This window comes from Anguilla rostrata, chromosome 6 (genome assembly GCF_018555375.3).
Source record: "Anguilla rostrata isolate EN2019 chromosome 6, ASM1855537v3, whole genome shotgun sequence".
NCBI classification, from domain to species: domain Eukaryota; kingdom Metazoa; phylum Chordata; class Actinopteri; order Anguilliformes; family Anguillidae; genus Anguilla; species Anguilla rostrata.
This window is the reverse complement of record NC_057938.1, coordinates 14338019-14410107: the sequence shown is the minus strand read 5'-3', so window position 1 is coordinate 14410107 and position 72089 is coordinate 14338019. Positions and strand designations below refer to the sequence as shown.

Below are 72089 nucleotides of genomic sequence, written 5' to 3'. Positions count from 1 at the left end.
GCTGTGTTCTATATATCTTTTTTAAGTCAGGGCACCATTTTGTGGTTAAGTCACAATGGGTGATGTGGGATTGCTTGTTCCCAATTTAATACTTTCCCTTTTTACAATGAAAATTTAGCATTACAGAATTCAAGTCAGGCCGCACAGGACATTGAAATGGAGCAGACTGCAATTTAGTTTTTCTTTGTTTTTGCATTTTAATTTTATGCACTACAAATGCACAATGTACTGCACATGAGAATACAGCTGTGATAGTTTTTTTTTTGATATATGATTAATTGTAGTCTGCCAACAATTCTCACGTTCGTGTATTTTTCTGTAGAAAAACACACACTCACTCAGCAAGCTTTTGCAAATAATACCAAATGTACCATATTCCATGAAAATGCATTATTTTGTTCATAACGTGTCTGAAAGTAACATTTATAAAGAAGAATCTCTTAATGTCAGGTCCTTTGGTGACTTACAATAGGAGCTTCTGTAGGGGTATTAATATAGACTGGTAAAAATAAATAAACAAAATATAAATAGAAATAAATAGAAATTTCAATAGCATTTCCATGTTTCACATGTAGACTAATAAAACATTTTCACAGCCTCTGAATAGGTGTCGTCAGTACACCAGACAAACAATTCCTCTAAAATAATAAAAAGGACTAACCCTTTGAGTTTGATTCCTAATGGATGTATAAAATTTGTTTCCCATCCTGACTTGTGACTTCCTTTCTTTGTCAGAATTTGAACAGATGTTCCCCTGAGCGGACAGTAATCAGAAGGTCAGTAAGTCCAAATAAAGTTGGGTCTCTCAATGCCCATCAATGATTACATGCATAGAAAACTTTGAATTGAATTTAGTTTCCCTTTGTCCATGGGTGTCTTTGAGCTGTGCTAGGGATTACTGTGGTGAAAATACTGCATCACTTCTATACATTAACATTTAGCGGCAAGGTAAATTATTTTCCAAAGGTAACCTGTAGTAGCAATATAAATATCATATTCTACAGTATAATTTATTATGCACAGTATTGGTTCTTTAAATTGCACTTATTTTTTCAGAAAAAAAAGTCCACACAAAAAGCGGTCAATATGTACAGTGAAGTGTAGGGAAACTGTTTTGCACATTAATGATTAAATAAATTAATAGCTCTTATAAAAACAAATTTATTAACAAAATGTACTTCTACATTTCGCTATGAAGCCATTAAGAGGGGAAAATATAAAACAACGTGCAGTTTAAACACTTATAAACATATGAACACTTCTTTTTACAGTCAAAACTATAACATTGCGATTGTTTCCACAAATCACAAATTATAAACCACAGGCAGGGTTCTTTTAGTATAAAGGTCTTGCATTTATTTTTTATAGATAATGTGTAAATGAAATTTTAGGTTACCTGAGGATTTAAATGCACATTAATATGGACTGAGAAGCAATGTGGAATTCTGTATTGAATATCTAGCACAATACAAATGACAAAGAATGCATCACAAAGCAGAACAAATTCAGAGCTTGTTTTTTTCCTTTACATTTATTGGTTTAAAGCAAAGTTCGGATTGTTCATGTGTACATTAATTTTTTCTCCACCTTGACAAATAACTGTGCTAGACCTTTGGAGTGGTGTAAAATTGTAGTTCATGCTGCCAATGTTTAGCAAACCAGTGGTCCCAAATCAGGGTTTTATTGTGTGGCAATCCGCGTGGACTGTAGCCTCTAGCGAGATTACATCCAATAAACAGCGAATAAACTTGTTATTGGTTTGAATGGTGTTTACATTCCTGCCACTCAAACTGGCTCTTTGGTTATTTATATTTTGCTGAACGGCATGCATCTCCTGGCCAGAACATGTATAGAAAAATGCAAATAATTTGGAGAAAATAAAACTCTCTCTCAAAGTTTTATATTGTCAATCAAAATGTTTGAACTTCGCAGCTGTTGGAGCTAATCTAACTTGGATATTCAGTTTACGCCTCAATGGCGCTGTCAAAACGAATTTTTCTAAAGACTTTCTAAACACTTTTTAAGATTTTCTAAAAACTTGTAATTTATGTGATTAAGGGAATCTGGCCCGAAAGATATTTGTTAGTTTACAATTTATTATACGTGTGTGTGCTGTCCTATTTTTTGGAAGAAAAAAATTCCCCACAGATAAATGCGTAGCTGGATAAAATGAATACACGATGTCCTCACAAGACAGATGTAAAAAAAAAAAAAAACCTTTGTATGTCCAGCCAAATACATTAGCCTAGGTTTCAGTGCATTGTAGAGTTGCCTCCCCCATTTTTTAAACACCTTTCATGTACCTTTTGGACAGGATTCATGAACACTTAATATGGGCATTACTCTCTTTAATCAATTGTTATCGACTTATTAATCATAGCCAAGCCACTGCACGAGTTCCAGAATGGTGTATTTAAAATCTATTCAGAATTCAAAAGAAGTGTGCATGTGGGAATGTCAGCGGTAACAAATTGAGGCAAAAGCAGGGAATTTGTATCTGGCTTAGGAGGCTGAATTATACAGATCAGTCTGTGTTTCTCGTAATGGAGTACATGATGGATTACCACCCCGCATTGTCACCCATTATTCTTTTCTATTTATTTATTTATTTAGTCATATGGCCAAGTGGTGCCACCGGCCTACACTGGTAACAAAAGACTACCGTGCTCCGTTTGTATAATATGAAATGTATTCCTTGTGGTATACTTCTAATTAGAGGAGAAATGAATCCTTTAAACACCTCCCTGTGTAATTATTTGTTTGATTTGATAGACGTGTGAAGTTGTTTTAGTGAAGTGAAGCAGAGTTGTACATATTGCACATGAGGAACACAGCTTTGTGAGAGAGGGCAGAACCCGGTTATACCCTTCCACACCATCTGGATGGCTCTCTCTCTCTCTCCGCCGTTTCACTAATTGCTGACAGACATCGGGTAAACAGGCGGATGCCACGTGGGTTTCTCTGTACATAGCGCAGAGCATGCTGATTTTGGGTGCGTTTCAACAGGCTGCCTCACAGCGTTACCCTCACACAGCTACAGCTTGTGGACCCGCCTTTCCCTTGGAGTTCACTGTTACTGTTCCTCTTCAGTTAATATGTCGTGAGATTTTCTGAATGTCTTAATTTATGTATATAAAGGTTAAAAGGGAAGTCTACCATAAGATTAACTTTTACTTGTAGCAGGTTAGCAGTCCTCCTAATTTAAACCAGCTCTCAGCCTGTTCTCTGGCTGTAGTGAGTGGAGGGATTTTGCCCTAAAATACTGTGCATGCTCCAGGTACCTGCTTTACTGCAGACTACAATAGTGGAATTCCCCTTTATGGAGCTCACTGTCATGTATTTGAGGCAGACACTATATCAGAAAATTAATAATGTATCAGGTTTCATTTTGTGTTTTCAAAAACCAACATATAAGCTGAACTTATATCTTCAATGCAGTCAGTAAGGGCTGAAATTCCTGCATGGATTACCCAATGTGGATGTAAGTACCCTCAAATACCAAATAACCTCATATTCATTGTTTTATTTCAAATATAATGTATAGGAGTAGAGAACTAAAACAACAAAAATCACTGTCCCAATATCAGGTGTAAGTCTATATTTCCTGTTTGGCACCTCAAAATATATATACTTATGTATTTTAAAAATAAGCACACATATAGGCTCATGAGCTCAGGGGAATACTGGGAGCTCTGTCATCCTATGGGGCTCTAAACCAGTGGCACATCAGAGCCTCCAGTGCAGAGCACTGGGCAATAGATCAGGGGCAGTGGAGCCTGGGGGGCCAGCTGTGGGTGAGGTGGGGGGGTAACTTCCCCCTTCTCCACAGTGGACAGGGGCAATAACTCCTGCCTCTACAGGGACCATTGAGGAGAGCCAATGGCCAGAGACTGAATCTCAGACAGGCTTCAGAGAACTTACAGAAGTTAAAAAAGCAGCAACAGATGGTATTTTTTATCAGAATTTTTGAATACCCTGATAAATCCGCCAACAGTACTTCTCAGCAAACTCATATTTGAAGCTAATAAAAAAGACCCCCCAAATTTTACACTCTAGTACCCACTGAGTTACAGTAGATTGCCTTGGTGACTGTGCTGGTAATCTTGTTTAAATGGGGGATAGGCTTCTTGAGGATTGAGCACATCTCGGTATTCATGCAGAAGAGATGTAGACACCAAACAGTTGATGAGCAGTACAGTGAAGATGGGGCACAAGGACGTCACAGTGACAGGACGCGGTATTGGCTGAGGGAACACGGAGATGACCTCGCAGCGTCAGGGCTCCATTCTGTTTTAATGGGCATAAGGCCAGCACCACCGCCTCCCTGGGGAGTCGCGTTTATCGTTTAATCAATTCCAGAGTGGCTTATTGAACGTCTCCTTCAGTAGCTTGTTCACTTACTCTGCACTGTTTCTGCTACAAACATTCATGATATGTGTTTGGCTATTTCTGCCTCCTCAGATTAACAGTGAAGAATTGCTGACACCAAGTCACAATTTCAGGTATCAAGTCTTTGAGTGGCATTACATTGGTATTGTTTATACAAATTGCACAGCTGTTGTTAAGTTCAAGCTATATTTTCTTTGTTCCCTATGACAGAAAATGAATAATTGTCCACGGATCATGTTATAAATAATATTTTGTTTCTGTTAAAAAAGCTGGGGAAAAATGTTGGGGAAAGATCATGGCCACATTCAAGCATGAGCAAAAATACACTAAAATGTTACCAAATACCTTTTAAACCAATGTACTGCATCTATAAACCTCAATTAAAATGGTGGGATAATATGCTTCTTGCAGGTGGCAGGGAGGTATAACCCTACAAAATAAACAATCCATATTACATATTACACACTCACACACACACACACACACACACACACACACACCTGCAAATATACAGTGCAGTGCGTAAATGTTGTTTTAGCTCTGTCCTCATATTATGAAACAATATAAGGTCAAAGTGCAGACTGTCAGCTTTCATTGTGGGTATTCAGATCCATATCAAGAGATCTGTGTAGGAATTATTGCCCTTTTATGCAGACAGTAGTTGCATTAACAGAGTTAGTCTTTTATCAAGGGGAATGGCTAATATATTAAATCCATTTGACTCCTAAAATTTTTAATATGTTTGACTTTTTCGACAGGCAGTGGTTCTGCTATATAAACCACCCAATGAAAGCAATCTTGCATTTGTTGGCTATCCGGTCAGTTTGCCTGCTAAACTTCTAGTCCAGTTTTTGATCTTATTTATGTAGCCTAACTTGCCAGGCAGATCACCACTTTCAGATTGCCTCAATAGCTCCCAAAATAATGACAAATTTATAAAACATTTACTGACATTATTTTTGAAGTTGTCTTTGACTTGTTGCTCCAACATGAAAGCAATATGCAGAATTTTTTTTCTGAACTCTTCAAACCAACCCAGTACTCATTTTAGAGATGATACCATAACCCTCTACAGCATGGATAAAACTCTGACAAAAGGAGGAGGAGCTGACGAAAAGTAGGACAATGCTCTTTAAATCAGTAATAGCCTGTGGCTGTGGAAATGTCTAAAACAAGTCTGAAGTTCTGCACTTTGCTAATATTCATTCGTTCATTTTGTTGAATATTATTTTATTTATATTTACTAGATGGTATGATTTGTGCACTGTAGCCAAGTAAGCCAAAGTTTTCATTGGTAGTCCAGGGTAGAGTAGATGGCTTGCATACAAACTGCACACAAAAACAATCAAAAAAAAAAAAATCTAAAATATATAGCTACACATTTCAATTTGTACCTCTGAATGTGAAATTCCTCCTTGACTATGTCACGCAGCATTCAGTCCTTGTGGTCACCACGCAGAGGGCAGGAAGGTTATGCATTAATGCGCATGGAGATTTATTTGCCGGTAAAAGCAGGATTATTAAATTCAAATCAGCACAAGCGCAGATAAGGTCTGCGGAGTTCACGAAAAAAAGGCCCCGTGAGATAAACAGGCCCATAATACGAGGACTGATTTGTGATTGGAGCGGAGGTTATCCCGTCGACCCCGCGTCCCATGTACAGCGCTGTACACCCTCTTTGTGCTGCCCCCCCCCGGCCCAGCCCTCAGCTGGCCCCTCGCTCAGCTGAAGGTGAAAGAAGTGCTCACTGGAGTTCATTCCAAAGTAGATGTGACAGTAAATTTCTCCGCCCTGAGATGGGAGATCTTGTTATAGCAGTCAGGATGGGGGTCAGGGCAGCGCCTGTTGATGATTGAGGGAAAAGAGAAGTGGATTCATTCTGCTCCAGGCACTTTGTCAAGTGCCAGTGGCTTACCGCTGAGAGCCAGTCACCCATCACCGCCGTTATGGCCTCAGGGGTCATCCTCCCCCCCATTAATCAGACCCCCCCCCACCTTACAGCGCTGAAAAACCTATTGCTCGCTTCCACAAAAATGAAAAAGACTACAGAAATACATGCGCTCCTGTGCGGGGGGGACTGGAAACAACGCCGGGTTCGGATATTGATCCTAGGGGGCCAGGTTGTTAAACATGTTATTTTTGTTTTTCAGGATGAGGCAGTTAAACTTACCAGAACCAGGTCACACCATTTTTCCAATGAAAAATATCTTTTTATCTATTTATTTATTTATTTAAAAAGTGGTTTCGATTACCCCTGATGTAAATTAAAAGCAGTGGCGGATGCACAGGCTTTAGAGCATTACTCATAACCCAAACGTTATGATGCCCTGAAATGGGGGGTCTATGTTGAAAAAAAGCAGTGCTTTAATTTCTAAATGGTGAAACCAAACTGTATAAATATACAGTTAAACAACAGCTGAGAATGTGCACTTTAACCACATGTGAATTGATTAATTAGAAATCTAAAATTGTGGGCCACAGAGCCAAAACAAGAAAAAATATGTCTAGAATACGTTATAGAACGTTATAGAACTCACTGTATAGGTCATAATGCTATTTATGATATATATGTGTAATATCGCTTTACAATATTCAAAAGATTATTTATAAGCATGTTCAAGTATTGCTACATATTTCTCAGTTTGAATGATAATCTGTAAGTGTAAAGAACATTTTTAAAAGTCATTCCTCATGGGTTTACATTCTCTTCATAAACATAACCCGATAGAGAGACTTGCAGGCTGCATTGACAGTATATATTTATATTACTTCACTCTTGGGCCTGCTACAGAGCACTGCTGTCATATCACTGAGGGAATACCACTGAGGCCTGCGTTTGGGTCATACCTGCACATGTTTCAAAGAGGCTCCAAATTCAACACATGAAGGGGATCTGTTTTTCCCCATTGCCTGCTAATTGATATATTGTGAAATTATTGATACGCAGCCATATGCAAACATTTTTCTGGGCCGTATAAGTACAGGAAGTGGGCTTCGGTCCCGCTGCCAGCACTGTCTCCTATTAAGGCTATGATTATTCTGGCGAGTCTGGTTTTAGTCAGAGAGACTGAGAGCTAGAGCCCTAAACGATGCTGCGGGGGGAAAAAACCTACCCGCCATTTTCCTCTCTTGAGTTATCTACTGTGAATAATGTATCCACGTGCTCATCAGCATCTTGTGTAAGAAAATCTGCTTACATAGAATTAAAATGAAGAACTTTTATTTGCAGAGGCAATGCTTTGATCTTATTTCTGCCCTACCTTTCATGCTACAGAGGTACCTATGATGTCTCACTGTGTCCTCTTCAAAATCAGCATTCAGAGACAAATTGTTTTGTGAAAATATAAGATGTTGCATTTCAATATCACATTTAGCATATTTTATTTAGTTCAGTTACTTCAATCAACTATCCTTTAAAAGCTTACAATCAGGGAAAGTGACGTGCACTGCCTCCATGCAAAGATTCAGAGCGGTGTTGATGATGGGGCTGTGTCGCTGAGTATAAGGGTGATAAACAGAGAGCCAAAGGAACATTCTACAGAACAATAAAAGGAGGGAAAAGTCTAAATAATGGAATAATGATGACCCCTGAGTGGGCCTGTGGGCTTTGACTGTGCTAAACATATATTTGCTGCCACCCATGGGCACTCAGAGTTATACTAAACACAATGGGGACTTTGGGTAATCCAAACAAAAGGCGCCACAGGTTTTGATGCTATTAAGAGCTGTTTCCATTGACTTCCCCTGCTTCATCCAATGCACTTTGTTTTAAATCCCAGAATATTCTACTGGCTAATTATGGAAACATTGCATTTATAAACAGAGTTTGAAAATTTCATGTAATATTTTTGACATTATAATTGTACTAAACTCTAATATCAACATTAAACAAATATTAATAATATGTACATGCCTACATAAGCATTTTAATGTGTCTTACTGTAAAAAATTTACGTTTATAATCAGCTTGAACATTATTTTTTTTTGTCTAGTATTTTTCTACATAAATTGATGTCCAAGAAAACATTTTTTGGCTTGTATACTTTATTTCAAAACACTGATAGTTGCATAATGTCATTACCACACGTGGTCAAGAAGATAACTGTTTCAAATACATGTTTACAGACAATGGCTCAGAGAAACAACAACAGAACAAAGGTCACAGATAAAAGTTTTAGGAGCACTAAACTTTAAATACAATGTTTCCATAATTTGTGCCAGTAGTGTACCTCTGAAGTAGCCTTTGTGTTCATGGAAGGTGTTATGATTACAGGCTGTTGTAGAAAAAAATAAGGCAAATACAATCTTCTTTTCATAATTAAATTGGTAGACTATTATGAATATATGAATATAATGAATATATGATTTTATATGAATATAAAATCCAGGGTACACACAGACACATATGCATGCACGCACACACGCACACAAGCATGCGTATTTTATTAATGTAAAGAATTCATTTAAAGCACACGTGCCTGTTTGTGTGCATACACATGTGTTTGCATGCATGTGTATATGTGTTCTTGTTTGTTTGCGCATATGTTGTGGATGCGACTGTGTGCGTGTTTGTGTGTGTGTGTGCGTGTGTGTATGTGTATGCTTTTTTGTGTATATTTCTGTCACTTGACCCTTTAGTGTATTATCACTGATTCTTAGCATGAGGCACAGGTCCCAGTGAACTGGTCCCAGACCAGAAACAGAAAGTCAGATTTTTCTAGCAAACACCTTGGTCTGACAATAACTTATGCTAGCACTGATATTGAATAAAACACATTTCAAGTATAATACAGCTTAAGCTATGAACTCACAAATTTCAGCTCAGAAGTTTGACAATGAGCCCACTCACACAGGCCATAGTATTTGAAATGAGCAGAGGTTTAATGCAATTATGGGAGTCCAGTCAGTCACTGACTTGGCTCAAAACTAACCACCAGGTCTGCTCAATAAAACTCATGTTTTTCCTAACTGGAGAACTTGTTCCTGTCTCCACGGATATAATACACAAGGGCTGGTCTGTTTTCCTCAGTTTTTCAGCATGCTGGCTGTAGACATTGTGTGAATGCGAGTGATTTTCCATCTTTTAATTTCAGTCTTAATTTCCTTTGCAATAGTACCTGATGGCTGAATTTAAATCTGCTCTCAGTGTTTCACCACCAGATGGCCGTGCATGAAGAAGCCATATAGCACTGTCAGCATGATGCTCCATCCCTGCCACCTTGCGTTCATGTGTGTGTGTGTGTGAGCGTGTGCGTGCGTGCATGCATTTGTGCGTGTATGTGTGTGTGCATGCGTGCATGCATGAGTGTGTTTGTGTATACCGTGAAAAGCAAAAGTATTTTGGCTCTGTAAGTCAGCATATTGAATTTGAAATAAATCATTGAATATGGGGTTATGGTGCAGACTGTCAGCTTTAATTTGAAGGTATATACATCCATATTGGGTGATCTGCGAAGGAATGTTCCCCCATTCACAGGAGCACAAGTACTTGTACAAGTGCCTGTTTTCCTGTTTCTTGGCCAGCTGTATATCTTTGCATCATTATTTCATGCATAAGAAAGCTAACAAAAAAGTTGATTCTAGGTGTGGAATTTGTATTTGAAGTCTGTTGCTGTTGTCTCTCAACATGAGGACTAAGTGAGTGTCAATGCCTGTAAAGTAGGCCCTCATGATGCTTAAAAATCTGAATAAATCCATCAGAGAGATGTACAGTATGACACTATTATTAACCTAGTTTCTGTTATAGTACTAAAGTATTAATATGACGACTTTTTCAGATTATGTTAATTTGCCCAATTATTTTGCTCCACTAAATGGGGGCCAATCTATAAAAAAGACTGTAATTCTCACATAGATAACCCAATATGGATGTAAAGATTACAGCTGTCAATTTGCATATTCATGTTCTAATTCTCTTATTCATTGTTTTATTTTAAATCCAATGTGCTGGAGTACAGTATTTAGGGACTACACTGTACATACAGTGCCCTCCAAAAAAAAAAAAACAGCACTACAGTAGAATGAAATTTGTTGTTTTTGCTATATACTTAAGACATTTGAATTTGAGATTAAAATACAAATATACATAAGATTTTATTTCAGATTGTTTTTACATGCACATAGATGTTTTACCATTTTATAGAAACAGCTGGTTATGTATGGAGTTTTCCCATTTACAATCTGGGGCCATCATTTCCATCATTTCCTTGCACACTGCCATTCCCTCCACCCCCATATCATCCCTTTATTTCATCAAAGCTAAATAGCTTGCACTTCAGGTGCTAATGAAAAAGACTGTAGGAGAGGAATTCAGCCGAAAGAGATCAGCATTGTCAGTTGAACCAAGCTCTGACCTTAGGTTAATGGTTCCTAAGTGGCAAATTATCGTGCCCCTCTAAGAAAATTCCTCCTCTTTTGTATACTTTAAGCACAGAATGATAACATAATGATGATTTGAGGAAAGAATTGTCCATACAGATATTAATTTAACTTCAAGGTGGCATGATAAGGAATAACTAATGCAGTATTTTACTGTGCAGATCTTCCCAAGCCCTCAAGGAAATGAACAAAAACTATAGAGTGAGCTCAGCTCTGCTTTATTTTCCATCCTCAACAAAATGGCCATTGTTCTTCAGACACAATTCTTATTGAATGGGATTTTAATTTGCCAACAAGCCAGGCTGTGAATGTGCCATCACCAGGGCTGCCATCCTCAGCAGACACCAGGCCAATGTCATATCCTGTGGAAAACTAACCGCTCACCAGAGTAGGAAGAGCAATTGTTTTACCCCCACGTGTGAATGCTGCTTCTCTGAACCATATTCAGGGGTTCTAATAATGAAAGTGTTTGATATGACCCAGGGATTTGTAACCAGGAATAAGTCATTGTCCAGGTCAAAAAGAGGAGGCCCCTGTAGGATATGATTTCATGTGAACAAAAATGACCAGGTCATGTAACATTTTTAAATTTCCTGTTGTTTTCTAGTTGGGGGTGGATGTGGGTATCATCCTATGCACTTCCCCCTCCCTCCACAGGAAATGAAAATGTTGCCAATTCACTGTAGTGAAAGAGAATCAGAACTGATTGAAAATAATAATGCAGGCCTAAATAAAACAATTTTCCAAAAGTGGTTAAACGTGGAGCGATATCCTTTGCCAAAATGTAACTTTAGTTTTGCAAACTACCCAATGGACATAGCTATACATATCTGTGTTGCAAAAAAAGGTGGATTTGTACAATCACAGGCATTTTAAACAGTATGTTCTAGGCCAGTGCTTGTCAGTTATGTGTATTTTTGACAGCTATATGTGGTCAATTGTCCCAGTTGTGGAAAAAATATAATCACAGCAGGATAAAGTGTTTAACTATAAACCAATTAGGCTATTTATTGGGAAGATAATATTGTTTGGCAATATTTATTTTATTTTATCCAGGCTCCAGTACTGAAAAAATGCAGGCCGCATATCACCCTCAATGTTCCCCTTGCAATGCAACTCTGTTAGTGCAGGTTGGGGGCATGGGTTTTTCCTCTAGCCAGTGTCCCATTAGAATAGCCATGTCCTTATGAGACCACCCTTCATATAAGTAGCATGCAATACTTCTATTATATGCAACAAATACCATTCCAAAAACCAGTGACATTTTAGTACAGAATATGAAAATTACAGAGAATACAGAGCGTTTTCACCCAGGGTCCAATATAAATGTTGTGATTTCCATTATGTTTAGGACAAAGACATATTTTTCTTTGGTTTGGGTCTGTACTCCACAATTTTTAATTAGAAATCAGACAATCCACATGCGGTTATATTGCACATTCTCAGTTTTTATTTAAGGGTATTTAAGGATATAAACTTTGGTTTCACAATGTAGAAATTACACCACTTTTTATACGTTGCCTCCATATCTAAGAGGACCATAATGTTTGAAACATACTAATGGCATGTAAATGAAAGTTGTCATGTTCAGTATTTTGTCACATGTCCATTACATGCAATGACAGCTTGAAGTCTGTGACCTATACACATCACCAGGCACTGAGTATCTTCTGCTTGTTTCAGCAGCACGTTTTCTCTAACTAGTGGTTTACTTCTTGCAGTGTAGCCACTGTAGTCCTGTATGTGAAGTCTTCAGCAGACAGTAATCACTGACACATCCACACCTGTCTCCTGTTTCTGATCTGTCAGACATGTGTGTGGTTTTTTCTTCATTACGGTGTTCACAATGGAATTCTTCAGTCATCTATTGTAGAGGTTTTCCTTGGCCTACCAGGCCCATTGCAATTACTGAACTCACCAGTGCTCTCATTCTTCTTAATGATGTTCCAAACAATTGATTTTGGCAAGCCTAAGATTTGGCCAATGTTTGGTTGTTTTTTCTTTTTTATTTCTCAGCCTCATAATGACTTATTTGACTTTCATTGGCACAACTCTGGTCCTCTTGTTGATAAACGCCACAACAGACTGCAAAGGCAATCAAAAGACAAAAATTAAGCAAGCAATTGAAGGAAGCAATTGAACACACCTGGTTAATACACCCATGAAGCCATTTGTCCCAATGGTGAATTTGTTTACATGGTGAAACCAAAATGTATTAAACTACCCTTTAATAATAGTTGGGAATGGGAACTTTAATCACATGTGAATTGTTTGATTACAAATCTGTGTAGTACAGAGCGAAATCAAGACAAAATATGTCTTTGTCCCAACATTATGGAGCACTTTACTTCATTAGAGGCAAGTAGAATTTGAACACCACTGCAGATCCCTGAGAATGAATGAAAAATGTTGCTAATCAAAATATAACATGATTTTAATGGTGTCTAAAGAGCTACAGTATTTTCAGTTATTTGAGTGTGAGGTCATTTCTTCATCATTGTTTAAAATAAGTTTTGTGGCTACATTGCATATTTAGGGATATAAAAATGGTTGATTTCTTCTGTAGTGGTGAATAAGTTAAGCAATACGAGCAATATTTTTGTAAATGAACACACTCTCATGCAATAAATTTGATGCTGTAGTTCTTCTGTATTCTAACATTAAATAGTATTATGTGTGCAATCAAAGCAGGGTTTTATTAAGAAAATGATTTCACCCCAATGAAGAAAAACTCCCTTTTCCTCATTTCTTAATACATTATCCCCAAAACAGTAGTAAAAAATGACTTCCTTCCTATGAGCATCTTCCTGTTTACATCTGAATGCGGGGTCAGAAATCAAGATAACGCAAGTTGTTTTCACAGCAGCATCTGTTCTACGACATTAATCACAGCGCTACAACACCTCAATAAAGCTGCTAAAATATATCTGTCTATTATTTTTGGTGAAATGCACAATGGGCCCTCTATTTCTGTGCAGTGTTTATGCTGACCTAAAGATACGTATACCCTTCTTTGAAGGACTATAAACCTGAAGTCCTGAAATATTGCCAAAGCAAGGTAAAGCATACCATTGACCAGCCATTATCAAAAGCTGAACCATTAGATTTGAGCTCAATTTTGTATTTTCCAGCTTTCAAATTCCAGTACATTGATCCCCTAAAATGACTATGTAATGGATGGTGTCTGATTTTATTTTGATGGCCTAAACCATGAAATTTCTATGCTTTTCACATGAACTATCAGCAACTCCCAGTGCACCATTTACCACCAAAAGCAGTGGTTTCTGCACTTGGGTCTCCGTTTTCACCTGCTGCTCTTTAAGGTCAGTGGCTGCTTGACAGCCTGTATTTCCAGGTGACAAGAAGCAGCTCCCTGTGACCTAATACAGATTAACGACTATCCTGAGTCAATTCCCCATCCCGTTTTATCGCACCATGCCTGCCTGTGCCTCCATCCTGCCTCATGCATGTCACACGTGCGCTGTAACTAAAATACAATGTCATTCTATAGTTGCCCTAAAACAAACATTTTCCATAAGCATGATTGTCAAATAATTTTTATTGGTTAAGCCTGATAATTAAGGGTCTTACACAGCATAGGTTATAATAATAATAATAATAATAATAATAATAATAATAATAATAATAAGAAGAAGAAGAATCATCATCATCACCATCAATTCTCATTCATCATCACCATCAATACTCATATGGTCATATGGCCCCAATTTTCATATCCTTTCATATTGTTTAGGCTTTTTTGTAGTTTACGGCTCTTCGCAGTTTTCAACAAACTTTTCCCATCAGTTATCTCTAAACCAAAGGTAATTCATTCCTTTATTTTTCCTCAATTGGGCTGCATATGTTATACTCAAAACTTTGAACAGGAGGCTACAATATTCCTTTATTACTTTTATGTTTGCCAAAGGACCCGTGTTCATCATTTTTCGCATCTCAAGGACAGATTTAATGTACAGAAGCTGTTAACTCCTCTCAGATAATCTATTTGTGTCCCAAACCCTCTGAACAGAGGGAAGCTCCTTTTCAAAGGACATGGACAAACAACGAGATTCTTTTCAGACTGAGTTTGAGCATTTTGAACTGGATGACTTGTCTCCATCGATTCTGTGCCCCTCTCCAAATGGATTTCTGAAGTGCCCATTGGACGGGGGTTTTCAATCGGAAACAACCTTGAATCTCTCAATGAACCGTCTTTGTGATTTAAGTGCTGGCATAGCATAGAAAGCCTGAATGTGCACTCCTTTTTTTTGCTCAAATTGAAAATCTGTTTCTAAAGCTTTCATTTGTCCTATCAATTAAGGGAATGTTGAGAGAGCAGTCCATGTTTTTAAAAGTTTTAATGACAAGAATAGGGGAAGAGGAGCATGTTAAACGCTTTAAGGCTTTCATGCTGTTGTTCCCAATGTATAATGCACACATTTTCATAGAAAATACTTCGTCCTTCAGTTCACAGCTGAATTAAAACCATATCAAGGTATTTTAGGCTTTGTATAATAAAAGAAAGGTGAATCAAAATAAAATTTCCTCCATTTAATTAAACGGCGAATGCCGTTGAACACTGAGCAATCTCCCCTAGTGGTTTCTTTTGAAAGAGCTTTGTACTTCAACTGGCAACTTTTCGCCACATTACTCACGCCCCAATAGCCGCTTGATTCTATGTTGCTCAGTTGTATGGTCAGTCAAGGGGGAACTGTCATTGTCCTCTTCTTACATTTAGAAGATATTGGTGCCCAGAAGTGTCCTCTTGTCAACCCAATAACATATTGGCCAAATAATACATACAGAGCAAGTACTCACATACTTTGATTCTTAATTAATTTTACTCTTGTCACCATTATAGTCCAATTTAGAATGATCAGGGAAATGGTCATTATATATGGTTACAAAATCCTTTGTCAGTTTGAGAGGGTGCATGCTTGTGTGCACACATGTATTGGATGTAGATCATCGTACATATAGTGATGGCTCCACACTGCAGAAGGCACAGTAAGATCTTTGCTTCAGGATGTGCAGAAGCGATATAATCTCTCCATCTCATAGTTTGTATTAGATAAACATCTTACTTTAAGGTCAGCTTAATTTTGGTGTCATTGCAGTGCATGGCTTTGTTTTCTTTATAGAAATTGTTTTGCTGGATGTTCGGAGTCTGATGGCTCCTTGCGTTGGTTCTCATCTATTTTTCTTGAGGTTAACTCTCTTTGCGATGAAACTTTTGCTTACCTTGACAACCATGCTAACCTTTGTTTTCAAGCTGGAAACATCCCATTCCACCCTGAATACAAAATAAAGCGAACGTCACCAGTTGGACCAACATGCGACCAAAACATGGTAAATACATTTTCATCAATAACAGGGTGCATGCATTCAAAACATTGTATTCAAATACCGTTTTGTAAGTATTCAATGCATTTATTCTCCCGCAAGAGTAAAAACAACAGACAGCACACTGTCTGGGCCATCTGGAAACATACAGTAAAACTGACATATATAAAAAATAAAATAAATAAAAAACATCCAGAAAGTGTGATATATACCTTTTAGCCCACTGGCAGGATGAGGCTAAGTATGTAAAACCAAACTCATACCCATCTCATCCCGGTGCCACAGCAGAAAGCAAGTCATGGTCAGCTATAATACAGATGCTAGTAAATAACAATATCTTTTGCATTCATACATACTCTTAACCAATTGGAATAGACTGTGTTTAAATATGAAATAGTACTACCAGAATTTTGCCCGAATAAAATATTTTCTGTGTATTTAAGAGCAAAACCATTTAAAGATGCCCCTTGAGACAAAACATGTTTTCCTCTCAACGAAGAAGAAATTGTCTGCAAAATAGGCACTTTTTGTGGTGATTCTAAGAATGCTAGATGGTGTGTCATTGTAACCAGAAGGGAAGAATTTACCCCTTTCATTTGTGCTACCACCCGAGAGAGCAGGGGAAGGAACTAGACCAGAGAACATTTTAATAAACCATGTGGGATTATTGGTCTGGACTGCAGACTAAGAAAAATGAAAACATATGCCCAGATCCTCCCTTTCAGGCACATCTTTTGAGTAGTATCTTTTTTTGATTCATGGAGGGTGGCACAGTGTTGTTATTTTGCTTTTAAAAAAAAAAAAAAAAAGGGTAGGAATGCGGCAGTGGACACTGTAACTGGATTCTGCATGTGGCCATATAATCAGTTCCAAAACATGCATCTTCCTGTTGTATGTTTATTTTACAAAGAGTATGCAACCACAGTCCTCTAGAATTATTCATAGGATTTGTTGGACATTTGTGAGACTGTGCCATTTGGCAGTTTTTTCTGGCTTGCAGTTTTGTACTGTACACATCTCTAAGGATCAATATTTAAATATACTTCCCAGACCATTTTTTTTACAAGCACATGCATGAGACCATCTACTCGTGATTTTATTGTAAAAAAAGAAAGAAAAGAAAATCACGAACCTATAAACTTATTGTGGCACAGCCAGATATGTAAGAGAACTGAGGTCACTGAGCCAGTGTGTGTGTATCATAGGAGACAGGAGAGATAGGCGTGTGTGTGTCATAGGAGTACAGAAAAGGTAGTAATGCAGATGCAGTCACGTATTCATTATTTTTCACAAAAGTTCTCTTTACCTCCATGCGATCCTCCACAAATCTGCCAAACATATGGTGGCTCCAAAGTTTCCCAGCAAAATAAGACATTTTTAAGTGTCAGATTAAACCAGGCCTGCCAACAACTGTTCAACGCCAGGAGAATTCTGGTATTTGACAGTTTAGACAGTTTAGTTTTGTGTCCAAATCAATCTCCTAACTACTGTGTCCTCAAAGCATTTGCTGTCTTCTAAGCATACTGCCTGCTGTTTAGTGCACGACAGGCAGTGTGCAAAAAATACCACCACTAGGAGAATATTAATGGCACTAGGAGAATATTCATGGCAAATATGTACAATGCACAGATTTTGTAATTTAAATGATCTTGAAGCACCAGATTTGTGAAACAGCCTTTACAGGTTGTTCTGAAAGCTAATGCGGGAGTTAACAGAGAGTGGTATGTCTTTTTTTAAAGGTCCCAAATTTGACCTAGTTTACCTAGTTTTGGCATATTTACACAGGGTTCATATAGATGATTTAAACTAAATCAGACATGACAGATTCAAGATACAATTTTAGATTCAGAGAAGTTCCAAAAGCTTCTAACTGAAATTTTAACAGTACCCATTAGTAAAGGTAATTTGTCTTTTTTTTTTTTACTGCAATAGATACATACAAAACATAAGAAAACAGGAAACAAATTTAAGACAAGAACATACGTACAAAGCAAGGGTTAAACACTGAGAAAAAAATTATTATAATATTAATCATAATACATTCTTCACATTTGTGATAGCATATTTTCAGGTAGAAAAGTAGTTTTGTGTGTCGGTGTGTATATGTGTGTGTGTGTGTGTGTGTGTACGCACATGTGCATATTTGTGTCTGTAGAGATGGGCGGTATGTTGGAGAAGAAAGGAAAAGGAAAGGGGGTAATATATCTTTGTAATGGTGTCTTAGAGGAAAGAAGGAGCTATTGAGAACATGGTGAATGGCCAGGCATCAATGCCTCCCAGACTGAAGTATGTGATGAATGTGTGCCAGATTTTTAGAAATTGTGTTGCTTGATTATTAATGGTCATAGTCAATTTATCTAATTGTAGTTTATCAAACATCAGAGTTATCCATTGTGCGTGAGAGATTTTGCTTTTGTCTTTCCAGTTCCACTATGGTCAGTGAGAGTAGTACCAATTGGTGATTTTGAGCTTGCTAAGATCCCCAATGAGGCATAATGCAGGGTCAAGTGAAATGCTCTGGCCTGGGACCTCCGATGTGATTCCAGTCCAAAATTTTGTAACAGCAATGCATTTCCAAAAGGCTTGTATAGCGTGTTCTATGCAGTACTTTATACTGTTTTGCAGTTGGAAGAACATTTGAATGTGTTAGGAAATATGGAGGTACAGAATTCAGAAGAGTTGTCGAAGGAGAAGTCAGCTTCCCATTTCTCACAGACAGCAGCATCCATTGCGAGGAGAGTTCTGTAGGTTTTGTAGATCATTTTCTCTTTTCTGGAAAAGTTTTGCATCATGGCAGTCAGGGGTGAGCAGTGGGGCAGTTCCAAGGGGGAAGGAATTTTTGCTTTTATGGATTGGCATAGCTGCAAATACTGAAATGACTGGTTATTAGGAATGGAACATTGTTGATTTAATTGAAGGAAAGGGATGAATTGCTTATTGTTGATGAGTTGTTCAACCTGGTCAATGCCTCTTGCCTTCCACACAGGAAAATATATGGGTTTCTTAATTATTTTAAAATCAGATGTATTCAGAATGGGAGTGGGCAAGCCAAATGTTATTTTTTTTAATTTAGAATTTTATGGATTTTGAGCCAAGCTTCTATTGCAGAAGAAATACATGGATTTTTGAAGTTGGCCAGTTTTAACAGAACTACCAATAAAATGGTGATGCTACAGTGGTACTTGGTTGCGTGACTCCTGTTCTAATTCCAGGCAGGGGAGGAGGGGGTTTGGTTGATTGAAATTGACTAAGCCATTTGAGTAGATAGATATTGGAGGTAATGGGCTGTTGATCAGGGAGAGTTAATTCATGTTCATCCCATCTTTAGAGTTTATCAGTTCCATCAGAGTGGAGGTTAGAGAAGTTTTTGGGTTTTGTAGATAAGAGTAGAGTGTCATCAGCATATAGACTAATCTTGTGTTGGGTCGATCCTATGGTAATACCGGTAATAGAGCCTGCTTGTCGGATGGCTGGGGCTAGCAGTTCAATTAAAAATAGCAAAGAGGAGGGGGGGAAAGAGGACATCCTTGTCTGTTTCCAAAGAAGAGCACAAAAGGGCTATATATTTTACCTTTAGTAATTACAGAGGCCATGGGAGTGTCATATAGGGTTTGAATTCTGTGGATGAAGCTGAATCCAAAACCCACTGCAGTAAGTGCATAGAAGAGGAAAGACAAATTGACTCTGTCAAAGGCCCTCTCTGCATCCAACAAAACCACTACAGTAGGAGAGTGAGCTTGTTTGGAATGATGGACCAAGTTAATTAAACGTCTGGTGTTGTCAGAGGCGTGTCTTCCTTTCAGGAAGCCAGTTTGGTCAGAATGGATTAATCTGAGAATCGCAGTGCTTAGCCGGCTAGCCAGAACTATGGAGATTAATTTAAGGTCCACCCCAAGCAATGTTAAAGCATGACAGTTTGAGCAGCATGAAATGTTCTTATCTTTTGTATTAGGGAGATCAAGGCTGTGTTCATTTGATTTAAGGAGTTTGTTTGTAATATAGAGAAAAAGATGCCAAAAATGTTTAGAAAGTTAAGATGGGAAGCCATCCAAGACACAATCGAGTTTATTTGACTCTTCTGAAAGCTGTTCAGGAAGGATTGTATTTTGGAGCTGTTTGGTTTACCATCAGATTGACAGAGATTTTGGAAAAACTGAAGGTGATATTTATTTCATTTTGATGAGTGGTAGAGGTTCCATACTCTTTATCTATACAATTTACGATGCTTCCTTCCATATTATTTTTCAATTGTTGGGACAAAAGCTAGACCTTTCATCCCAATTAAGCTGTGTTTGACGGGTTGTTTGAATTAAAAATTCCTCCATTAATTTTTAATTCCCTTGAATATCATGGCAGATTAACTGCTAGCTAACTCGGATAACTAATTTTATGAAAGGTAACATTAGACATTAATGTTTTTCTGTCCACATTATCATTGTTCAGTAACAATCTCTTCTTTGTGTCTCCAAAGTGGAATGAGATAGCTATACCTAAAATGAAAATCTTTACCAAAAAAAAAAAAAATGAAAATGAGATGTGTATTTAATATTTCTGTTCTATAGTTCAGTCAGAACATCTTCTGTTTACAACATTAACCTACATGAATGTTAACCGTTTCTCTAGAGGATCAAGTGATTGGGTCTCTTGGCAATTTTATTCATTTCAACCCAACCCTTGAGCGCGGTAATCGTAGCTAGCTGGCTAGCTAGAGGTAATGTTATTTACTGGCACAACGGAACACATCACATTTCATCCCCTTGGTGAACTTCAGCTGTTGCCATTGAGGAAAAGCAATTCCTAAGTTGACTCTGGTTTTTGAACAAGCCCTGTCAGCTTGTCATTTTTCTTGACTGTATCTTTCAAAAACCTTAGCACATTTGGTAGGCATTGTGTAATAATACAAAATAGCCAAACATAGTATAATAGGGTCCTTTAAGTGTGCTTAGTGATTAAAACTGATTTTTCTACATTAAATTTATCAAACATGGTGTGAAGAAGCACTGTGCTGATTCTTGGCGCACTTGTTAATCAAGGAAAATGAATTAAAACGGGATGGACCCAATGAGCTGTAAAAAGACACAATCTGATTTTAGCTTAATCATAAACTCCTTCCAAATCTTGTTCCCACTCAACCAGCAGCCATTTGTATTGACTAAAATGTAATACAATACAATGCACCACCTATTAGTATTATTAGCTTAACAGTATTTACTGTAATTGTCAATCAATATGAGCTACATAATTCTAGTGACCCATGGCTCAATTTGTTCAATATTGTATTGAAAATGTGATGATGTTTGTCCCTTCTTTGTCTTTGTCAAATTTGCCCATGTGATTCCCCTGTGTCCTGGCCAAATTCCCAACCTGGTTCTTTCAATCTGGCGATCTAAATTACTGTCAGCATCTCATGCATCTATTCAATTACAAAGTTTTATGTTTGACCTCTCTAGTGTGAGGGCACCCATAAAATAAGGCCACATCATTAAGCTTCCTGAGAACCAGAGGTGCCCCAAGTGCGTGAATGAGGGTGTTCTGGGGCCCAAACAGAGGGCAGCAGGCCAACCCTGTCCCCCTCACAAATTTATGTGTGAAATACTGCCTTACCTTGAATTTCGACCACTTCATTTTTTTTTCCGATCTACAGCTAACATATAAAATTGCCAAAGGTTAAAACTGGATGGAAGAACACTATTTTTAAATCATATACTGAAAGTCCCCAGTGTATTTTACAATCATAGTGCAGAACCAATATTTTTTTGGCTCCAAATGTTTTAAAAAATCTGGATCTAATAAACTCACAAAAATGTGTTTTGTATGCATAAACGTACAAATGTTTTATTTTGGGCAAAAAGAGGGAGATCCAAGAGAGAGTGATTATCATATTCTTCTTTATTTTATTTTTGTTTCTTTTATTTTGTATTAAAATCTCCAAGGCCAGAAATGGTTTTTGTGTAGATGTATGGATTTTCTGATTCAGAATGAAATTCAGAAAAAAATAACTGGCATGCCAGGAGCATTGGGGTTTCAAGGTAGCTGCTGAACAACATGGGGGTGAAAACAAACTTTCTCCCTCCCTCACTCTCTCTCACATACACGCACGCACAAGCGCGCGCACACACACACACATGCCTCCACACACACGAACGCATGCATGCACACATGCACACACACACACAAAGCCAACATGAATGAATCAATCAAAGGAGCAGGAATGAGCACGACGGGCTGTTTTCCCATAATGATCTCACTCACGTTATAAAAAACAGGATAATTTGGTAATGTGCTGTAACAGAAAAAAAGTGCTCCTGATTCAGATTCTGAAATTGCTCAGATGTGTGAAAGCTATAGCTTTGAAAGTCTGCTTTTATATACTGCTTTTATTGAAGAAAACTGAAATGGATTAAATGGATGGCCAAATGATATTGCAGCAACCTGTCTTATGCACAACTACCCAAAAACTGACTCGGATACTCCAGTTCTGAAGTATCTACCGCAAAAATAAATTCTTGGCTTTCACAGTTAATGTTAAGCAAGTTGCAAATCCACAGACTGGAGTAGCTGGTCAGTGTGTGAATGATTGCGAATGTGTACAGCACTTCTCAAGCGCTATTCAGTTTTTAAGTCAAGATGCTACAGGAGCAGTGATCAAGTTGAAAGGGCTTTGGCAGAGAAGTGGTGTTTATTCTGGAATATACATAATGTGAAAACGTAGCCAGTTTTTTTTAAACTACAGGTGCAGCTACATTAGTCCCATAAATAAACTAAATACTGTGCAATACTTTTAAATGCACACTGTACATTCTATGGTCATTAGTTTGAATTTCTATCAGATTTTTTTTCATGTTTGCCATAGTAATAAAATATATTCCTTTGTTCCATGCTGTAACATATTTCAAGGCTATAGAATCGAGACAAAATTATATCACCAAATTATTTATTGAGGCGGGGGGAAAATAAAACAAAAAAATAAACTAACGTTTGTTTTTTAACTGGAAATGAATAACTAAAGAAAGAGAAACCAGAGTGAAATGATTAAGTGATTTTTAAAAATTTTAATTGAGATTAAGTGAGATCAAGTTTTGAGAGCCTCACAACAGACACCGGTCAAAACAAAAATGCCCAACAAAAGGAAATCTGGTATTTATTTCCCTTTTCTGGGAAACACATTTGCTTTGCCACAGTGTAGTGCGTATAAAATAACTTTATATAAAAAATATGTTAAGACTAATAATTGATGTATTTTCTGCTTATTTTAATTCGCATCAGCATGGAGAAAACAAGGAAGATTAAATAAGGACTCACAGACTCACAGTGTCACTACATGTTCATAACACTGATATGTAAGATTGGTTTGTTTTATTTTTGAACACCACACTTTGTTCGGTCGCAGGCTTTGGTCTACAGTTGACAGAGGCAAAAACATCTTTTAAAGAAAAGAAAGAATTAGTGGGAAATTAATTTTGTTTATTATGGCAGTAGAGGAATGTCCCTTTTTCTATGCCCTTCATATGAATGAAAACAGAATACTATTTAATAATTTACCACAAAAAAACCCCCAATGTATTTTACAAAGCTAAAGTAAACTGTTCACAGGTTTAAAAAAAAACAAAAAAAACCTTTCCTCATAAGATGTGCATCTGCAGAACGACCAAGAGGAGCACATTACTTCTCTTTTACAATAATATATTGTTGTGTATTCATTTTTGGCGAGGCTGTGTTTGTGTTATTCAGGTAAGATGCAGTACACCGCATGCCCACAGTATGTCGTCTTCTGTACAGACAGGAATATTCATACAAAACAGAGAAGACTTGTGGCCCCTGCTGACTGTGTGATGTCGCGACACAGCCCACACGTGTGCGTATTCTGACTCGAATAGTACATAACTCTGGTGCAGAATGACTTAGGTGCTTATTTTAAGGGTATGCTTATTGTGACTTGGTGCATTTAAACATTTGCTTCTGATATCTACCCTTCAGGCTTGGTTTTGCAGAAAAAGGTGTGTAACATCCACATTCCAGTGTTATGTATATTCTGACCTTGAACTTGACAATGATTTCCAGTTGATTAACATACGCAACAACTTCAGGAATTATCTGTGACCAATAACAGGAAGTTCATTTTTGTCTTTAGCAGTAGCAATCCATTGGTTTCAGTAATGTAGACTACGTTGTATATTATTATTAGTGCTGAGTTGCGTAAAACAAAGTAATCATTACAAAGACAACACTTTTAACTTGAAGAGGTGCACAATGTCACATTTTCCATCTGTGGGTGTGTGTAAGGATGAGCTAATTGAATTATTTTAAGTGCAACAATGGTGGACCACTCAATACAGAGTTATGTGTGTATCTAAAGCCAGAATATGTATATCTCTTATGTGCTTAAGTTGAGCCCTATGTCCTGATTGTTAGCATATGTGATGTCTTCATTAAAGGAGATGGAGGCAGTGAGAGCCCCTTCACTACACTATGAAGACAAGACAAACTGAGCCCAGAACCCTAAAAATGAACCAAAGGTCTGTTTCTGAAGACTTGGCACATTTGCATGCCTGCAAGTGTGAACAACCAGCAAACTAACAGTTCTCTGTCCTCTTCCAAACCAAGGAGACTGAGAGTCTCTTTGAAACTGATCAAGTGTGAGAAGTCCCTAAGTGCACAGTTCTTTTGGGTTTGCTTGTTCTTTTATTCGTTTCAGTCAATCAGTCTCAACAAATCCCTTCAACAGCCTTTCTGAGAAGACACAAAAAGTCATATTCTTCGTCTTCAGTGAGGTCTCTTGCTGTTCACGGTTGGAAACACTGCAGTCTCTCACAGTTAATCCAGTTGTATACCCGTCTGATATCCAGGCATCCCAGATCACAGCGTCACCTTTTTCGCGGTGTATCCGTGGGGCTGTGGTGATGTTTGGAGGGGGGAGGTGGAGACACAGTACTGGGGTCTGGGGAGGGGGGGGAGGTGGTGGTGGTGGGGTGGCGGGGCCTCAGGCACGCTTGGCGTGCAGCATCTCGATGAGCAGGTTGTTGCAGGGCACGTCCCCGTTCAGGTGCTTGTAGTACAGGTACTCCTCGGCCTGCAGGCTGATGGCGCGGATCTCCGGCAGCCTCAGCAGGAGCTGGCCGAACTTGTCCGTCTGCTGGGGGTAGCTGCACATGGTGTAGTCCAGCAGAGCCGCGTTCACCTGCTCCTGCACGCTCTCCACCAGGTGGAAGTTCTCCACGCTCTTCACATCTTGAGGGAGGGACAGGCAAATAGAGACACTGTCAGCTGTCACAAAGCCACGCAGTGTGTGGCATTCCACACAGCTGCTTTACAGTCCATATCAACATACTTATCTCTTCCACACAGTGACAACTACTACAGTGCAACCACACTCAAGGACAAATGCCAAAATAATGAACTACATTAAATAACGACTAGAAGTGGAATCTACTATAAGTAATGTGATTATATTTTACATGTGAAATATTCTCTTCAGTATTTCAAATTATTTCTATAAAGTGAAAACATTTTTGTTTTTTTCATTTTTATTTCAAGAATTTTAACAATTCACTCAATTTTACCCTTTTTAAGTAAAAAAACACACAAACAGGTGCTCCTGTTTTATACTGCAATATTACAAAGCTTTTAATACATTATTATTTACATTATTCAAAGGGATAGCGGAGAGCTCAAGGAAAGGAGAACATATACTTCATTGGCAGAGTAGCACTAGCAAATGAACCTTGGGATAGATCCACATATATTCCAAAATTGGTGCACACTTCCTGTGGTCTTTCATACATTTTTCAGACTACAGTATGGGGGTGAGAATGGGAATGCTTACTCACTACATTCTGAGGACCCCTGCTTGAATACCTGCACTGCACCCCACCAACAATTATGAAAAAATTCAGACAATACTAATGAACCAGCTGGCATGCCTGCCCACTTCCTGAAATAACCTGTCATGTGACTGTTGCACCTGGAAGAGGGAAAGCATCACCGACTAATGAGGTCTGGGGAAGAGTGGGGAGATCCCTCACAGACAGTCTATGTGGGGGGAGAGAGGGGGTGTTCTCCCTGACCTCCCCATGGCCCTCACAGGCAAACTCAGGCCAAACCAATCCCCCACTCCCCCCCCGCCCCCAAATTAAAATACAGTCTCCTGCTGACAGCGATCAGAGATATAAATCTCAGTTACGACCTGACCCGTCAACTGAACAGAGTAAACCTGGAAGTGGGCATAAACGATTATCAATTTTTAAGGTCCTTTTTATGCAATACATAGATATTCTTTGTTATCACTGATGTGAAAAAGTGAGCAGCAATCTCCCTCTTTAATTACATGTCAGACCCATCTAAAATCAAAGAATTGGGAATAAGTTTCCAATGGCATGATAAAAAAAAATCTGAACATCAGAATTTGAAAACACAAGATTAGTAGTTTTATTTTTGAAGAGTAGTTTTATTTTTGCTAACAGTTGTCAACAGCAGAGAGGTTATTATTGTACTGTCTTATAATGTTTTCTCTTTAGATGCCCATGTAGAGAAAATATATATTCTAATGAGATCCCACTTGCAGTTTGTATTACACATGTCTCCCTTAGAAGAGGTTGGTTTTCTTTCCTTGTTTTAGAAACCTTCCAGTATTCCTGTTTACACATCAACAATAGTGTAAAAAAATAGAAACAAATGTTACACAAAAGGCATAGTGTAACAAATGTTATGCCATTAAATAAAGGTTGATTTGATGCAAAAGCAATTTCTATGAGACATGGTCCATGCTTAATAGATTAAGCTAAAATATAGCCTCAGAGATACATTTACTTCATTATTTCATTGTTAATTCATTATCTTACTGACAGAAATAATAATGTGTAAAACATTAGATATCTCTTTGGCATCACAAGGTTATTGTTTCAGTATTTAGGGGCTGCCAGCATGAAAGACTTGGGACTATAGGCAAATACGTTTTCCTTTTTTTCCCTCAATAAACCTAATTACAGCAAAATTATGCAAACAGTCAGTTTTAATCACTTATTATTATGAGGTCACAACAATTCTATTTGTTTCCGAATGAACTGGTACACCAAATAGGTTATCAGGCTTCCGTGGCTGTTGCGTTTTAAATGTATCCATTGGTGCAAGGAAAAGAGTGACAGCTAACATCTCTGATGGATACAGAAAATTATATTACCAAATAGGCTATCCAGCAAGAGTCTGGCTGTAGCACAGCGTGGTACCAATCCCTTTCCATCTCTCCGATATTCACTCTGGGACTAATTATCAACTTTTACATGAAACAACCTCTCAGCAAGCCCACACCAGGGGTGGTGCGTGTTTCGGCACCAACACTCAACCCTAAGGTCTTGTGCAGTAAATACTGTTCGTTTGAGGAGCGATCCGTGCTACACGATTGACCCTATACATCCGCGCGCGGAATCAACATGCTGGAGTCGTTTTCTCTTTTAATCAGGGGGAATTTATTAAAACAGCTCAGCCATTTCACCACAGCACATCTCTTACACTGCAGATCCCACCCCCAACACCTCCCACCCCACCTCCCTAAACTCCCTAAACCGCTTTCTGTTCATGTGGAGGCATAGCCAGTAGTCAGCTCCTTCTATATCTTGTGGAGGCTGTAAGTATATCAATAAATTAATGAGTTACCATTTAGGTGCTGGGCAAACTACAATGGCTGACTCTGTTTTCTGAACTGTGTGTATTTTCTGCAGATTAATGAAATGCAGTAAATAAAATTCATCTGATAGTAAATAAAAAATGTGTAAATCAGGGGTGGTATTTTCGCAACACTACAATTCATATTGTGATGTTTAAGCACACACACAAACATACAAATGCACACACGCACATGTGTGCATGTGTTTACACACACATATAAACACATGTACACACGCTTGCCCGCACACACGCACACACCCACACACCCACACACTATTTAAATCACATTGCTTGAGAGAAACACAACCAAACAAACTGGGTGTAAAATCTGATGCCAACATTTTAAAACAGAGATGCTGATTCGCGGGCTGTGACCTCCTGTTCTCAATAACAAGTCTGTCTAAACAAAAACTGCTCAATAGATTTAACTGCAGGCTTTTAAACCTAAAGCCGAACAAAGGATTCACCTGACGAGCGTTAGTTAGCCAAGCCAGAATGCTGTTAAGTGCATTGGGCTACATTGTTCCCAAATGGTTTGTGTAAAACAGCTGCCTGCTCAGGTCAGCAAGCCTTTCTCAAGACACTTGGAAGTGTTTGCAGCAGAAAGTGTTTAGCAAGACCTCTCTGGCTATAGGGCTATTAAGCTGACAATAATCTTTTATGACACACCACAATGAGCCATGCTATAAAGTTTAGTTCAGTCAACAAGTTTCAAAGATACGGTCAGTCAAAATCACTAAATCACAAATATTCACAACGGTTATTACTTGAAATATTAGGGATTTTTGAAAAAGTGAAAAAATGCAGGGGAGTCATTGAGGACGAGGGATTTTAAAAGGTGATACAGAAGAAAAGTCTTCAAAATCGGCAAGAAAGTATATTGAGCGAGGGGGATAGGTATTTTAAGAAATATTTTGGAAGAACAATTTTCGGAACCATCTAGCAACACAACCCGTCATGCCACCCAAAAGAAGTGACAGAGTCGGAGCGCTGATCTGTTGAGTGTGAGATAAGTCTGGTGACCCATAGAGAGGGTTCCTTCACAAACATTTTTTTCCACACTGGGGCCGTTGTCCGACAGGTCCCTGCCACCCACCCGCCCCCCCCCTTTTCCCCAACCCCCTGTGGGGCTGTTGCCGTGTACCGCAGGAATTCGGCAGCCATGATATCTGTGCCTCCCGCTGAGAAAAATACCCCCGCGCGCGGAAAACAAAAACAGCGCTGTTTGAGCCGGAGCGCGGCGTGATTTACAGTCGCACATTGTGCCGTTATCACCTGCGCTATTTGCTCTGGGTTTAGCCATTTATCTGCTCGTGCCGATCGGATCCCATCCTCAAAGGCCGCCTGCGCGATTGCAGGGGCCCAATGAAGGCTCCGCATTACACAAACACCATTGAGAAACCCACAACTTCGCGGCCCCCGCCGGGTGATTTATTGTCCGGCGAATGTAGCATGGGATGCTTTCATTTGTCTGGGAACTGAGCCACTCGCAGGAGGACTTCCTGTTTCAAAGTTGCATGTCTGATATATTTTAATAAATCACCTTTCCCCCTCAGAGCTTGAGAATAATTAGATTGTACAGCTCCATTGCTCCATTGGCATGCTCTTGATCGTGTGTGTGTGTGTGTGTGTGTGTGTGTGTGTATACAGGTTCACAGGTGCTTCCCAGTATTCAACATTATAAACAATACAGTGCTTTTTCAGGTATTCACTTTTGGAACATGCATCCTTTTTATGCCTGACAAATATAATTTTGTTTTAACCCACACAAAAAAATAATAAATAAATAAATAAATAAATCAATTCTGGGATGACTGCACATTTCTGTGGAAGCCTGCGGCACAGTGCTTCAGGTTAATCTTGTAAACAGAACTGTCAGAATTAGGAAATGAACACACTTTGCACCGAATTGTATCAAATTCAATAATACATTCAAAATAAAATATAAAAAAAAAATACCAGGATTGAGGACTTCTAAGAAATCAACTGAAGAGTTGGAGTATACTGTGAATTAAAAACCATTCCTTAATATTTTTGTTTTGGATAAAATTGATGGTGGGGTTCCAAATGGTCAGATGCTACTTAACTAGTTGAATGAATGCTGCACACTGGTTTGGCCTTATTCATAACACGCAGTCAGTAGTCTTTATTTTCTGGTCTTTTATGCTGGGTTTGTGAACTGTGAGACTGTGTGTGTTTCACTGCGTGTGACTGCATGTGACTGTGCTTTCATCCTTGCCTCCCCCCAATTTCTAATGCTAGTATATCATGTGTAAAAAAAAAACAAAACAAAAAACAAAGCCCAGATATACAAGCTATGTCAGAATATGTCCAGATAACGTTACGGTTTGCTGTGGTCCGGTCACCATGAACCAGCGGCCAAAGCACCTAAAACACGGCAGACAAAGGCAACAAAGAAACGTGACCATTGGGAATATATTAAGTCAAAACGAAGCTCTGAATTATCTGCTGGACAGGTAGAGGAGTCGAACCGCTCGCCCCAAGGACAGGTCGCATCGCTTGCCGACGGAAAGAGGGGGGAAAGCGGGAAAGAGCCTTTGGGTACGATCGGGAAAACAATGGAGCCTCAGATAAACCCCGCTAGTTACAGATGCTAGCTGAAAGGCACTCCATATACTCCAGAGGGGGGAGGAATACATATTCACATCTGCATCTGCTCTTTCTGTGCCCAATGCGAGCGCTATTAAGAGCTAAGCGCCTGGTACGGTATGTATGACCAGGGCATTATATAAACATGAATGACTAAAAAGACCTCAAGCTACTGTGAGGGCTTTTTTATGCTTTAGCCTTTCAATATAAAATTAACACTTTAAGAATGTGTTTTCATTTTCATTTACTGTTCATTTCATGTCTCTTTAATTTCTGTTAATGGTTTTTTTAAATATATATTTTTTTTACATTTTTAACCACTCCTCGATCTAACTCATAACTAAATCTTTGAGTCACAGCTTTCCAGACATATTGGTTTTTATTAAACTGGATCTTGGTTCCATGTCAAAAGTCTCACTGTTGCTTAAGGGGAATCAGCTCTGTTTTTGTTATTTGTGACCACATAAGGCATCAAAGATTTTCTTCTACGGCAATGCATTTAGGACCACTGTCGAGATAGAAATCCCAGACACCTGCATAGGTAGTGAAAGGAACAATAGAACCTGTGAATTCAAGGGGGTTCAGTAGTGTGGTATTAGCCATATGTTATTAGCTCTGAGGCCCACAGGTCCTGTTAGAAAACCAACATTCATACAGAGCATGTCTGCCTGTGTAGAAAAGGAGTGGGCTGTACACCAGGTGATCAGGCCAATCCTGATTCCCTTTAGTACATCAGTGTCTGAAGGCTTCATAAATTCTGGCTCCTTTGCCTTTTTCAAATTCAAATTATTAAAAAAAATAAAATATTTTATAAGTTTTCAGTACTCTTTCCAAAACCAAAAAGCTGAGCCCCACTATGATAAACATAACATTAAACCAGAAAAAAAAAAATCTAAAATTTCAATAGGCTGTCATTTTTCGCTGAGTTAATTTCAAACAAACTTTTGGATTCGAAAGTTCCCTCAAATTTACACGTGCCATCTCCTTTCAGAGAGCGAGAATGATCTCAAAAACACATGCCTCATATGGAGAATGTTAAATAATCTTCAGAAACTTAATCCACCATTTAATCCATACAGCCACAATGGGTACACATATGTAATTGCACCAAAACATACGAAAGAAACTGGAATCAGGATGTGTTGTTGCTTGGGAAAACAAATGCCAATGCGGTACCGAAGGTCGCTGGTGATGTCTGTCTAAATATGTCCGTCAAAATGTTTTAGAAGCCAGTGCCCTTCTGCTTTCTAACAGCTGTGCACTTCAACATAGGAGGCCAAAATGCAGCTCTGTAGAAACGTTTTATGTAAAAGCCTGACGTCTTTGAAGGGGAACAGGAGAACCTAAGAGCGGTCGTGTGGAAGGAAAAAATGTCAGGCTTGTTCTGTTTCTTCCCACCTGCTCCTTATTTATTCGCCTCAGAGCGATCCGGGCCTCGCCAAAAACTGCTTTGCATTCAGCGAAGCTTTTTCACAAATCGTTTAATGTCTGTAAGTTCAGGGGGCATTTCAAGAGTCCTGTTTATCGCAAAATGACAGAAAATCTTTCGGGGGTCAAACATTCCCCGTCTTTCCAAGAAATCCTGGGGCTGCTCAGATGCCAACTGCTGTCAAAAGTGGCCACATAATGAGGTCATTAAAGCCAAGTTCCCATCAATATATTTATTTATTTTTTGAGAGGGAGAGAAATTTGAATTAATAATTCAACGGAGTGCCTGGGGAAGTGTATTCTTTGTGAGAATGACAGTTAATCCATAGTGTATTTTTTTTCTTACACATAAGCAAGCCCCCCCCTCACCCCACCACATCTGATGAAGAACAGAATCCCACTGACTAAAGATATATTGATGATTTACATTTCACTATAAGCCAACACATCCCCCCCCCACCCAAAACATGTGAACCTCAGTCAAGTTTCCTTTATTCCATATCCACACCTCCAAACACAGTGTGGTCTTACTCTAGAGGGAAATGAACTGTGACGGGTTTGCAACTTCGCATGTGCCGCCTGCCGGTCTAAGGTTCATTTACAAGAGAGCTGCAATTAACAGGAGGAGCCGTTTCACAACGCAGCACGTTAGCACAGAAAAACCCGCCGACCAATTCCCAAGCAAATATCTCCGAAAGACTGGACAAAGAGCTAAATCCATTGGTCTAAGGATTAACAGATGTCCCCTTTTCTCTTCCAGTTAATTTGATTGTGCCAGTGAACACAGTAACAGAGAAAAGTGTAACGGTAATGACTTAATTCGGCCGTTCAGCTTTTGACAGATGAAAATGTTTCCTTGTGGCGGCTCCGATTACCAGGGAATTCTTCAGTGTGGACACATCGTCACCCTCTGTGACCCAGCAAACAGGACACCCACTCATTATTCACGGTTTATCCTGATATAACCATCAACACCTAATTAGTTTTATTTTTATTTTTGGAAATGAGGCGATTCCGTGCCAGAGAAAACACGAAGCCCAGATTTCAGGTAGACGGATTCAAGACTGCAGCTCCAGTTATGGAATTCACAGAGCCACCCCACCTGCTCCCAAGCCTCCTCAGGCTGTTTGCAAGATAGTCAAGACAGACCAGGGCAACACATCCACTTCCTCGTGACTATGGTCAAGTTGACTGTATTGTGACAGTTCCATTATTTAACACCATCCCCCCAAATAAGGGAGGGGGACTTCTGTAATGGATTTAGCTTACTGCTAAATTTGTCAAGGGCTTACGGCCAAGTTTTACTGCCATTGCTGAGGGTTGCAGGTTTATGTTACAGTAACTCAAGACAATGAGTGATGAGAACCCCCAACCCCCCACTGACCAGGGGGTCTGTCTTGGCACCAGAGAGCATTGTTTCTTTAAATACAGTACGCTGGGTTTCCTGGTTCACTAAACAAGGGAGGTGTGACACGAGGCTGTGTCCACAGCACCTGTTGGACAATCCGTTCTGTTTCAGACTCAGAGTCTCAGGTTGCAGCTCCCCGTCGTCCGCAGGCACCCGATGACGGGGGCACAGCAGGGCCCAGGTGAGGGAGGAGGACGACACGCCGCGTGACGGTTCACATTACTTTTGGGACCCAGCGGGAACATAAATGCTGTGCTAGAGCCAGGGCTTGTGGCTGAAAGGCTGTAGGCTACGTTCATAGACTGTGGCTATGTCATGCAGCCTTGATACTTAGAGTTTAAATGCATCAGGAAAAATCTATCTTCATGAACTGACAATATTTCACAACCTTAGGCTTCCCAACATAATTACATTTTGTTAATATTGTATTTTAATAATACAGGAACCTTAAATGTTCAAACCCAGGAACTACAGATGAAAACTACTACCTTTGACCTTTAAGCTAGCTCTGTTACAATGTACTGGATACACTGACAACCATGTAGAAAACTGATACAATGTCGATGGCAAACAAACATGTAAATAAATAAAAAATAATGTCAAGAGTTAATGCCAACTAACTCCAGTCTCACCTGTAGCGGGGATTTGTGGTGGGGGGGGGGGGGGTTCAGGGGCGGTGGGTGAAAAAAAAAAAGATTTCAAACCATCAAAGTTCCAAAAATTGAAGTTCAAGTTTGGTGGGGGTTGGGAGGGGAGGGCATGTGAAGGCTCGCTTCTTGTGCAAGACACTGACGGCCGGCCTAGCTGTCCGTTTCGCTGTGCAGGACCGGGGCAGGTTTATGGATGGCCACAGAGCAGAAATCTCTCCGCGGGATCAATACAGAAACACGAGCGGTTTTTTATGTAGGGCTTGTGCAACTTCTTATCTGTGTTTGCGTGCCGTGTGTAAATATGCCTTTTAGCGGCGGGCTGATCAATAGAAATCCTGACACTGGCTGTTGCTCTTTTTCCCTTCAGATCACTTGTGCAGGAGAAGTACTTTAGCCAGGAACAGGAGTCTGTCAATTATGCTACTGCTAAATCAATATAAAATTATCACAATTGAGAAATGGTTTCCTTTTAATGTAGATGAAGGAAATTGAATATGGAAATGAAATTATACAAATGTCTGTTTATTTATTTTCCCATATTAAATATAGGGAATTACAAAAATATTTGAAAAATATGTATTACTTTATCTTACAGTTATTTTGGTAAAACTGCTTGTGTCCAGAATTGGAGCCCGTGCTGCATGCTAACCATTTTATGCTTTGCCATTAACTTTGAAAGCATGTTAATTATTTTTATTTAATGAAGCCGTGATTTATTACAGCTAGCAAAATAAGTTTTACTTCAGTTCAGTTAATTAGAAAAGCAAATTGATTTGTAACTGTCTTCAGCAAAAGCATATCAGATTTGCACATCTGTTCCTACAAAAACACACACACGTACACACACACATACAAACAAACACACACACGCTCACACACAATGCAACACATAGGAAAAAAATCGCCAAAATGCTTGTCGTTACATTTGATTGATAATTCCAGAGCAAATATCCCTTTGAAAACACCTGACATATCAGCAAGATGTACTGGACCGCTAAGTATTGGGGCAACGGCACGCTTCGTTCAACTGGTAATAAAATCCGAGCATTGATTTTCTGTAGCCGCTTGTAACTGTTATTGTTGATGCATCAATAGCCAAAAGAAAGTGTGGTGCTTAATAGGAGGCAGAAAATGTGGAAATATGGAATGCCCTCGACATTAAATCACAGGATCTACCCTGGTAATCGATAAGACAGTAACAGCAAGGGTCCCTCTCCTAATGTTTTATAATAAACTGCCAATGTGTAATAAGGACAGGAGAGGGAGATGGAGAAGAGCTGTTCGCAGGCTCGCTGTCTCCTAAATCAAGCACGCCAAGGGCCTTTTAATTTTTTTTAAAGGAAAGTGAACGGAAGTGCATCAATCTGGCGAACTACAATTTTGCTCCCGTTTTCTCTGGGTTTGCAGTACTGGTGGAACTGAGCGGCTAAAAGCAAATGCAAAATTTTTTATTTGAGAATTGCAGACATCCTGAAACTGTTTAACAAAAGTGCTTTTTTAACGCCTGCATTTAAATGCCTTCATAATTTGTAGTGCAATACTTACTATATTAAAGTTAGCAGTGTGATGCCTGTTAAAACAGACAAATCTAATTACAATGGCTGTCAATATTTGGCTTTGTTTGGCTTCAGTGCAATTTAAAATAAGTTTTGACGTGAATCAATAGCAAGTTATTAAACATTAAATACCATATCCCCTGTTTTTTGTCGCTGCCAACGAGTTAGGCCTCAGGGGTTTAATTTCATTCCTTCACATTAAAAGGTTCAGTGTTAAATCAACTCTTACAGAATACATATTGTCCCAGCTGGACTCATATGTACTCCATTAGAGTTGAATTAACACTGGACGTTTTCCTGCGTAACTGAAGAATAGAACAAAACTGTTCTATTCTAGGACTGTTTACGACCAAACCTGGCCATACACACACACCTTAGCTGTAGCAGGTCAGTCAGTCTTCACCAGATACGAGCCATGGAAAGGCAGCAAACATTTTCAAGGATCTGAATTTTCTTTCCCTTGGTCCACCTACACTGTACATACAAAGCACTGCATCTGAAGCAAGCACACACCCCTGATGTGAGCCAGTGACTATTTCACACACTAAACATACTAAAGGCATCACAGTTCAACCGAAGAGCAAGCACTGATTGGAGGTGTATCTCTCACTGAAAGAAACTGGTACCATGTGGATGGCTGCTGCATCAAATGGGAGAAGTCAAGGCAGTGGGAACCTGAGGAACTTAAATCCACCCTATCCAATCGGGGATGAAGCCAACAGTGTTCCACCAATAGCAGTAATCAGCTGTTAATAAACCAAGGCTCAGGCCTGAACTTACGACTACAGGTCCCAGCCTGCAACAGCACAGCCTTGACCCCTCTCCACAGCTGCCTCTCAGCGTGGAGAGAGAGTAATGAGTGCGTGGCTGTTTAGCGGCCTGCCCTCAGACTCACTCCCCATCCACAGCACTTACGGCGGGGGCCTGGCTGTCCTCCCCCGGCTGCGTTCTGATGAGTCATGACAGCGCTGCTGCACTTACATTTATACACACCAGCACCTGACCTTAGACCTGGGATTATACAAACTCTCTCTCTCTCTCTCTCTCCACACACACACACACACACACACACACACACACGCGCACACCCACACACACACACACACACACAGATGTCTAAAAAGACAAAAAGGGGCTGTCAGCCCCCTCCCTACCCCAGCCCCCTGCCTCCACACTTACCCACACGCACACAGGCACACACACACAAACACACATACACATACACAAGCAAGCCCACACACACACACACACACACACACATACACATTCATCACCTCATTGCTTACTGTGACACTGTAAGGACGCACAATCTGCCGATCCCTGGCTGACAGCCGGCTCACACAGCCGTAACAGACACGCGGTGCCCGGGGAAGCCGCCAATCCCTGGCCTTCCCCCGGCGCACGCGGAAACGGCGGGTAAACGCCCACCCCGCCATTAGTCGGGCCGTCGATGAAGCCGTCAACCCGAGAGGAAGCGCAGAGCCTTCGTTTCCACGGAGACGGGCCTACGGGCCTGGCCAAGGCGAACGCCCGATCCCGGGTCAAGTGCTGCCTGACCCCCGCCTCGCCAGCGCTCGCATGCGCCAAAGAGCCCCTCGCACGGGAGGCCGCGACTGATCAAGGCGGCTCCCGCCTCCTGACAGCGAACCCTCAGTCGGGGCCAAGGGCCATGTGGCCGGGGGCCAGGCAGGCCGGAGAAACAGGGCTTTGATTTCCTTTAAAAGGTCTCGTTTGTAAAAGGTGAGGGATGGGGAGAGGGACGCGTCGGCGAGCGGGAGGATTTATGCCCGTGTGCGGAGCCCTCTATCGATCCGGCGCGGGCGCGCGGACTAAAACCGCGCGGCGGTCTTCCGCTTCCCAGCCGTCTGGCCTGGGAGTGGCACTTTTACAACGCCGATTTCGTTCCCAAATTATTTGAACACTGCCTGCATCAGAGACCCTGTCAGATTGCCAGGAGTGAAACTGAATCCAGATTAAAATGATTTATTTATTACCTTGATCAAGTCAGGTGGGTCAGCTGAGAGCAAGCTCCCATTTAAAATGGCGACCTGATATATAACAAGCAGGTAGTTTATTATTAGCACGCAACAATAAAAGGAAAAAAAAGAATAAATTAAGAAACAACTGATGACAATGGAGCATTTAATATGCAAACCTGATGGTAAAAATATATATAGGATAATGAAGATAGTCTGGCATGCACCTTATTTGACTGTCTACCTTATGTGTGTACATTTTGTATTTAATGTGGAATTTATTTCTATATTTATTTCTATATTTCACAATAAAAGTTCCATCATTCATCCTCTGAGTAGGTCGTGTCATGTTACAAAGGAAAATATATCAATAACCCACACGTCAACCCGCAGAACTTTTGAATGTGTTTGCTTCTGTGAGTGAGTGCATTTATACAAATTTGTGTGTGTGTGTGTGTGTGTGTGTGTTTGTGTGCATGTGTGTGTGTGTGTGTGTTTGTGTGCATGTGTGCATGTGTGGAAAAATACCAAGCTCCACAAAGTCTAGTCTTTTCTAGTCCCAGAGCAGGGGGAATGGAAATCCTGTTGTACACAGTTGCACACAGTGCCTCAAAACACGCGGCGCACCGTGGCCTCGGGTTCGAGAAGGGAGCACTCCGGAGCCAAACGGTCCTTTCTCCAGGCAAACTCCGAAGCCCCGGCCAAAAGCTGACCTTGGGAGAGTGCAAATGCGATCCCGAGACAGATCCCAGGCAGATTTCACCCCCCTCCCCCCCCAAGCCCTCCTCCCTCATTTACTCACCCTGGCTGAAGAGCACCAGGAACTTGAGGCACACAAACTCCCTCTGGTCAAACTGCAAGGAGCGTAGCTTCCCCACCAGGTCCTGTGCGTGGCCTAGGAGGCTGCTGAGCGTGGCTCCAGCTTGGGAGGCGAGTACGCTGTAATCCACCTGAGAGGGGGGAGAGCAGACCACGGTACATAAACCAACACGCCGCGCCATTACATCCACACAGCTCATAAACAAAAGGGCTTCCCCTCACATTCAACATTCCCGCCACATCCACCCAGGGCAGGAGGCCTACCCCTGAGGCATAAGTCAAACCCCCAACGTTTTCCTGTCGAGTAAAAAGTAAAAATTACTGCAGCATAAATGGAAAGCTCATACCACAACACGATGAAGGTTTAACCTCTCCAGAATGAGTTTTAAAAACTGTTTTAGAGATGTGCTGCTTTGCTGGTGGTTACAGCACAAGTACATTTGAAGTTCTGTGATAACTAAAATTGATGAAAAGAGTAACAAATGTTACTTTAATGCAACAAGAGGCACTCAGTACTTATTTGAGAAAGGTGAGGACAAATGTTGAATGGGCTACTTAGAGGCAACAGTTTCACCATGGAGGTCAGCCCTCTAAATCACGTATCTTCCATCGAGTCATAATAGCACATAATTCAATACATCAGTTAAAAAATACGTTTAGCTGGTTTAAGTCACCTTTCAGTTGATCTTTTTAGAACAGAACTATACAGAAAAGAACAAAAAACAGAACTGCTTTATGACAAAATCTATTTCTGCCTCCTGACTGTGAATGGCAGGTATGTTCTCCACCAGCTCCCCCATGATCGCCCTTCAAGGGCCTACGTTTCCTCCCGGACCTGCGTATCTTGTATCTGGGCTGCATGGCGGGGGGAGATAACCACGGCATAGGAACTGAGATCAAATGAGCAAAGAGCCGCGTTTCCCCTTTATCTACACCAGAGCAGTACCGAGGGCCCAGGAAAACGGGCCCCCTGGGCCCCCCTCCAACGCCAGTCCAGGGGTCCCACAGATACTCTTTCAGGTGCTCCCCACATCTGCAGCACCAGACTGCAAACCAGGGCTGAGAGTCTGCCACTCACAGCAAGCATGCCGTCATGAAATTTTTATATTTATTGACAATTTATTACCATAATTGACTCGGATTGTGTAAGGGGGATTTCTGGAGGATGGCTGACTGCAGAATCCTAAGCAGGGGATGGGGGGCTCCCCAGAGCTGCATTTGCAATTAAAAACAAGGCAAACTGGAATTTATTTATGAGTAAATATGATGGGACCAATTTTTTAGTTTCGCCCAATAGGGAAATTTCAGATGCTCTTTGCAGTTTTATTTAGGATGGAAAAAAAAACAAGTCATTGAAAACCATACCATCCCACACCCCTCAGTGGTGTCAATCAATTTACATAAAATCAGCTGATCATCAAATGACTTCAATGAGAATTCAGCCTCAGGCTGTCCCGCTTTTCTCTATCATTGCATGGACCATTAGAAAAGCCCATAGTTTGACTACTGCTGTATAAATGCAGCATAATAACTGCTGGATCAATTTCACATACTGCGCTAAACCATTTCAATGACTGGGTTCATTTTTAATGTCTGGGCTTCTTAAAAAAAAAAAAAAAATTTGACCTCACATGTAAAGTGAATTTACAAACGAAAAGAACAATTCTATGTTGTTTACTGGGAGCCTAGGATAGTTCATTAAAACGTGACGTGGTGTACCCTACAGTCAAAAAGCCTGCCATTTATTTTAGGTTTCCACGGAACAAGATGAAAAGGATTTGAAAATGAGTTCCACATAAAAAACAATTTTGCTGAACACATAAAGAACTGATGCCAATCAGGAGCTGATGCCAATCAGCATTTGTCCCAAATAGACTCACACTCACAATTAAATTCACGCTTTTAAATATCGGAATCAGTTAAGAAAGTCCAGTGATAACAAAACTAACCTGACACATTTATTTTTGTTTTAACATGAAAATTGTAGTTCACATTTGACAATGTCAGTCACGTGAAAGTATGGAATTTCACATGATTTTATGTCACAGGTTTGGTTTTCGCATGTGGAAATTTTCATTCACATGAAAAATACATTTTATTGTCAAAAAATAATCAGATGTGAAAATGTTCAATTGAAAAGAAAAAGTTAAATTGAAAATGTGAAAAGACAAATTTTTTCATAAGGGCTACCACTGCACATCAGAAATTAAGTATGAGTCAGGCCAGGTGAGAAAAAAAATAGATTCTTTAGACTGTAAGATGGTCAACTTCTGCAATTCCTTCAGTCATCTCTACTTCACCCCAGTGTAATGCTAGAGTTTATGAATATTCATGAGATGCAGCTCACGCAATTGGAACAGTTCAAATTAAACACAAAAGGTCATGTTCAGCTTTTAGAATACAGAGCTGACCATCTGGTTGGTCTACAGAACAATATTGGTAAAAAAAAAATTGGGATTGAATTGGCGATTGGGAAAATCAGCACAATGATTGGCTGCACTGATTGCTCAACCAAAAAACCAGGAAGTTGGTCAGTTTCTAAACTGGCACTGGAAGAAAAATCAATGATTTGCCACAGAAGGCAGCTCTTCTCTTGGTTTGTGATAAAGGCTGTAAAACTCTTCAAAGGGCTTATCGCATGTAAGTAATTGCCTCCCCTATTTAGCACACGCCCTATTTTTCCCTCTCACTCACTTGCTAATGCAAGATGGCTTCTACTCCCAGTCCAGTGGCTATAATGAATGTGTTGCGATTGCCCTGTTACTCCAAGTAGATCTTCCATCCTCAGGTTTTCCCAAACTGAAATGAAAATGTATACTGACCCTTGCTCGTCCACTATGCTAATTGCTTGTGCCAGAGAATGCCATTTTGTTTGGTGAGCAACTCACATATACTTCAAATATTTAACATTATTTTAAAACTCTCACATGCAATCAAATGTTAACATTCTATTCACAACCTCTAATTTCTCTGCCAGATGTGCAGCAACCAGCTGCACATGAATGCCTGTCTTTGAATGGGGCATAAATAACACATTGATGGCAAAATGCAAAGACCAGCCTTGATTGCCCAGGACGAAGGCAGAAAGCCAGATGAAAGAGGAGCCTTCTAAGCTTTGAACGGTAAATCACTCAACTGCTTGTCTCTTTCTTTCAGGGATTAATAAAAATAACCACCATGATGATTTATTTACCTGCATGTATGATTAGATGTCAAGATTTTGTTGTTGATAGTGATTGGGTGCATTGTACCACACTACTGAGGGTAATAGGACCCTCCATAGAAGGCTGGGTGCTATGGTTACAGTCATGTGACTCACCTGTTGGCCAGTAACAAGGAGGATGGAGCCTTCTTTTCCATGTACCACTTGGCGAAAAATGTGATCTAGAATTAAGAGTTCACTCCAGCAGTTCTGGAGAAGCTTCATTTGGTCATCAACCTGCCATAGAAAAATAAAAGAAAGACCTACATTATCAAAATGATTCATGGTCAGTGGTGTTTATGAATGAAATGGTCATGATTTTCTTGTTTGCTTAAAATGTGTAATATTTCAATTATTTGGAATATTAAGAGTGAGAACAGTTCAAAACCTGAATCATAAAACGTTATGAAATGAGGAGAAGGTTGAGACTGCGTAGTACAACTGAAGCAGACACAATACTGTGAAAAACAGGTTGTTATGCATACAAATACAGACTTGTTCAAGCAATGTGTACAAAACAAGTAAAATAAAAATGCAACTAACACATTTGATAATTTAATTTTGAAAACCATATATATGTGATTTTTAAAATATTTGACCCAATGCATAGAAAATCTAAAAGTGTACACCAATAACCAATGAATACATTGCATTACCTGTTTACTATTTACTTACTACTAATTCTAAACAATTCAAGAAAAGCCGCTCTAGTAATAACATATTTATTAATGTCTACTAACAGAATGAAATGGTCCTTTAAATGCGAATTGATAATACATAGTAATAATCACACATTAATGAATAATACACATGATGTATTTACTTACTGCTTTAATAATTGATCAGTCACTTTTCAATGTATACCAAGTTTCAGATAGATGAAATGTAATTTTTGAAATACTGAGCCTATCTGGCCTAACAGGGTCATTCAAAATTCTACAGTGTTGGAACAGATCATTGACTGCACATAATACAACAAGGTACAAGGAACCATGGGGGAGGTACAGGTCTTGTGCAAGTCTTTACCACCGGATGCACATTCTCCCACAGTGGAAACTCTCAGCGTTGTCCACACTTGTCAGCATTAACTGTTTTATCTGTGGGCCAGGTGATGCCATGCCACTGACCGTGCTTTACCAACGATGATTAAGTTCTGACTTATCAGACAACTCTGTCTGCTATTTCAAAGAGAAACAGACGAAAAGTCAGGCAGTGGGACTCGAAACAGGGTGGCCATTGTCGCTGCTGTTGTGTTTCCCACAGCCCATGCCATTAATGATTACACACTGTAGCTGGCAGGTGAATGAGAACATTGCACAGGAAAAAATGGCACAAAGCAAAGAACAGGGAAGAGCAAGAAATTATCGGAAAACAACATTTTGTAAAACTATATATTTTGCCTGCATAGTCTTGTGGACACAACCAGAGGGCTTTCGGTGAGGATTCAATATAAATGTATTGCAGCATTACCGCTACAGAACACATAAACAAGTTAGATCTATAATTTGTAGCCTATTATTACCACAAAGTAAACACAACATATGAGTAGGGCATACCATGACCAAACACAATACTACATGTTTAAATAATACAAGTTTCCCTAAAAAAAAAAATCATATCCAAAACCCAGCAAAGACAAATTTTACTTATGGATGCTAAGTAGCTTGTTACTTAGCTAGCTTGAGTTCTGACAAATGCTTGCTGGATGCCATTAAATAAAACTTTTCGAGCTACTGTAACCACAGCAGAGATATATACAGCTGAAAGAATTTAAATACCATTGTACTGTACAGTGTAACAGCATTTTGTTGTACCATTTTACAACATGAACACCACATCAACTGTCTATTCCAAATTGAAAAAAAAAACAGCATGCAGGCCAATCAAATTATCAGATTGCAGATTTTCAGCTGCAGTCATCATTTTGACTGCATTTTATGCAGTTATAGTGCCACTTGAGAAAACAGCCTTTGGCAAGTAAGGGAAATTTAAAACAGCTCTGTATTTAGGATGGTTGAATACAGCAGCTTTTCACATGTGAATCCTGAAGGCAGTTTTAGGTACCAGACCTGAACATATCACAATATGTCCTACATCCATATCATGCACAAAATTTAATTAAATCCTCTATAGAAACAAAGCATATCAACGTATTCCAGCCATGTGGATTGGCACAACCAGTGGGCATATCAATGGCTTTATCTAAGTGATAAAGCCCAGAATTATTTGCATCACCACAGTAAGGTAATCACGTAATAAGCCAATTGAGCACAGCATGGGACAAACCACTGTCATGATAATCTGAGGAACCCTGGCTGAGGAAACCCACCATACCCTTGGCAAGCCAACCGTGTCCTGCCAATGTGGACTCTCATCCATAGATCACTAATAACTTAGTGAAGCCATTCTGTGATGTCTTGGCTATCGGGGCCAACACTTATACCAGCAGAGACACCCTGGAGCCTGTGATTTCTTCCTTGACAAAGTTTCTGTTATGCAGTTCAATGGTTCAAATGTCACTGCTGGTTGAAGGATACATTACACTGCACTTAAGCGTAATGACAAGTATTATGTTGTAGCGCAAGGGGAACGTTCAAACATGCAGTCCAGGCATCTACCTTTTCGGCCAGAAGTCTCTTAATCCTAATGTCTCTGGTGGTTAGAGGAGAGCCAGTCGAATGCCAGTGTTATTCATGCCTGCATTTGGTAGCCAAGGCTTTTTACTCTGAGCACAAGTGACAAGCCCACAGTTTTATAGAGCACAGCATGCGGATTCCCATGTGAACCACCTCACCCCCCACCCCATTCAGATGCCATAAGTATAACACACTTATGGCATCTACCCAACCATTATTTGCAGACATCCACTCTTGCTCCAAAATGCTGTGGTATCAAGAACGGTATTAATGCTTTTAGAACTGTAAATGGAAACTGTTTTCAATAATAAGAAAGCGTGGCTTCAACATGCCTTTGACGTACCTTCTGCAGCAATGTGGTTCTATTTCAATCATTTCTTTCTAATGTAGCTAATGTAGATCATTGGCTGACCAGTTAAAGTAATATTAAGACACTAACTCAAATTACTGTATTGTTGTTTTTTCATTAGGTTGGAGTACATTATTGGGGTTTGTATGCAACCCATGCATCATTTCTTAGGAGCCAGTTGTAGCGTTGAATTTCTGTCTTTGCTGAATTAATTATTGTGGTAATTTTATACTTAGTTTGTTTATTGCACAGTTGTTTGGCAGACAGCTTACAAACAGTTCATGAAGTTTCAATTTCTCTTGCACATTGGCTGGGTGTGTTGCCATAGCGGTGGCCTTCATTAATCGGTCTATTGAGCAGCTGAGTAGAAGAGTGCCTTCACAACTACATTGTTCAATTGGCTGTGAACAGCATTATTTAAGTAGGACCACTGAAATAAAAGGGGGCAGCTCAGGCCGTCTTGTCTGCATGAACAGACTGTCTTTCTCATGATGCATTGTATTCGGTATCATCTCGGAATTCTTACATTACAACATGCCTTATAGGTTTAATATAAGGATTATCTACATGAATCGCAAAACTTCTTTTTGGTTCTAGGTTGATACTGTGCTTCCATTTATTGGTCCAGAAATATGTTTGCCAGTTCTGGCACTTGTTCACGTAACTGTGGTGGATGCACTTATGTTCTCTTTCAGTATAACTCACTCTGGATAAGAGACTGCTAAATGAGTGAAATTCAATGTAATGTTGACAAAGAAATTCCATGTTAGGAGCATGTCAGGCTTATGTCTTCAAACTGCCAAACTGAAAAACACGATCCACTTTTAATAAGCATTTTCCTATATGATATTTATTTATCAACTCCATAATTAACTGAGCAAAATTCTCTGAAGTGTGAGCCAATCCTCGGGAACAATGCTGGGGCATTCACCGCACGGAAAAACTAGACACAAGTTCCGCCTTTCTCTGGTCTGAACGGCCTAGGATACTGTATGCTTTGGCTTCCACACTCTAAACACCATCAAACTCACCCTATGTGCTCCTTCCACTAAAATGCAAGAAGAATCTGGAACTGTTCAAAAGCATGTGAGGAGCGGATAGCCCCTAGGAAACCATACACCGGAGGAGATGTTGCAAATTTATGTAATTACAGCATGGGGTTTGGAACGAGAAGGGTGGCATGTGCAGCCCTCTCTGGTTTCCATTACCGAAGTGGGAGAAATTGAAAAATAAGACACCGAAAGAGAATATTACACAATATTTGAGCAACATATTACACACAATATGTTCCATCTGTCAACATGTGCAGTTCAAAATTCAGCATATTATCATGAAACACCACGTATGAAAGGCATCAGAATATATTTTAATATACATCATATGTTTCCAAATTAACTGCATTAATATAAAATAATTAAATATTAATTTTTACTTTTGCAAAGACAAAGTTCTGGCTAGGGTGATAAAAAGTGTGTTCACAGAATGTCGCACACTATAGTCCTCAAGGTGTGGTACAAATACCAATGCCCCAAACGTTAAGGTCTGTCCACACTCTGGTCTCCAGAGACAAGCAGAGCGTGTCCGTGTCAGACTGCTAGCCCTGGGTCTTTTCCTGTTCTTGATCCTATGCTAATCTCTCCGAGCTCATTTGTCGCAACGTGGAATCTACACCTCTGGCATTCGCAGTTGATGCTGGAATAATAAGAATGGTAGATTATCATTCATTGGCCACAAGCACTCCACTCTGCCTTCTCACACTGAGCCCCACGACCCCCCCCCCCCCCCCCTTGCCACCACCCACTCACCGCCAGGCATTATTTTACTCATTTGTATTACTAGAGATCTCGCAAATCATGCTTCTCTCAGTACTCTTTGGTGCTCATTACACGAGTCACATTCAAGAAACAAAATGAAGGTCATAAGAGTAGCTGTGTGCTCCATATTCCGTACTACTCTCAAAATCGGCCTTGATTCAATTTAACATCAAAGCACTTGATACTTAGAAAATACAATCAAGAAAACTTGCTTAAAAAAGAAAACCGTTTTTTATAGGTGAAAAGGCAATTCAAGAAAAGAGAAAAAAAAGGAAATTCAAGAAAAGGTTCATTTAAAAAACTGAGGTCCTGACACACCGTGGGTTGAGGCTCTATGATTATTAATGGTAAATCCATAATGTCTCAGACTCAGGATAAGAAAAATTAATCATTTAAAAAAAAAAAAAATTACAACAAGAGGCTGAACTGCGCTAGACACAAAATTCAACCAAACAGTAGCTCACTGTGCAATTGGGAGGACTTAGAAGTGCTCGCAATTCATGGCAAGAGTACGCACTGCGCCCGATTAGTAACTGAGCACTGTGATGGCCAGTTGCATTGAGAATCAGTGTTTCTGTGGGAAAAGATGATTGGTTCCTCTGGGTCAACAGGCATCAGTCTGGGTCTATGAGGGAATTGGGGAGGGCGGGGTAGTGGGAGGGGCCAGTCTGATAGCCAGCCAGATCGATCGCGCAGAGGTGTGGAGATTGATCTGTTCCCACGATGACTACACTAATGGTCTCTAGGGATAGTTGCAGTCTAGTCTAGAATCTGTTAGAGAGAAAAGCTCCAATGCAGAAACAATAGACTACATAAAACTGCTCCTTGTGGCCAGTTTTATACCAGGTATATTTTAGCTAGTCACAATGGCACTATCCACTATGACATATGACTCCATCCCCCTTTAAGGATTAAAACCTATGGATTTCTAATCACACAAACACACACACACACACACACACACATTGACACACAAACACTTATATATCAAGAGCATAAACATCAGCTTATTATTATTTGAGGGATTACTGGATATAGCACTTTTGCCCTCATGAGGTTATAGACTATAACAGATACAGACCAGAATTAGGCACAGTAATCATACCATTAATTAACAAGGAAAAAAGATGATAGGGTGCTTATGTACACATAATTCAGAAAATACTCGATCTGGAAAATACTCTGGATTATGGGAATTAGCTGGTGTCATCTCTATTTTTTTTTTTAAAGAAAACCCACATCAGATCAAACAACCAAGAAGATTTCATTATTAATACAATAATACATTGTTGCAACTCTGCTGTTTCTCACCAACAATACAATTTTATTCTAACACAGAATCTAGGTAATTTACCTAATTAGGAATGCTAATTAGAAAAAAAGGTCTGAGAAAGCACCTCTTTCCCACTCCTGTTTCTTTCACACAGTTGGAAGACTTAAGCCGGGTGGAGGTGTAGCTTAAACCATCAGACTAAACCACTGCAAACCACAATCGTACACAATAATGTTAATTTAAAAAAATGGCCCCTGACCTACTAATGTGGGATTTGAATGGCTTAAAGCAAAGACACCATTAAAATAATTATCAAAAAGAAAACTAATCAAATATTCAGATATTAGGCTCTTAATACAAGGGCAACACTGGGAGGGAGATTGCTCCTAAGCTACTGAAATATTGCCTTTCAAATGATCCAATTGTGGTTCTTACTGTAGACTACTAGTCTTGGGATTTCTGCAATGTTCAAACAAATACAACCCTTTGTTCAAGATTTACAAAGCACTTAAGGAGGAGCCATAATGGACTTGGAGGCTGCACTGGAAAATAAGATTCTGTTACTTAGTATAAAAATGTAAGCCTTTTGTTTTAAGCACTGCTTCCCCTATTCAAAATTGTAATTATTGTACGACCCATACCATCGGAGCACTGGTATGGTGGGTGATGCACTCATGCATAAGCCAGTGACTGTTTTACACCGTACAGGCCAACCAGAGCTACAGCATAGCTAGCGACAGCCTGAGGAATGTATCTTACACTGCTGGTAGACCGTGGGTACCTGGCACACTGGGAGGAACCAATGCATATAGTCCAGACTCTAGTCTAGTCTTTTAATCAATGTGGGCTGAGGCCTGTTGTGTAGTGCAACTGTGGACTTTTTACTTTTACTTATTTCACAGCCGTTTAGCAGGAAATCCTTTCTGGAGACTTATCCTATCTAGTGCTAACATAATAGCAAAAATCAGGGCCTGAAGTGCAGGAATTTCCCAAACGGGGAAAGAATAGCCCCAAGAGGGACATAAAGTGGAGATTTGACTGACAACTATCCCATTGAACATTAAACTAAATTATACAACCAAGAATTAAACTACCTTTATGAGTATTAACTACATTCAACAAACAACGGCAAAGAAACAAAGGCTCTGAAAATTTTTTTGCTAAATCTAATGAGATGTAGTTAAGCCATTGTTGTCCCACAAGGCTATGTGATAGATTATGGATAACCAGTGGAGGGCAGTGAGGAGATGGGTGAGGTGGGAGCGTTAGTTGACTCACGTTCATAGTCAGCTGCTGAGGCTTAAACCTACAACTGGAAGGCTCAGCAGTCCCCTTTAGTGTTGGGCTCCTTTTAATGACTGTCACAGGGTCGCTGGTTTAAACGATAACAATTATAAGCAAATGCCCACATGAAATACAGGCCCTTGGGTGGTGTTGCTCACCACAGTGACCAATGACTAGCTATGTAGCATATGCTATTGCTTTTATCAAATACAAGAAATGTATGGTTAGTTTTAAAATTGTCTCGTGAAATTTCTTCAAACATGTTTTGATTTTATGAGGCAGAGCTCTAAGAAGTGCTACTTATGGTACTTGTGGGAGCAGAGAATTAAAATACATAATGCGTTGTAAAAAAAAGATACCATACTATTTGGAAAAAGGAGTTTCCAGTGTTATATAAACTGTATTTACAGAAAAAAGTTAAACTTGCAATTATTTGCATGTCAGAGTTGACCATAAATGTTGATTGAACCATTAGTTCAGTGATGATTATACTATCCACATGAACCACTACAAATAATACAGCCTTCCTGTATTTCTTTTTCTATTTCAGGATCAGTAGCCTCCTTGCAAAAGCAGGGTTGTCTTAAAGTCAGCAGAAACACAACTCCCTGATTTTCAAAAAAAGGGCAGAGAACCTGACTAAAACTGGACATCAGAAATACCCTGTTAAAAATGGACGCACACTCTATCAGTGTATGGGAACCTTTTCTCCATGTGCCTTACCTGTTGGAATTCTGGCCAATCATCAGATAAATGATCAAGGGAACATTAAAGAGAACAGCAAACACACCTGTCTTTGTCCTGTTTTAGCAAAAGCTGTTTTCTGGCTGCAGACCTTGGGAATTTTGGCCATTGCGACGCCTTGCATATTATGTTACCCATCTGAAACACACACGTCCGCATCTAATCGGCAGTAGCTAAATATAAGCTCCTTGTAAGCTAACCCCTGTGTCCTGTCTGTCTTGCTGGATCTGCTGGTCATCTTTTGTCTTTTGACTCTTTTATTTAGCAAACCTTGGTCTGAAATAGATGGCCATAAATTACAGGGAAAAATAGAAGATAGGTGCTGACAGTGGGTGCTGGGTACTCCAGGCAGGTAGCCCAGTGCCTTATAAAAGTGAAAATTACATGGAAAGACAACGGGAACAAAATCAGGGAGGAATTAAACTGATTTGAGACTGAGGCCTGAGAATTTTTTCAACAACCGACAAACTCACATCAGTATGTATATAAGAAAAGCAAGGTTACACTGAGTATCTGTTATTACTAAGTTAAGGGGCCAAAATGCATTACACTGAATATATCGCTTTCCTTTAAATAGAGTGTCTACATTTGCACTTGTTCATTTCTTTGCTACCCGTGACAGCCATCAAGATAATTTGATGTTACAGCCAGCCATGCTCAGCTGTGGTGAGAATTTCCACAATTCCAGATGACGTAAATCTGCCAGGCCTGTGTTTGTCCTGTCTGACATATGGCACACGCAGGAGCTTAGCTATCGCACAAGGAGATATCCAAACAGGTCTAAGCACAAGCCATTGTTTTAATACCAAGAAGTAGGAGCAAACCCAGGGAAATCAATTGATTAGTGAACATACAAAACATTTCAAATCCTTAACCATCCAAGACCAATTAAGGATTAATTACATACAGTATATGCAGTAAAAGATACATGAAATTGAGAATACCAGCCAAATAAAAAAAGTGTTTATGATCATGATCAACAAAGAGCTCACATTTCGTGAGCACATACAGTACTACATTTCACATACACACACACACACACACACACACACACACATTTACACTTTTTAAACCCCTTTTATGGTTGGAAACACATCAGATAAACTGCCTTGATGCATGCACTCTAAACACATTTCCACTCAGATTTCCCACATTACTTCTGTCAATGGAAGCAGCAGACTTTTGGGGATTTTTAGTGAGCGAAAAACAGTTTTCTGGGGCTGGGACTCACTGATTTAGTCCCTTTTCACCACCTAATGGTAAGAATAAGGTACTGCCAATGCACTGGGGGGGAGGTGGGGGGGGGGCACTGAATGACCGTGTATGAGACACTGAGGCTGAAGCAGGCCTGGCCCTTAAAGATGCGCGGGCTGGCGGACGCTGGACGCAGGCGGGAGGCCTCTCTCTGTGCCCAGGCTTTCATCCCTCATCAAAGCCACAAGTGGATGAGCAGACCCTCCGGCCCGCTAGCGCCCCTCCTTCATGTCCCTCCGCGGGGTTTCCGACCCTAAATCTTCCCTTTTAACACGCGCCTCTGGCTTCCTTCCCCCCGTGACTCGGGGGGCCTCGGAGGTACGCGACAGGGCCCCCCCCCGGCCCCGAACCCCTCGAACGACGACGAGGCGGCAGCGGGACAGGGATCGGGAAGGTGGGAGATAATTGGCAAACCAGACACGCCCGCCAGCAAGCTGAATGCCCCTTTCTGCACTGAAGCAGCCATTGATAAAGCTTGCTGATGGAGTCTTAACAAAAAACCCAGGGAAAGAGTTTTGTTGGACTCACAAATTGTTTTCCAATTTGGTCTTTTTTTTCTTTCACTTTTTCCTAGTCAGCGCTCAGGACGTGCGGCTAAATACTTTCACTGGAGTCGATTTATTGAATATATCTGGCAGTCAGTTTAAGAAATGAAACTGATCCTCTGAGCCAACTCTTGTGTTTACTAGATCCAGGAACATCCATATTTAAAACAGCACAAATACGTCGGAAATCATTAACAAATCCCCTCTGTCAAATAAACAAGCAAGCCATATATCCAAAAATTTTTTTTTAACTTGTTCTGCAATTTTGTCAGATTCTGGTAATGTTTTAGAGAACTTAGGTACAATCACTCCAACACTTTCTAGTTTTTTACATAGAGAAGTCTACAGTATATAAGGATAAAGGGTCTCCACAGGCAGACATTGCTGCAGATGAGTGAACAGGTGAAACAGAGAGCTTGGTGGGGGAGGGGGGGGGGTTTACCCCACATGAGCAAACACCCCACGACGACCCACATGCCACCACCGATTGAGGCTAGTGTGGGAAGGGGGTGGGGGGGGGGTATCATCTATCAGCGGACAAAACACAGGACCCGAGAATGTTGCTGCTCCTCAAATGAAATAATATATCTCTGAAAGGCTACGCCCGCGCGAGGCCCCGGGGCCCATCCATCAAGCGCCGAGGGCGGCTGCCGGCTCCGCCGCGGCAGGGCCATTAGACCTCCACCTGTTTTCCCCTTGTCCTTCACAACGCACCCCTGCCCTTGCCGTTAGTCCCGTCCCCATGTTCATCTTCCCCCACCCCATGCGCTGATATAAAGCTGGAGGGTTTTGGGTTGAGGGGGGGAGGTTGTTGGGGTTGGGGGGGGAGGGGGGCTGGTCCGCGGAATACAGTAATTCAAATGCAACGGACCAGGGACGCGGTTGCAAATCTCTGCCGGCCGACCCTCGGCTCGGGCGTAGTTTGTCACCGGCGGTGGCGGCGGCGGGTGACCTCAGCGGCGGCACCAGAGGAGGGGAGCGTGTGTGTGTGTGTGTTGTGTGCGCGTGTCTGTGCGCACGTGTGTGTGTGTGTGTGTGTGCGCGCGTGTCTGTGCGCACGTGTGTGTGTGTGTGTATGTGTGTGTGTGGCGCGTCGCCCTGCCGGCTCACAGGTCAGGCCTCAGGCTGCATTATTAATTCCCCCTGCTAGTGGGGGTAGAAGGAGGTGTAAAAAACAATAAACCCACTCCTTCAAATCAGGCCAACAAAAAAAGTGCTGAGGGAACATCTTTGTAAAATATTAACCCCCAGGCCAAAGTGTTAGAGGTGGACGTAGCCTAACCAACAGGTAAATATAATTCGACATCTCATTATGTCAAAGATCCTCTACTTGCTGTATCACAGCACATGCACAAGAGAAGCGCCTTATTTAAAAGCACATGGTTGGGAGAAGTTTCAGACAGCTAAAATGACTGGATGTGAGGTTTTACCCAGAGCGCCTCAGTGCATTCCTGAGGGACTAGCCTCTGGACACCGCGGATCTGGCCTCTTCTCCAGCTGCTTTTCGAATAAGGCCCCGGGTCTCGCTGGGGGCTGCCGGCTTGGGAACAAGACCTAATGCAGTCCTCCCCACTTAATGGCTGATCTGGTATTGTCATTCCTGGCTACGTTTCCACAGTCCCGAACCTGTCCCCGAGCAACTGTGAAAGGACGGATATGAATATCGGAGAGCTGCACGTCAACCTGCCTGCCGCGGTCCGTTGAGTTTTATTGGCTCTCAGAACTACATAATGCATGTGCGTAAAAATTACAGAAATTATAAATCACACCTTCTTTTTCAAAAAATCTGCCACATCTCGGCAGAGACATAAGCCAATGTATTTACTTTGAGCTGTTACAACCAGGCTACCATAAACACTTGGAAAACCGAGGAGAAAATTTCTAAAGGTTGAATGAACCCTCGTAAGCAAAATACCGACCTTGAAAACTATACTACTGTAAATTAATTTGGTCCAATCATGTGCTTGCTGTGAGTGTCCTATCCGGTGGAGCATTCAGTGGTAGGAAGGCTCAAGCTGACCGCTACCCCTTGCTGGGCTGTTCGTACCTGCTTCCCACTGATTGGTATAAAGGCTGCATGAGTATTACCTATATTTTATAGATTCTCTTAAAAATACAGATCAATCCAATTTCACTCACAGAACTCACAGAAGTGAGGGTATATATTTGAAAATGAAACTCCAGTGTGTTTGAAAAAACCTGCTGAATGTTGGTAACAGTTTGCCGCATATCATCTTATAATTCTGGGGTGAACACTGCACAGATGCATTGGTAATTTAATTATTTTCTGGAACATTCTTTACACAAACTGGCCATATTCATTTATAGCCAGATGCTGTAAATAAATATATAGCTAGGTGTATTCATACAGTTGTAAGCACTTTAAGCTACACAATTTAGACTGAAAAAAATGTGGTGCATTTTCTAATGCTTTGATTCCATCAAAAAATAAAAATAAATAAATAAATGGTGAGCTTAATAATAAAATATTACATTTCCATATATAATAAGGAACATACATAATTCCCACCTATACCTCACTGCTTACACCAACCCAATATAAAGAAAATGTAAGATAAAATGAAATGGACTGAGGCTAAGCGGAGAGCCAATTCTACTGTGAAGTGCCTAAGCACAAACCACCCATAAAGACTGTAACAGCAAACTGTTTATGAGTCCTATGAGCAGGCCAAACCTTTGGAAACAAAGCTTGAATATCATTGATAGCGTATTTTTCCCAGGTCTCATGACAAAATATCCTTTTGTTCCCACAATGCTATTAATAACAGAGTAGCTGCAGGTGTATTTATAGTCACAATGCAGTGAGCAGTCAGGGAGATTCTGGCCATTCACTTGCATGTCCTGTGTTTACATGATGCAGCCCTGAGTATGTCAGAGGCTCATATGTGCATGTGCTCTACTTAGGCGACACTGCGTGTCACATTTGATGTCAGTCAAGATTTTTCAGGCATGTACACACTGCCCAGTAAACACGATATTGGCGCGAAGCTTGCCCTCTTTGCGGGAACAGTTTTATAGGGAATTTGAGATATCCCGCACTGGGCTGGTTTTGTCACTACTGTATTTCACCGCCTCCACATATCAGGAGGGGGGTGACGGGTGGGGAAGAGATGGGGGTGGGCTTTGGGGGATGGCTTCCCTTGCGACTATATTTTTTAAGCTTCCGTACATTATTTTCTCCTGATAAAACAGCAAAAGAATTTTCTCTCTAACTGTAATGTATCTCACTATGTAAAAAATGTTATCTTTTACTTTTGAAATGAAACTTTTCTCATCATTGTGCCTTGAGTGCACTTGATAGCTGTGTATACTATTTCATAAAAATAAAAATGTATCAAAATTTTGTTAATTTTGCCTCTTACATTAGCTATACTGAGCATGCTCAATTCTAGTTACCTTTTACAAATAATGTATTATATTTTACATCCTTGAACTCAATGGAATTTAAATTGAAAGCAAATTTCAACTCCATATAAAGTTCAACCCACATGCATCCATACAATTAAATAATCATATCAACAAACTATAAATAAAAATTAATTTAAGGGAAATGTTACGTTTTTCCTAGTTCAAAAACAATTCTTTTAAAAAATGTTGATGATTCTGGAAACTGTTTTCTGAAGAAAAATAAAATATTCTGTTTTTAAATAGTCAAATTTAAGTAAAAATTTTGACTGAATCCAGTCCTTGGTCTTGTGGCCTGCACTGCAGCAGCCTGACTGTTCCTTTCCCCAGTATTCTGATGCACATACAGTCTTCCACCCCTTCGCTCTCAGAATCCAGAGTTTAATAGGATTGATTCCCATCAACATCTCTAAGCTTTCAGCTTAACAGAATCCACAGACGTTTGTGCTAATTAGAACATGGCCTCTTGAGGTGCAAATAGACCATGTGAGCAGACTGTAATTCCACTCAATGCATTTGTCAAGTATTTCTGGTAGACATCTTCTGCTTATGTTCATTATTATGTATCTACATAAGACAAACAGATTCTCACAACCCACTAATACAGCTCTCAGGGTCCTGAGGTCCAAACTACCCACAGTGCATATGGGTGTGGGAATTAGCTGCAGAACAAAGGCAGTGTTTTCCCATTCCAGCAATGAGGATTTAGAATGTAACTAATACACTTCAGTGGCTAATTAGCACAAATGTAACACATTTTCTGATTCAAGAAGGAAGCATTACTAAGAAGCATGAAAACAGAGACATGGGTTAGTGTTTGTGTGCCCCACTATATAATGCTAATTTGTACATATTGTAAAAATATAGGGCCAGATTTACTAAGGGCTTGCGACTGCTTTTCTGACCCAAAAGCAGCAGCTACAAGGTCACAATATCTACACTGGATTTACTAAATGGTCACAATGGGCCAAAACCATTATTAGGATGCATTACGTTACGTAGTGACTTTCCTTTTGACACATAGTTACATGTGTTCATGTATATGTATACCTGGAGTGAGCGCGTTAAAACACGGTGGAGATAATAGCCTATAGCTCAAACACAGGATGCCAGAGAAGGGTGTCGGGCTATACACACATCCTCAGCAGTCAAATCAGTTTCCCTTGTGGGCTGCATGGGGCGGAGAAGAACGAATGCATTGCCTGTTTTTCCTGATTCGTAAATTAATGTTTTCTTTTTCTTCCGGCTCCTTCCCTACTTGTGTCTAGTTGCTTTGTATCCACTCCTTAGTGCCTTGTAATCTGGATGTGTAAGTATTGTATATTGTTTCTCATTCTTTTCATGGGTGTTTCCTACCTCAAAATTGTGAATGAGGGCATTGAATGTATTTGATAGCAGAAATAGAACGGGCCTAGGTAAATCAATCGTTAATGAGTCAGTATCTGCAACTGCAGTATAGTGAATGTTTTGCATCGTGACAATTTCCTTAGTTAATCTGGCCCATGGCCGTTTCATAAATACTGCAATCTGAAACTTTGAGGTTTGTATCTTTGAGGTTCCATCAGTGTCTTCAAGGATTTGTTGAACTTGTCCAGACAATATTCTGTAGTCAGCAATCAACATTTCTCTTAAAGCCTGACAAACAAACGCAAGTATTACTTCTTAAATCACAAACACGATTTTGGTTATTCCTCAACTCAGCCAACTGGGTTTGCGAAGGAAAACTGACTTCATATTTTACGAGAATCCTGTATGTTCTTTCTGCCACCTACCTTCAGTTCCCTGAAGAACACGCTGCTTCTTGCCCACTCAACAATGGAGAACAGAGTCTGGTCGGCCATTTTGCACATGAGTCCAAAGGTGTTGAGCTTCTCGTGCTTCCCCCGGCTGGCCTGCTCCTGCTGCAGGTAGGCCAGGATCTTGGTCCGCACCTGGGGCTCGTCCGGCTCGCACTTCAGCAGCTCCACGATGAGGTGGGGGAATCCGGGCGGGGAGCCGCTCTGATAGGCGTCGGCGTAAGGGTACCCCAAAAGCGACTCGGGGGAGCTGCTGTAGGGGTCCGGGTACTCGGACTTGATGGTGCGGCTCTGGAAGTGGCCGTAGGCCGGGTACGCCTGCAGGCCGCCGTGAGGGGGCATGGCCATGCTGATGGGAGGGGCGACGAAGGAGCTGCGGTCATAGTCAGAGGGGGGCAGGGCGGCGTGGGTGTGGGCGTGGACGTGGCCGTGGGCGTGGCTCAGGGGCAGGCCCTTGGAGGCGGAGTGGATGCTCTGGATGGCGGACGAGAGGGTGAGGTCGGTGGGCGCCGTCTGCATGGCGTGACTCACGGCCTCCATCTTGAGCCCGCTAGCCCGGATTAGCGCCTTCTTCTGCTGCTTCAGGGCCCGGTCCCGCTTGTACATGGGGCCGAACTTGTTGCGGCCTCCCCGCATGCGGTCTGCCCTCACGGCTGCAGGGACGAAAAGGGACGAGTTAACCTGCTGAACCCAGGGCGGGCAGGGGAAGGGGGAACAGGACGCTTAGGAAACATACGATTCAATCAACAGCCACAGCTTCTGTTTACTGTACTGTCCGAAGACAGAGCTGCACTGTATCTGTGCTGCAGGTCTTCATGACTGGCACAGCTGACATGGGCTCCTGATCGATAACAGGGATTCAGTCGATTTAAACTTCAATACAGCAATATTGTAAGAAGCTGTTCAGATTACTTCCTCAAATGTTTACAAAAGACACTATTTAAATGTGTGGCAATATGTGCTCAAAATTTTATTTTACAAGTGTCAGTCATGGCAAATAAAATTAATTGCATCAATAAACAGGCAAAAATCACAAAACCTGAGCATTAGACAAACAATTTGTTAAAAAAACAAAAAACAAAAAACAAAACAAGGCCTATACAAAAATCAGCATTTGAAATAGACCCAACTAAAGGAAATTCAAACACTTATGTTAATCGAATCAGGACCAACAAAACAAATGTTATGCAATAACAGAGGAAGCATTCAGAGGATTGTGTTTAGCTTTTGGCATATCGTGCTTTGTGTGCTAACTATTCACAATGAATTATTTCTTATTCAGCAGAAGAGCTGAAATCGCAGCTTTTGCTAACTACAAGGTTATTGCAGTAACTCTCCAGTGGAAACCGAAGCTTTTTGAGGAGCTCAAGTATGGCATTATGGCTTCTAATATCACTGTAATAAGAGATCGACAATAATTAAAAGAAAGGTTGCTCAACATCTGCCAAGGAATATTGCCAACTACTTCTCCTCAAAATAGTGGCTGGACACACCAAGATTAAGAACGGTCTCACCACATACACATGCCACTGTCTGTACCACTGCATGCACGGTTTGTGGCTTTTTTATCTTCAGGACAGGTGTGGCATTGAAAATATACAGCAAAATGGTGTATTTATATTAAACATTATTGCAAGGACCTTTTCCTATTAATGATTCCTACCAAGAAGGCAATTAATGAGCTGGAAGCTAACAGTTAGCCCTGTTGGGAAAACACAATTAGTTCTGACCCTGCAAGTCAAATCACGGATGCATGTTTTTTTCTTTTTTCTTTCTTTTTTGGTTTGGAATTATTAGTCTAATTAAACAAGGTTATTTACATACATGTCATTATAATTATTTTCTCCAGCTAAGAATTAAAAATTCATCCCCCATTTTGAATCCACTTGTGTCTCATTTTTCCTAATTTATTTTGAAATAAATCTGATTGAGAAAAGCCTGGAAGAATTTTATCACGAATGAACACATTAATAATGTACAGTTTCTGCCAAGAAAGACAAAGGGCTACTGTATATATTTCACTGTATATATCAATTCAATTCAAATTCAAATTCAAACGGCTTTATTGGCACGTAACACTGTACATATTGCCAATATATATATGTATATATATATATATATATATATATATATATATCCTTCACTCAAAATTATAACTTTGAAGCACTTTACAGAATGAATGAACTTGCAGAACAAACTTAAGCGATGACACTTTCCATCAAGGAGGGGGGTGGCCAAATTAAATATATTTGCTATTATTGTTTTCTATGGCAAATTTGAATGTGAAAGCTAGATTTCAGTTTCCGATAAGCCATTGATGAGAAGACACGAATGACTAAAACAGACTAAAATGCCCAACAGACATGCTGAGCAACATTTTTTTGTGGCAAATTTCAGCTAGAAATGCTGTGCAAGAAATTAGACAGAAGTATTACCTAAAGGCATTGCATTTAATTGTTTTCTTACATTAAACAAAAAAAAGCATTGCAGCTGGATTGAATCTGCACAAACAAGACCAGGTCAAAACCTAGTATATGGTTGGACTGAACCGGCCGACCAATGGTGCAACTTCATTAGTCAGTCACTCACTCAGTCACAGACATTCGCATTTACAGGGCTGGCCACACTGTTGTGGTCCAGCCAAAAATACAAGGAAAACCACATCATGCACTATGTGCAATATTTATCTGAAATAAGGGTCAAATACATCTTGGCTCCTCACATACAGCTTAGCTTCTTCTACTCTTATCAAATGCAGCACAGCAGCACAACAGCACACTGGGGGCAAGATGGTGCAGGCATACCCCATAATGTACACCACTCAGTTACAATTCAGCTATCTTTTACAAGATGGATTACCTTTTAGTAAAGTATATTTAATTAAAATGTTTTTTGTTTTGTGAATATCTATGGCAGATTCATCAGCAGTGTTAGAAAAAAACAAAAACAAAAACAAAACGGCACTGGGTCACATGAACATATCAGAAAAGAAAAGGCTCAAACATTCATTTGATGCTTCAAAACAAATAATACTATTTATTTACATTCTGAGCACATCTGTCGTCATCAGAACACTGGTTATTATTCAAACAGGTCATTTTAAAACTTGCACCCTCTGTGAAGTGCGCTCCTCCCATGTAAACTTCAAGGGTGGTGAAAAAACCAAACATACAACCACACATCATAATTTTACAATGCATGGTAATAATAAGTATAATCTTTAGACAATAAAAACTACATAGAAACTAACACCAAATGGCAAATATATCCATGTCTGAATAACTATGAACCAGCATATCAGAACGAATCACGTATGAGACAGTCTAAAAGAAAATTACCCAGTAGTATAATAAGCATTTTGTCCCTGGAAATCATGCCCAAACATACCAGTTTCAACTGAACCAATGACTCATCATTAATTGCCAGTGACTTATGTGATAACAGTTTTAAAAAAATTGTATTGATATTCTTAATGAGGCTTCCAGAAAGGCACCAGTCTGTTTACACTTTCAACACAACAAAACATTTCAAAAGCACAAAAACTTTTTTATTTATTTTCGATACTCAAAGTTTTAATTCAGGCAGTCTATACTTCCTCTGTCTCATACAGATATAGTATTACAATTGCATTCAAGCATATAAGGACTAGTTTCCCATGAGGAAGTGGATCATTTTTTTTTAACAAGAATGCACCAGATGGCAGAATCCCTGACCTGTTTTCTGTTCTGTAATTCACGCATTGACTTTTACACTGAACATCCATGCAGTTGTATAGGGAAGGGGTGATGTTTCAAGTGAAAATGAACACAGTTCTAGAAAAATCTAAGAATCTGCACAGATCCTTCACGTTCAGCCTCACTGTGGAGTGTATGGCCACACTATGGTGTCAGGTTATCGCTTCAGCACTGTATACAGTATACAGTGCTGAAAGGTATGATCCCTGCCTCTAATCAGTGCTTATAGCTTCATTTTTTTAATCGGACTGCTCAGTCTCTAATTTTAAAACATGCATTTGGAGCCAATTTAACTGCAGTTTATTGCAGTATAAATATATACACGTGTTCTGCCATTGGAAAGAATCTGGGAAAGAATGTTCCGCCCACGTAAGACAGTCTCTGTCATCTCCAGATAGACAGATAGATAGACATAACAAAAAGCTCACTGATAAACCATAGTGGGGCAATGATATTAATGATTCCTGCATCTTGTTTGCATGTAAAGGTAAGTGAAAGAAAACAGGCAAAAAATGATGGCAGCTGTAAATTTTGCCTTTGAGAGTTTGACAATAAGCAGCCATTTTATATTACTTTAGCCAAGATTACTGCATCAGCATTATTTGGAGAACAGGGAAAAGACTTCACAAAGCATGTCCGAAAACCAGAGAAGCCTCTAGGAAATTGAGGGTTCATATTCAGAGTTTTGATTCAGCGAAAATGCTTTAAAATTCAGTTTGACTTGCAAGACCGAACATTACAGTGACAAACAGATGCCCATAAAAAAGTACAATGGACAGTGCTCATTTTTCTCCAGACTCTTTGAACGTCGAACACAAAAGGTCTGAGAAGATGTTCAATTCCTGTTATACGGTAAAATTTTCCTGCTCTGTGATTTTAACGAAATGAGGACCACACAGTAGGGAGGCCATTCTGAAAGAATGAACGCCGCTTCGACTTGTGTGGAGAGTGGGAGCTATCACATAATCAACATAATAAGGTAGACAGATCCTGCCTGTTATCACCTCCTTCTTTCAGACAACATATTTCCAGGATCCTGTTTAAGCTAGCAGTGCCAAAAGTCAGCTGTGGTAAAAAAGAGGGACCACTTCATCTAACTGCAGCACATCATTCTCAAACGTCAGGAAGAGCGATCATAATTTTCCATACATGGGTCACTTTCAAAGGCACTGGTACTGCAATGTACTGCACAGATTTGTTCAAAATATGTAGATACAATACAACCCCAAATCCGATGACAAAGGACACCCCGTAAATGGGTTGTGAAAAGGAATGTAAATGATCATTAAATGAAAAACTGAAAAGATGACTAAAAATAAAACCTTACCTTCGAGTTTCATGCCCACTGTAAGGCACTTCTGAAAGCGGCAGTAGGGACAGCGTTTCCTCTGCGTTTTGTCGATCTGGCAGCTCTGGTTCTCTATACACGTGTACCTTTTGTTGTTCTGAACTGTGCGCTTGAAGAAGCCCTGCAGAAACCAATGAAAGCAGATATAGAATCAACGATTAAAACAGTTACATAAAAATACAGACGCACTTATAATATGTACATATGCATATGCGGACACATCTGCACATACCCATGTACACACAAATATGCACACACGCACGCATACATGGATGCATCCACAAAAATACGCACAAACACACACACACACACACGTGTACACATACGCACATTTATGTGCACACACACACGCACACACACACACATACACACAGATACACACATACATACAACTACATCTAGAATGCAGTGGCAACAAGGATGCAAGTGACTTCATTTGGGATCAGATCATTTGGAAACTGTACTGTATGTAACTATGTGTGTTGGATTTCATAAACTCCATGGACTAACTGAATCTGTCATTTCAGGCATCAATTCCTGACATAGTAGTCATTAAGTGCAAAAAAAAAAAAGTATCATCTCATCTCTAGAAACATGAAACTGCTGAATGTATACATCCATTTTTTTCAGTTACTCTGAAAGGTGAATACTTGACTACAACTTTTAATGCTTCTAAAATAATACAAGTAGAGAATTGTTCATGTACAATTAAAGATGGTTTGTAGTTTTAGGACATCCAATATGGTACAGTAAAAAGTGAATTTAAGACTTGTTATATTTTGAGTTAATTCTGTTGGTAACAAATTACAACAAACAAAAAATTCATAAATACTGAGAACATTGATTATTGAACATAAAATCTTTCTTTATTCACAAAGTTAAATGTGGAATTATTTTACTGTGAATTTAAATGTTTTTAACATTAGTCTAATGTAGACTTTTAACCTCTTGTGATTTTTAGGCATTTTGAATACATATCTCATTTTGTAAATGAAAGTGTGTGAAAGTGAAAAAATACAACAAATTATATTTACAATTTACACTTCTAGACTGCCAGGATCTCATCTGTAACACATTTCATTTTACAACCAAACTTCAGGCAGGACAAGCTTAAAAATATCCAGCATATTCCATGGTTGAAAGGTTGTATCTGTGTATTATGAAACTAGGGGTTTCCATGTTCTTGAAAAAATGTGTGGCTGTGTAGTTTAAATAGATTCTTACACAGTAGATATTATTTGCAGCGTAAGGCTTTCTTGACAAAGTGCTGAGTGTTCATTTAAATCTGTATAAAGTGTATTTGAATCATTTGGGCTGTATAAATGATCTTCATTTAAATCTGTATAAAGTGTATTTGAATCATTTGGGCTGTATAAATGATCTTCATTAGTTTCTTGAACACCTCTTCTTTTCCGTTTTAATCTCAACCATTAGTGTGTATATATTGTAGCTACCATACATGTTACGGTTTGAAAATGTAGGTAATCCAACCTCCATTTTACTCACAGCCAAAACAAGGATTGCATTTCATAATGTACAAAAAGCTAAAGATTATGGTTGAAGAATATTTTCAAATAGGTAGACATTTGTACTTGCACTAGTATGGCATCGTGAAAAGTAATCCTTTAGTTTTCCTACCCAAATAAGTCATTTAAATGTGTCATTGATACTAAGGCCAGGTTAAGACCAACGACTGTGAACGAGAACTGTTAATCAGAACACACCCTAATTGATTTCACTACCACCGATGCCGTGAAAGATCTTTGGTGCGCCTTGGAGGCATTCACTGCAACGGAAGCATGAAAAATAACTGCTGTATAGTTCTGATTAGGACTGACTCAAGCTACTTGGCAGCACTGTGTGGCCAATGCATTATGTGCAAGGTCATTGTGCAAATAGAGTACAGGCTTGGATTCAATCAACATTTGTCCTTAACTTCACAGTTAAACGAAAGTGTTCATTTTCTTATTCAAAAACACAATTTTGCAACTTCTGCAATAACCGTTTCTGTTCATCGAAAAATAAAAATAAAAACACTGGCATTTATTTGCAATTACGGTTAAGGACAAACAATGAAACTAGGACAAATCTTCTATTAAGTAATCCAAACCCAGTTTCTTTTCTGTTTTTCGAGCCTGCTCAGTTTAAAGCCAGCATGTAATGTAGCATTGCCTTTAGAATGATGAGGAAAGAAGGTCTGAACAGACACACCTTACAGCTTTCACAGGTCAGCAGCCCATAGTGGTACCCAGACACCTTGTCTCCACACACTGGACACATCTCTTCCATGTCTTCATCGTAGGAGTAGTCCATCATTTTAAAATGGGGTGCTGCAAATAACACATAAGTATTAGCCAGCATTATGTCTCACATTCAGTGTGGACACATGCATATTAGCCAGTACCCAATGAAATGCTTTTATGGAGGCGAGTGCATTAGTTAGCATCCAAGCTAATAACAGTATGGACACATGACCACCAAACTGCCTAACTAAACAAATGTATAATGGATAAGTGTGCAGTTAAAAACCAGAACAGATGGATACAAATTAGCTAGATTGTCCAAGCACTACCGATGTGAAAAAACATCTATTTTTGCTTCTTAGCTTGAAAATCTTGAATACTTCCGGTGAAGTCACCAGTGAAAAAACAGAGCTCACGGAAATGTAATCATTTGTATTGATTAAAATTAAATGTGCTTGCAAAGCCATTTTACATTTGAGTATCTGTTGGGTTTTCATATAAAAACAAACCTAAATGTGGAAAACTATATTTTAACCAAACAATGAATATAAGACATTCACAGACCTGTCAATATTCTGTTGAACAGACATTCATACATATTTGCGGACTGATGTGAATTGTTAAGGACTACATTTGACCCATAGGAGATTATTGCCTCTGTATGAAAATGGAATGTTTACAACCAAATTTTGAGAGAGGACAGTCAAAATGTTGAGCAAACAGAATTCTGGGATCCAACTAACATACATTTTTTGGAAAGATATGACCATTTAACAGGCATGCAGTAATTTGAATTACAGTCCTACAAATGGATTGCTGAGAAAATAATGAAGAAAAAAAAAACATAAATATGGAAAACACACACACACACACACACACACACACACACACCTTACATCTTAATACATGCCTTACAACTTACAGTAAAGTTTTTTTTAATGAATACGTGTGTATAAACTTGTATATACTGTGAGGCAAAGTGTGTCCTAACTATTTTACAGTTAGTTTACTAATTGAGAATAATCGTGAAAGTACAGTCCTGTAACTTCATAGCAACCAGTAATTACGTAATTCTGACTTGTTATCAAATAGACAACAATGAAACTATGTCATTTAAGATATGATAAATATATATTTCTCTTTTTATGAGTTTGGCTATTAATTCGCATATTTTAACCACATTTAATCTATGGAACAAATACATGTTACATTTTCATTTTTTCATTAATTAAAATATCTCATTTACACGGCAATTTAAGTACTACTCCAATGCTCCCAGTTAATTTACACTAACAGGTTTAATCAAACGCATATTATTAATACGTTGATACCAATATTTCAACCACACTTAACCTATACATTTAAGAATATGAAAGTAGTATTAGCATTTACAAACAAACCGCAATAAAGAAAGTAGAAATCAGTTCTTCCTACCGAAACGGAATTAATACATATTTTGCACAAACAAATGCATGCGCACAAGCCCCATATTTGTTAGATTAAGGATTTTAAACAACAAAATAGAATAAATTAATTAAAAACGACCGCTGTCTTCAGGCCCTGGGCCTATAAGCAAAAATGTCATTTCTGAGTTATTCCTGAAATCACACGCCATTCTATATTACATTGATACTATACAGTTTTAGTTTTTTCCTCATTAGATTAGATTGTAATCTGATATGCCTATTGAAATGGAACATTCAACATAAAGCGGGTAAAATGTGACATCTACGAGAAACTATCCTTGCTATAAAACGTGTTTTCTCCATGTAAAAGGCTGGGATGTTTTTTTAAATTTAAAATTCCATTTTAAAAAAGAAAACAGATTCAGAGAAATACAATTTTAATGTGGAATCTAACTTTGACATTTATTAAAGATCCGAATTTTAATTAACGTATCATTACTGAAAATGACATTAGGCCTGCTGTGATTTATTTCACTGTAGCGTTAAAATCGGTGTGATGAAGGCTTGCAATTTTAAAGACCACTACTGGGTGCGCGTTTAACTGTTCACGGTAGTCTACAACAGGTTTGACTGAATACATTTTCATCAGAGTTGTTAAGTCCAAAATTAGCCTACACAGGAAAATGCGTACAACACATTTTTTAGTTCCAGGCTAGCTCTAAATTCATTGCAGCATGCATTGACAATAGTAAAATAAACAAAACTAGGAACTAAAGAGGGGAAATGAAAAAAGAGTGAATTGTAGCCTAAAATTTAGAAAATAAAACATTTAGCCAAAACAGTCACATATTTCAATTATTTTAAACAATAAATAAATAAATAAATAAAACAGCTTATCAAAAAACAACTCAGAGCTTTCATTTCATCAATGGGGTTTTAACAGTTAGTTGGCTTTACCAATGCATGCTATGAGCAGTTTGGGCAAGACAACAATAAATGACTACGAAACCTGATACAGACTGTATCACGTCTGATACATAGTGAGTCCTTCCAATGAAACAGCTGACAACTTTAGGCGTAAGTCAATGCTAGGACATCTCTTATCACAGTCGCCGGTCCGGAAAGCTCGGAGATAAAAAAAAAAGTATCCCCTCGCCTAGTGAACGCTTCGACAACGTTGTCCGCTATAAGACCGAATCAGATGTTGTCGTGCGTAGCCTACCCACAGAGGTAAATGAGTGATCTAATCGTACCAACTGGACAATTTCACCCAGTAACGGGCATACCATATCCCATAAGAACACAATGCGCTTTACTTTCTTACCTTGCATGCTTTTAGGAACGCGTCCCTGTTCCCCATACGATCGAGCGATTCCCAGGGATTCAGTCTCGACTTTTGGCAGCATGGCAGCGTTGCCAATCGGAACTGGGCTCTCAGCTTCGGCCGTTCGGCCACCTGCACGCGGAGGGTGCCATGCGATTTCTCAGTTACAGAGAAAATGTCTTCAAAATCCAGACGCCGTACAGTTTAGCTCAACGGTGCTCATTGGAATATAAATACAAATGCAACATACCCAACAGTTTCTTTACAGTAGCAGTCAAAATGCCAGTTCATGGTGTCCCATAGCAGAAAAGAATAAACTCGTGAAAATATCAAAATCCCATGTCAACGCGAAAGACAGTCACGTTTCAACCACAATTTAACTGGGAAACATATTCAGCTCAGTCACATGTCTTCGCAGCTTTCAACTGATATCCGATCTTCCAGTGTTGCTTCGATGATATTGGCACTGGTCAATAAACGAGAGTTTATTGCCAGGAACTTTGGGTTTCCATAAAGCGCCTCCCCCTCCTACAGTGTTGTGTCTAACGTCGACAATGTGCAATGAGTCTAGTTTTGAAGTTCAAAACCTTCCTTCCTGCCTTGTTTACCCCATCACTGACACTGCACACGCCAATCGGGAATCCTACGGGTGGGCTGACATCATCTTCCCTTCCGCCAATCGCGCGGAGAGGAACATTAGAGCACCCACGTTGAGCTCTCCAAAGCACGGCTTTCCAATCATGCGAACGTCTTTACTTATGAACATTTTAAATAAGGCACACGAGCTATTCAATACGCGAATAAACACAATCAGTGTTTATCTTTCTAGACTAGGTCAGTTAAATTGACAATATATCAGTTCAGCTTGAATTGCTTCGTTTTATCACAGCCTACATCAAAGCAAGCGCGATAAGGCCATAAATTGCTCTAGGCTACAATGGCTTCAGAACTGGACTTATTAAACGGGGTTATCAAGGCTTGTCATGCATGCTTCAATAAAATTTGCATCACTGTTTACAATAATACAAAATAAATGTATATTTTAGGGCGTCTATATTGAAAAGACAGTTGAAAACTGATGTAACTTGCAATTTCTAGGTTATTTCACACAGCCGTCCGGTTACATGCAGGTTTTTGGTCTTATTGTTTTTATACGAACCAGTCCCTATTTATTAACTTGTTCTTTATTGCTTCGTAAATCATTACAGTACAGTCTGAGAATAAAGATAAAGTCAAATCAGTTTAGGGATAAACGAACAACACCTTAAGCTGTGAAAAACAGCTGTGCTCAATTACATTATAAGAGCCAGCCTGAATGTTTCTTATTTTATATTCGTATGACATCAGCACAGTGCTCACAGAAAGGGAACAAATACCTTATAGCTGCTTAATTTTTCCGCCGCTGCGTTTTTAAAAGATTTTTTTTTCGGAATAGATCAATTGAATGTGTATCTCTGTAGGCTAAATATTATAAATCATTTTTGTATGTTTCCCATATCTTCCCATAAATTGATTTAAATTTAAACGGTTATTATCGGCCATAAACAGATTATTATTGACACAATACAATGCAATGATGTCGTTACAGTTCCATATTTGCAATGAAAATATGACACCCGACACCGAATGCCGCGACCAAGTTTAAACGTAGGTTTCAACTGAAACAACGTAGGCCTACAACCTGCTAAAATCATTGCTGTTTTCATTCTACACAAGAAACGCCACACGTCACAAGAAAAGCTACAGAAAGGTTGGTCGACGAAAATATCGTTTGATCTCTAGTATCTTCGTTGAATTGATTAAAACGGGTAAGGAGGCGCGGACATTTAGATCCAGATCTCTTATACCATGCTAAATTAATGTGACACCCTTTATTATATCCATGGTAAATCCATAGATCTCGAGCTACAATGGTGGTATCTGTTGCCAAATGTTTACTTCACAACTAGCTTTACGAGCTGTCAACCTGCGCGGGCAAAGAAAAATAACTTGTGACTGGATTTAGTCAGTCAACACGCAGCACACCTGATGATTCCTCGACACATCGAGAATAAGTAGGCTACGCAACTGTATTGGTGGAAAAATACAGTGCACCAATAAACACCACACAAATAAATAAATTCGTAGCCTATTTATGAATGAAACTGACACAAAAGTATACATTATCGTATCAGATTGATTTTAAATAAGACACATAACGTTGTATATACAATATAGGGTCAAAATGAAAAGGTAGGCTACTGTTTCCATGGCCGAGAAGTGTAATGCTGGCAACAGTTATATTAGCTGGGCTATATGCCACCACTGGTACAAATCAAGAGAACAAGTTCCAAATTTACACTTAAAGGGTATAGTCTTAAATGCTGCTTTCATACAAATAAAAATAAAATACTTGGGTGTAGGCTAATATGTTAGGATCAAAACTGAGTTAATTTAGCTAGAAAAATTGGATAAAGCATTGTGTGAGTGGGAAAAAAAGGTTACAGAACCATGGACCTGAGGGTCCAAGGGTTGAGCCGTGTGTTATATCGTCAAACAACCTAGCGCACCTTACCTTAGCTGCTCCGGTCACAGTACGGCACCATAAAAACTTTGTGAATCGATATCTGATAAGGTGTCTGTAACGCAAATAAATATTAGACTAACCATATAAAATAAGATTTTCCCTGTCAATAAAAGGATATATTTTTACATGAGCTATTTTGTACATCAAACAGTGACATGAACTGACAAGAAACGCGTTTTATATCAGAATTAAAACGTAAAGACTGCTATACAAGTAATGTGCACTCTCGCCCAGTGACGCTTAATTCTACAAGCTAATAAATAGCTGTAATTCGTTTTTGTACTATTTTGTTAAATTGACGTAGGCTACATGCTTATGAAGAGCTTTATTATTATGATTATTATTAAATAATAATAATAATAATAATAATAATAATAATAATAATACAAAATAAATAATAATAATAATATATTCCGTTGTATTAGCTGTAAAGTAGCGAGTCTGTAGACTATTTGATAAATTCTAATCACAGATTTCAAATTGTATTAAAATGAATGGTATCGTTGAATACTTCTTATTTGTCTTTAAATAGCCTAATAGTAAATTGTTTACAAACGTTTGCATAGACTATATTAAATACAATGATAAATAGCGGCATACGATTTGTTTAACGATTAAAATCTAATCGTAAAAATGATTAAAGATATTATAACTTGAAAGTTATGTTATAATAGCTTCATTGTATTATTGTATATTGGAAAACCGCAATAAATCTCGCTACAAACGACAGACTCATCTTTACCGCCTTATATGATACATTATATAATAATCTATAGAAATTCATATTTAGTACAGCCTGTATTGATACGTTATCATAAATATCGATTTAAAAAAATCATAAACATCTATATAGATTTCGCGTAAAAGCTTCAGTACAACGTTTTACATTGCACTCCACAAACCTCCATATGAACTTCACGCCACTAAAGCTATTTTTTCACATTTCTGGTCAGGAAATTTGTACACCTGTAAATGCATTTGAACAAGGAGTGATGGTTTCGTAATGTCAGTACAGAAGGTATATAGTCTAAGCTTATCTATTGGCAATGAATCTCTCAATCACACATTACTTTTACAATTTACCTCATTTATTGTTAAAGCAAGAATATTCCTTATTAAGGCTATACCTTACAAACCATATGTAACTCGTACTACAAGTATGATAAAATGCTGTTATAAATTGCATAAAAGCATCTCATGAAAAGTAATTGCACAACTCTGGCTAAAATAGACTAAAATTATTTACTTTGTCACAGGTGTTTTAGTGAGGTGGCAAGTCTCAGAGACAAACCTTTGAAATGAGCATTAGGATAAGTGACAGATTCTCCTTACAAGAGACCTTTGCCTCCTTACCGCTCAGACAGGTCTTCTTCAGTAAAATCCTCTATGATGTCATAGCCAGGGGCTTGAGGTCACATCGGGCTGTTCCATGCAAGGCTGTTATAACAGTCATGGTGAGAAGAAGACTTTTGTTACTCTTCTTGGTGTAAAAGTCTCATGGCGAGCTTGGGTAAAAAGCAGGATCCATCCTTCAGCTTTGAAGAAAAGTTAATTCTCCCAATGGACTAAACCTCCCCCTTGATGCACCCACTGCACACATACACACACAAACTCACACACACACACACACACACACACACGCACACATCCCACCCCCCTCCAAAAATGCCAGAAATAGGCACCTGTGTTAAACCAACAGTCCCATCCAATGAAGGTCCTAATCAGGAGTTTTCCAAACGCATGGTATGGATAGGCCATCTGTGGTCACATGACCCAGGAGGGGACGATAAGACCATGTCATAAAGTGACACAGCGACAGATAAGGGCTTTGGGGGTAGATTATGCTGTGGAAATGATTAACCTGGAGGGAAAAGAGAGGAGGAATTGCTGCACAGGTCATTGACTGTGATGGGGGGAAGGTGGTAAAAAATGAGGTCAGAAGATCAGAGCTGAAAGGATCATCAGCGGAGTGCTCTGATCTCCACTACCTGAAAATAAAACCCCGTCCTTATCATGAGCAGCGGTTACACGCATTGCCTAATGTGTGCCAATGCAAGGGTTCCCAAACTTGTTCATTTTAAGGCCCCCTATAATGACTACCCTTTGGCTGAGGATCCCCCCATCTCAAAAAAGTGATGAACTGTTAACCGTAAACAGTAAACTCTTTAATGCAAACTATACTCTATTGTAAAACATGTTTATATAACATGAACATGTAAGATGTATAATTTATGAAACATGGAAATAGTAAGAAAAGAAAATATTCCTTTTTTTTCAAACCATGAGCACACATTTACACAAATCCAATTTGAAATAAATTCTCTCAGTAACCTTAACATTTATAAAAAAAAATTAATATTACAACGCACAGGAAAAATCGGCTAATTTTCATCCTGGAGAAAGTGTGTCTTCTATCCTCTTATAAATATACTTCTGAGGACATATGACCCTCACAATATTGTATTGACTGGTCATAGGTTGCAGGTCTTTCTCGTATTTGTTAATTTAATTGCATAGAGCAAATGCACTAATGATTCATAATTGCAGTACACAACACCAGTCAGACAAAATATGAACTGGTAAAGTACAAAATATTTTCACTAAAGATTCAGAAAAAACAAGTGACATTTTTCAGCCAACGAAACACATGATACAGATATTGTAAGGGCTAAAGATCTCTGAAACTGAAAAATGACAGCAGTGCATGAGTGTGTGAAAGAGTGTATGTGTGTGTTGTGTATATTGTGATTGTCAGTGTGTGAGAGAGAGTGCGTGTCAGATACAATGCATGGTATACTGAACATTGTGCAATCAAAACATTTGATGCAAAAGTGATTTTTTTCCCTTTACTTTCAGCAACAGCTCAGCTCACAACTTAGTGTAAATACAGAAAATACCAAATAAAGAAAGAAACAAAACATATTTTT

At 39.5% G+C, this 72089-nt stretch overlaps 1 protein-coding gene across 4 annotated transcripts; it reads right to left on the bottom strand.

Annotated features, from left to right (window-relative positions):
- Window positions 1-23451: 23451 nt before the first annotated feature.
- On the bottom strand, window positions 23452-70881 carry LOC135256605 (nuclear receptor subfamily 5 group A member 2-like). 4 transcript variants are annotated; one of them, XM_064338537.1, is made up of 8 exons: window positions 70516-70877; window positions 66597-66728; window positions 63835-63953; window positions 61603-61744; window positions 56518-57194; window positions 41538-41657; window positions 38202-38349; window positions 23452-25338 (listed from the first exon to the last, which is right to left on the bottom strand). In XM_064338537.1, the coding sequence occupies exons 2-8, from the start codon at window positions 66676-66678 to the stop codon at window positions 25091-25093; spliced, it is 1536 nt and encodes a 511-aa protein (XP_064194607.1). In that variant the 5' UTR covers window positions 66679-66728; window positions 70516-70877; the 3' UTR covers window positions 23452-25090. The 4 variants fall into 4 exon arrangements, with proteins under 4 accessions (XP_064194607.1, XP_064194609.1, XP_064194610.1 ...); XM_064338539.1 differs by lacking the exon at window positions 70516-70877 and adding an exon at window positions 66847-70500; XM_064338540.1 differs by lacking the exon at window positions 66597-66728 and having other exon boundaries at window positions 70516-70881.
- Between the last annotated feature and the right edge of the window lie 1208 nt (window positions 70882-72089).

Coding starts and splice junctions, on each gene's coding strand:
- LOC135256605 (XM_064338537.1), bottom strand. CDS start 66,678: ATGCTGCCAAAAGTCGAGACTGAATCCCTGGGAATCGCTCGATCGTAT. Junction 63,954..66,596: donor CGTTCCTAAAAGCATGCAAG/GTAAGAAAGTAA, acceptor TGTTATTTGCAG/CACCCCATTTTAAAATGATG. Junction 25,339..38,201: donor CCTGGTGCTCTTCAGCCAGG/GTGAGTAAATGA, acceptor CCCTCCCTCAAG/ATGTGAAGAGCGTGGAGAAC.